Source organism: Bos grunniens, chromosome 6, assembly GCF_055505025.1.
Source record: "Bos grunniens cultivar Pamir isolate PY7600 chromosome 6, Bosgru_T2T1.0, whole genome shotgun sequence".
NCBI lineage: Eukaryota > Metazoa > Chordata > Mammalia > Artiodactyla > Bovidae > Bos > Bos grunniens.
Genome location: NC_141170.1, coordinates 101,497,548 through 101,569,636, shown reverse-complemented (window position 1 = coordinate 101,569,636; position 72,089 = coordinate 101,497,548).

Here is a 72,089-nt window from a genome sequence, read left to right as displayed (position 1 = left end):
TGAGAGGTTAGCAAACTTGCCTTAACACAAAATCATATGGATTAACACAAAAATCCATAGCGTTCTCTTCCAGCAATACCCAAATAAAGTATCATTCACAATAGTGGCAAAACTATAGTGCATCTGGGGATCAACTTTACAGTGAATGTACAAGACATTGTTACGGAAAAATATTAACATTCTATTAAAAGACATAAGAAGGCTGAATAAATGGAAACATAGACTACATTTGTGGTTGCTGACTTAATAGTAAAAATATTTCAAATCTTCCTCAATTAATGTGTAATTTCAATGCAAAGACAATAAAAATTCCAGGCAGATTACCCACCTGCCTGGATGGCTCACCATGACCCATCACTATCCTCTGAACATGAACACGCTCTGCCCTGTCACTAGAATTCCTCAGGCTGCCTTCGGCTGGGTCTATATCCAGGGCCTATCTGGCTGCAGTGGCCACGTTGCTCCCTTCAGCCCATCTCAGAGCCGTGTGCTCTGGATCTGCCTGTTGTTCACTGAGCTCCAAGTTTCTGTTGTGCTATGATAAGAGAGGGCAAGAGAAGCAGGAGGAGAAGAGTGAGGAGGAGTGAGGAGGAGGAAGGAGTCCATGGGAACAATAACATTTGGATCCTGTGAAGGCAGGACCCCTCTGAACACAGTTGCATTAAGAAACTTATGAAACTTTCACTATGAGACCAGAAGATGGGAGCCTGATTATCAATTCATCTGAATAAGCCCATGGGGCATATGTATTTGCAATTAATGAAAACTACTAGAAGGGAGAACTTTTACACAAAGTTTACAAAATATATCAGAAGAAAAATGCCCAAACTGTGTGATAATTCTAGTTAGCAGACCAGTGCAAACAACATTTTTATTGTCTTCATGAATGTAACAGTAGGTTACAAATTTATATGCTCATTTAGATTTGGTATGAAGAAAGGGAGAGATAAATATGAAATAGGGCTCTATCAATAAAGAACATAGGATCACCAAACCAGAAGTTCTTTTGATTCATTGGCCAAGAAAGGCTATAGTCGATGAGGAATGCAGTCAAAGAAAAGACATCCTGTAGCTATGCGCTAAGAATCATCTGATTGCACTGAGTAGTCAAGTGACTCAGCAGTGCAGGATTTGACTCGATGCAAAGGCAAATATTGACCCCTTACCTCACATCCCACTTCTCCTGACTTATTCCTATTCATGCTTCAAAACAACTATGATGTCAACAACTGTGGAATGCTTTCCTCTATACCTCTTCCTTCCACCTCAATTTCCACTAATTGCCCCCTCAGTTCACCCTGCGTTGCCCCCTTCATAGACCTATCACTCTAATAGGATTAGTTTATTCACCTCTTTCCCCACTAGATTTTGAGCTCTTTAAAGGCAGGGACTGTGTCTTTAATTTCTGTCTCACAAAGACCCAACCTAGCACCTTAAAGTTAGTAGGCTCTCAATAATATTCGGAGAAGGCACTGGCAACCCACTCCAGTATTCTTGCCTGGAAAATCCCAGGGACAGAGGAGCCTGGTGGGCTGCAGTCCATGGGGTCGCTATGAGTCGGACATGACTGAGCGACTTCACTTTCACTTTTCACTTTCATGCATTGGAGAAGGAAATGGCAACCCACTCCAGTGTTCTTGCCTGGAGAATCCCAGGGATGGGGGAGCCTGGTGGGCTGCCGTCTATGGGGTCACACAGAGTCAGACACGACTGAAGCGACTTAGCAGTAGCAGCAGCAATAATATTCACTCAATGAATGAATGAGCGAATGAATGCATGCTACTGGAATTCATGGGAATTAGATATGATCTCTACAAAGATAAAGGGAAAGTGAAGGCATGAGAGAATAGTGTCACCAAGGCAGATGTGAAAGACAAGTAAGAAGAGAAGACACAGCACAAGTGCCCAAAGGCATGGAGGGAAGTCATCAGCGACTGAAAGAGAAGAAGGAGGTGGTGTGCAGGAATTTTAAACAATAGAGAAAGATAACAGAGATATAGTTCAGGCTGTGGTAGAAGGAAAAGCAAAGGAAAACATTTCTGAAACCTGAAGATAAACAAGAAAAAGTGTAGCAAAAAGATAGGAGGAAGAACATAGCTTACTGAGAAGTGAAGACAGGGTGGGCAAATTTCAGAAGACGTATCCGTATTTGAGGTTCCTCCAGAGGAAGGTGAAGGAGGACAAAATTAGGGAAACTAAGAAATGGAAAGGACAAAGAGAAGTGAGACAAGGAATGCCCTTCCAAGAAGCCATTTAAAGAGCAGATGTGCCAAATGGGAGAGTGAAGTAAGAACTGTTAACGTTTCCTCAGGCCACTGTGCTAGTTTATGTCTTACTTCATTTTTCCTTCATAGCAGCTGGCGGTATTTTACAGATGAGGAAACGATGACCCAGAAAAGTAAAGTTTCATGTTTAAATTCACACAGTAAGCAATGGAAATGGGACCCTGAACCAACTCTTTTGGCCTCTGAAGCTTAGAACCTGAGACAAAAAGGAGGGAGACAAAGAAACCATGGGAGGAGGGGAGGAACAGAGGACTTCTGGAGGAAGCTCAAGGGGACCAACTCGTTCATCAAATAGGTAAGGCAGGACTAACTCCAAGTCAGTTCACAATACAAATAGAATGTTAGAATTTGGCCGTCCATGTTCTGAGGGAGTAACTTAAGGATAAAAAAAACAAGGAGTGTTTTCTTTTATACATTAGAGTCTGAGAATTTCTCCCTAGGAAGAGACACAAACTTGCAACTTAGAGAAGGCAGCATAAGCTAAAAATAAACTCCTGCATCTCTACAGGAGGCCCCAGTAGGCAGTTCTCTGCTTGTAAAGTGAGGGAGGGATTTAACTCTGGGAGGTGTGGGGAGAAAATGCATGAAGGAGGAAGGGAAATGAGTAGGCAAGGAGGTGGCTCTAGGAGAAGAAGGCTGGGGCAAAAAAAAGTCCCCCAGTCAAGAGCAGCCTGAGATGAAACGGAGAGCTGAAACGTCTGCTTGGGATTTATGAAATGTAGCTGTAGGGCTGAGTCAGAATTAGGGTTAGAGACCCCTATGCAGTCTTCAGCCAAGGCAATGAAAAAGAAATTTTAGCATTCTGAATATGGTTGGATTTCTTCTATAAAATGTTGAAGGGAGCCAGGTCAGAATATGGTTTTATGTGGAGTCAAGACAGTCTGTTGGACAAGAGTGCTAAATCTGAATTGCATGCATAAGTAATACTTTTCAAACAAATCCATGAGGTATCGTATATCAAAAGCCTGGAAAACTAAAAGTCATACCTATGTGCCAGCAAACTGTACTGCTTGGACTTCATCATATGGAAATAATAGATGATGTGCATAAAGATTTTGCCTGCCATTATTTCATTAGAGAAAGAATGTGAGGAAAATGAACAGCCCAGCAATAAGTGATTGGTTAAATAAATGATTGGCCACCTGATGCGAAGAGCTGACTCATTTGAAGACCCTGATGCTGGGAAAGACTGAGGGCAGGAGGAGAAGGGGACGACAGAGGATGAGATGGTTGGACGGCATCACCGACTCAATGGACATGGGTTTGGGTGGACTCTGGGAGTTGGTGATGGACAGGGAGGCCTGGCGTGCTGCGGTTCATGGGGTTGCAAAGAGTCAGACACGACTGAGTGACTGAACTGAACTGAAATAAATGATGATGAATACTTAGAGTTGAGTACTACCCACTCACCAAAAAGTTACATTGCAGAGTCATTTGTTCATTTGGCAAATATTTACTGAACGCCTTCAATGTGGTCAGCACTGTTCTAGACACTGATGACTCAACTGAGAACAAATAAATATCTCTGCCCTCCTGGAATTTACATTATGGTGGAGAGAGAAAGACAATATCCAAGTAAACAAATAAGCAATATAATTCAGATGGTGGTAAGTGCCAGGCAGAGTAAAGAAGGAAGAGATTGACTCAAGGGTAGAAGTTATGGCTGTTTTGTGAGCGTGTCTGGGAGGGTCTCATTGCGCACAGAATTGGCTACGCTACAGGACAATGTGTCCTCTGGCCAGAAGGCTTCCTCTTTGGGGAACCAGGATCTCTATACCTGAAGAGCTCAGAGCTGAGAGGACAAAAACACAAAGTCCCCAGGGTGTAACCAGAAGTGATGGTAGCAGGGCCACCCCTACTCCCAGCCCTTGGTTCCTAGGTTCATTTATTCTGCCAGTGGAGACAGTCATCATCTAAGGCGGTTGATTTAAAGTCAAGCACTGCATTCCCAAGGATGGCCCCCATCCTTGCAAGCACCTCCAAGCTGACGCTTTAGCTGTGAGTTCAACTCGTCCCATCGTTCTGCCAGGCTGGCAACTTCTGATTGGTGCAATGGGTAATAGGACTGTGGATCCCACGGACCTGGAAAGTGGGTTTCTGGGTCTAATGTGATGATGTCTGAGATCCCGGAGAGGCAGATCAAACATGTTGTAAGCTTTCAGGATCCGCTCGTGGCTGAGGTCCTGAGGGCAAATCCATATTCCAAAAACTTGTCTTTTCCCATCAAGACAACGCTGCCCTTTCCAAGGCAGAAGGGTTTAACTCGCCTGAGGTAGACTGTGCTGCCTCTGGGATTCAGAACTTGTCTCTGCTACAGACAACTTGGCTCTATGGTCCTTGGTTGGTGAGATTGTGTAGGGATCCCTCATCCTAACCCAGGGCCACAGCAGAACACTTCATAAGCTTCAGTTCAGTTCAGTAGACATTGCAGTTCTCTCTAAAGGTCTCTCTAAAGGTTGACTAGGGAACCTTTTCTCGCCCAGCCCTTTCTTCACAGAGCCTTATTCTGGCTTGCTTCTCCTCTTCTACTCTCATCCTCTGTCCTTGCCTACATGGCTACCGTGTTCATACATTCATTGTACCAGCACCACAGTGATGACAGATGGAGGCTGGTGTTAGCTGCTCCAGTTCTGCCTGCTTGGTTGCTGGGTTCCTCTTCCATGGTCGGTGTTTCTGATGGGCATTCAGTAACATGCAGTATGAAGGCTGTCTTATTGGGTAGCAGCTCATTCCCATGTCCACCTACCTGCCTTTACGCCTCGTCTCCTATCTTCTAATCTTTTTTCCTGCTAGGTTCTTAACTGGCTGGTTAAGTTATTTGCCACTGTCTCTGAGTCTGTATTGGGCTTCCCAGGTGGCGCAGTGATAGAACTTGCCTATCAAGGCAGGAGATGCGGGAGACACGGGTTCGATCTCTAGGTTGGGATGATCCCCCTGGAAGAGGAAATGGCAACCCATTCCATTTTTCAAAATCCCATGGAATTGCAAAGAGGCAGACATGACTGAGCACACAGCACTGAGTGTATATATTCTAACCTAGGGCCGCTCTGTTTCCACACAAAGTGGGTGCTTTGGGGACGATTTTCTGCCGTCCCTGGGGAGGGTGGGAGTACAGCAACTATCCCTTTGCGGTTTGCACACCTGTACCAGGCTGACCTTCCATAAACCAAAGAGTGCTTTTCCCTCCTTGGTCAGTGGGTCATACAGGGTTCCCAGAGGGCCACACGTGCGAGCTGAGGGCGCAGCACAGCGGTGGGGTGGCCTGAACCCAGCCCACGTGTGCAGTGGGCTCCTGCTCCCAGCCTCACTCAGGCCTGATCCTGGATGTGCCGTGGGCACCATGGGCTGATGCATGCTGGGCCCGTTGGGCCGTGTGACTGGGTGTCCGACTGGACCAGCACTAGAGGAGCTGTTCTGGTGGCCTGGTCAGTTGGCATCCTGTAGTGAAGCAGTCCATCTCTACCAGGCACGAGGCCAGGAACCATTTGCAGAAGATACACAGTTCTCCCCTGCAGAAGACATTCTCCTCTCCTGATCCAGCAACCCAGGGGCCCAGGGTCATGACTCTTCCACCGGGGCCAGCCGTAAACTCCCCAGGATGTCCTCTTCCACCGTGACTTCTCTGCAACCACAGGGGCTGCTGGAGGGTAGGGCCTGAGTGGCAGCGCCGCTCACACCTCGGCCTGCACCTACTACAGAACTCTTTCTAAATTTCCACTCAAAGAATGTAGCTTTTTGTGTCATCTAATCAGAGCAGTGTTCAGAGGTATGGAATATGCTCTCACCAGAATCCAAAGAGGCTTCTGGGGTGTTATGCTTTCTTCTCTGTGGTGGGAGACATAAGATACAATAATTTTTCCTTTATTTTGGAGGGGACTGAGGTGGCTCAGCTGGTAAAGAATCTGCCTTTACCAGCGGATTCCGTTTTACCAGACCTGTTGCATACCCTGAACCTTGGGGCACATGACCACAGTTCTCGGGTGACCACACCCAAACCTGAACCTGAGGTCACATGTCCACGGTCTCCACGGTGACACCCCTCGCACACGCTGCAACTGAAGTTATACGTCCGAAGTCTCCAGGGTGACCTCATGTTTCCAAATATTGTACCTCCGGTCACATGTCCTCAGTATCCTGGGTGATCACATATCGCAGTGATGTAGGAGACCCCGGTTTGATTCCTGGGTTGGAAAGATCCTCTGGAGAAGGAATAGGCTACCCACTCCAGTATTCTTGGGCTTCCCTGGTGGCTCAGACAGTAAAGAATCCACCTGCATTGTGGAAGACCTGGGTTGGATCCCTGGGTTGGGAAGGTTCCGAGGAGGGAATGGCTACCCACTCCAGTATTCCTGCCTGGAGAATCCCCATGGACAGAGGAGCCTGGTGGCCTACAGACCTCAGGGTTGCATAAGAGTCAGACACGACTGAGTGACTAAGCATGAGCACAAGGCAGAGAAGAGGAGAGTTAACAGAGCCCTAGGTCAAGATTGTAAACTGCTATCCATTCCACATGGATTTGAACTGGTTTTGATCATCTTTCCTTATAGAAATGGGAAAAAAATATGTGCCAGATCAATGGCCACGTATCATGTAGTCATGACGTTGTTAACGTGCTCTAGCAAAGACAGCACAGCTGGCACAGCAATGCAGCTGTGGCCACTGCACAGTTAAAGTCTGCAACAGTCCCCTGTCATCCTCCAACACCTGCCTGGTTTTCTCAGGGCCTGGACTGATGAACTGAAAAGAGATGATGGGGCCCACCAACTCTGCATCCTTTGCTCTCAAATTACTAAAGACCAGCTGGGATGGGGTTTTGGTTTTAATATATTATGTTGGCTCAGAGTAGGGGGGGTGGGCTACATGATTCAGAGCTTCCTCTTGGCCTTCCCACCATGAGAGGTCTTATTCCAAAGGCAAAGAAACCAATACAGTGATTGTGCCAAATACAAAGTATATCTTCTCCTGATAGACATTTGGGGCAGGAGATGACCAACTGGGTGGGTCCGTGGACCAATGATGAGTCAAAGCTAGGCCAGGATTCTGTTAATTACATGATGATGATGCTTCAGGTCTCTGGGTGTTGTTAACTTCAATCCTGCAGGAGAAAGGCCTCTGAAGTATCGTCAATCAAGGAAGCAGTGCTCTTCTTCAAGAGTGAAGGGGATGGGACTTCCCTGGTGGTCTAGTGGTTAAGAATCTGCTTTGCAATGCATGGGACCCAAGTTCAATCCCTGGTCAGGGAACAAAGATCCCACATGCCTTGGAGCAACTAAGTCCATATGCCTCAACTCCTAAGCCCATGTGCCACAACTCGAGAGTCCATGCACCACAACAAAAGGTTCCGCATGATACAACAAAGACCTGATGCAACCAAATAAATAACTATATTTTTTAAAACAATAAGAGTGAAGGAAAGGAAAAGGAAAGGGAAGTTTCTCAGTCGTGTCCGACTCTTTGCGACCCCATTGGCTGTAGCCCACCTACCAGGCTCCCCCGTCCATGGCATTTTCCAGGCAAGAGTACTGGAGTGAGTTGCCATTTCCTTCTCCAGGGGATCTTCCGGACCCAGGGATCGAACCCCGGTCTCCCGCATTGCAGGCAGACGCTTTACCATCTGAGCCACCAGGGAAGCCCCAATAAGAGTGAAAGGGACACTATTTCTGCTAGTTTGAAGAGTTCAGAGAACCCTATGACCCAAGATTTTTGGTTTGACAACCCAGAGGTCTCCCTTCCTGCCAAGGACCCATACTTTCCTGGCCTATCTGTCTCTGTTGAGAATTAAACTTTCTTCAGAGCTCTGTGAATTTTATGATTAACTCCTGGTCTTGGTCCTTAGCTTCCTGTAGCCTTTGGCTTTAGAAGACTAGAGTACTTTATCAGCAGCAACCAAGGAAGCCCTCTGACTTTCACTCTTACCAATTCAACTGTCAAATAATCATTCTCAGCCTTTTACTGTCTTTTTCCAAAGCATCAGTTGAGCTTGACAAGAGCTACCCAATTCCACCGGCCTTGTGTTATTTCTTTCATATTTACTAACACCTGATACCTCTCACTAGCTGCTGCATTTTCTCCCACCAGTTTCCCATCCCAGAGTCCCAGCAGGGAAAGCCTTAACAATGCTCTGCTTCCTTGGACCAGGGCTTGTCTACACTTCATCCACCACCTCTCACGGGGTCTTCACTGCCAGCTAGGGGGCAAGTGATCCAGCTCCAAACTTCTACCTTAGTGTCTGCTTTCTCAGACCACTTCCAATACCAACTGTTATAGACCAGGTTCCCCAGAAAGAAAACCCTGGGACAAAAATTAGCATGTGAAGTTGATGAGGGTGCACTCTTGGGATTGGGTCTCTGGAAAGGAAGGGATGGGTTGAGCAGGACTGAAGAGAGAAGTGGGGCTGTGATGCAGTCCCAGCTGAAGGCCTCGACCTACCCCACAGGGAGATCTGATGCTGAAATAGCCATTCAAAAGTGATCAGAGTCAGGGCATGGGAGCCTGGCCTTTACACCCTTGCCTCTTGCAGTCCCTGGAAGCCAGCGGCTGATGGGGCATGCCCTTGGGCAAGGGGCACGCCCTTGGGCAAGGGGAATCCCTTCATCCAAGACTTCTAAAGAGAGCTGAGGGCTCAGGGCTGTCTGCCAGCAGCCAACAGCTGGGTAAATAAGTCTTTAGTCCTGAAGGGGATCTGGGTGGTACATCACAGCATTGGTGCCAATTACTTTGGATGCACCAGAAAGATGTTCAAAATAGATTTAAAAATGAAAAAAAAAGAGGGGGGGTTATAAAAGAATATTGTCTACGTGATCATTAATACACGAGGTATTAATGAGGGTTCTGTCTTTGTGGTGATGGATTCTGATTTGTTTTTCCTCTTGATTATCTATATTTTCTAACATTCCTTTAGTTGACTACTTGTAAAATGGGATGTTACTTTTAACTTTAAAATTTTCTGGAGATAAAATCAAACATGATATAAGAAATTAGAAATAAACTATTTGAAATTCTTCTTGTTATTTTAAGCTATTTCATCAAAAAGATTTAGGTTGTGACTTTTTAATTTAAGTAAGTAAATGCATAAAAGTGAGCTGAGGAACACATGTTGTCTTTTACAATTAGTAAAAATAGTCACACTGTCCAGTCATTGCTACACTGGAAATTATATTGCTGCCATATTGTGGCTTTCATGTGGACACTCAAAAACTCTTAATGAGAAATTATTCTAAGTCCTATTTAGCTGATGGACAAAATGAAAAATAGAGAAGTAAAGATATCCAGCCAAAGCTGCACAGATTACTGGCAGAAAAGACACCCGCAGCTTCTTATTTAGAACCCCGTTTTCTAATTATTCAGCAATCCTTTCTCCAAGTAAAGTTCAGGTTAAGGCATTCAATATCCAACTCACTTGTTCTAAAGTGGCCCTCTTAATTACTAGTGCTCATTACCTTTATGTGTCATTATTGGAGCAAGAGGTGGGGAGGAAGGTGGGAAATGTAAAGGAAATAGGAAGTAATAAATTAATTTCTAACCAAGGTCAGCTGTTCCCCAGAGCACAAAGCAATGGATGGTGGATCACTCCAGGGGCTTATATTGGCACAAAAAGTTATTTTGACAAAGTTCTTAGGAAGTGGGCAGAAAATTCTATCCAAGATAGAAAATATTCATCAGCTAAAAACTACGGTGAAAAAATATTTGAGTTTAAATATTTCTCTACAAGTTCTTTCTTCTATATCTATTCTTTACAGAACAAGTTGAACCTAAAGCAGCCTCTAGGTAAATGGAATGAGAAGGCTTAATAAAAAGGAATCAGAAAGAGACAGAAACAGATCTCCGAGCATTCTTTCAGTTTGCCAGGCAGCTGGGACAGCATTTCAATTTTTATAGTCTCCTTCAAGCAGCCTTCAATCTGTTGGGGAGTCACATATTACTCAGTCGTGTCCGACTCTTTGCGACCCCATGGACTGTAGCCTACCAGGCTCCTCTGTCCATGGGATTTTCCAGGCAATAGTTATCTGGAGTGGATTGCCATTTCCTTCTCCAGACATATTACTAGTCATCAGTAAATCAGTAATTCATCATTCATCAGTTGAAAAGTAAATAAAACAAACCCACATGACATAGCTAATCGTAGTTTGGTATATGAGATACATAGATACTCAAGACATAAGATTCTCTATGTAATCAGATGCTACAAACTTCACAGATTTTTGTGGACAAGGACAAAAAACACTTTCAAAAACTAAAGTTGATACGAATAAACACAAAATACCTTAAACAAGTGATCAAGACTAACACCCAACCACCATTAAGAGCTTCCTGATGTGTTGCCAAGGAAGACATCCTCACCTGTGTAATATTCTTACCAAAGTTTCACCTGGACTGTAAGCAAGCCAAGTCCAAAATGCTGGATTAGACACTCACAATGTCACTGCTATAAAAGAAAAAATAAATTCAAACGTGGGGATGGGGGACTAGTCTAGATCAAAGTTAACTAAAATGGCATGACCACTAAATGTAGTGAGGGATATTTGAGGGGATCCTAGATTTTTAAAAGGGTTATCAGGTATATTTTTAATTGAGTAAACTTGAATATGGACTATATATTAGATAATATTAGTTAGTTAGTTCAGTCGCTCAGTCGTGTCTGACTCTTTCCGACCCCATGAATCGCAGCACGCCAGGCCTCCCTGTCCATCACCAACTCCCGGAGTTCATTCAGACTCACGTCCATCGAGTCAGTGATGCCATCCAGCCATCTCATCCTCTGTCATTATTTTATTACTTGTTTGTGATAATGGTGTTTTGGTTACAAAATGCCTTTTTTCTTAGAAGTGTGCTGATGTATTTAGAGGTTAAACGTCATATATCTGCAACTTACTTTAAAATGGTCAGGAAATAAATATCCACATATAAAAAAGAAATGTTTATACATGTGTATATATATATATATATGATTATATTCACATACATAAAATATATACATATATAAAAATGTTTGTGTATGTGTATATATATACATATATATATACAGAGAGAATATGACAAATGTGAATAACTGATGAGTTTAGGTAAAGTACTATTCTTTCACATTCTCTATAGGTTTGACCTCTTTTTTTTTTCCAAAAAGAAATAAAAAAATAAACTCAAAATGAAGGTGATTATTCATCAGTGGAAGTGATTATCCACCAAAGAAAGTGTAAGTGACTTTTATACATGGGGCATTTTGCACCACATTTTCCCCACTATGTCCTTGAATCACAAGCAGAAAGTTAAAAAAAAAATCCTCAGGTTGGAGCCCTTTTCAAAGAATTAATGTTGAAAGTGATGTCAATCTTTTAATTTTCACTCTTTGGTCAAAGGTAATATATTTCAAACAATTTTTACATCTATATGAAATTCTGTCTCTCAGATGTACTCTGTTATGATTTCTTTTTATTTTTAAGGAATTAACAAGCTTTGAGCTTCAGTTGCTTCCTCTAGAGACTATGGAAGGAGATTTTTAGCAATACATGGTTTATAATCAAAAGCAACTTATAATCTGGCTATAGAAGTCTAATGGCAACCCATTCCAGTATTCTTGCCTGAAAATATCCCATGGACAGAGGAGTCTGGTGGGCTGCAGTCTGTGGGGTCGAAAATAGTCAGACAAGACTGAGCAACTGAGCATGCATGCATAGAAGTCTAAATTTTACTTATTTTTTCCATTTAAAAAATTTATTTTAATTGGAGGCTAATTACTTTACAATATCGTAGTGGTTTTGCAGTACATTGACATGAATCTGCCACGGGTGTACATGTGTCCCCCATCCTGAGCCCCTCTCCTACCTCCCTCCCCATCTTATCCCTCTAGGTCATCCCAGTGCACCAGCCCTGAGCACCCTGTCTCATGCATCGAACCTGACTGGCAATCTATTTCACATATGATATTATACATGTTTCAATGCTATTCTCTCAAATCATCCCACCCTCGCCTTCTCCCACAGAGTCCAAAAGTCTGTTCTTTATATCTGTGTCTCTTTTGCTGTCTTGCATATATGGTTGTTGTTACTAGCTTTCTAAATTCCACATATATGCATTAATATACTGTATTGGTGTTTTTCTTTCTGACTTACTTCACTCTGTATAATAGCCTCCAGTTTCATCAACCTCATTAGAACTGATTCAAATGCATCTTTTTAATAGCTGAGTAATATTGCATTGTGTATATGTACCACAGCTTTCTTATCTGTTCGTCTGCCGATGGACATCTAGGTTGCTTCCATGTCCTGGCTATTGTAAACAGTGCTGCTATGAACATTGGGATACACGTGTCTCTTTAAATTCTGGTTTCCTCGGTGTGTATGCCCAACAGTGGGACTGCTGGATCGTATGGCAGTTCTATTTCCAGTTTTTTAAGGAATCTCCACACTGTTCTCCATAGTGGCTGTTCAGTTCAGTTCAGTTCAGTCGCTCAGTCGTGTCCGAGTCTTTGCAACCCCATGAATCGCAGCATGCCAGGCCTTCCTGTCCGTCACCAACTCCCAGAGTTCACTCAAACTCATGTCCATCGAGTCAGTGATGCCATCCAGCCATCTCATCCTCTGTCGTCCCCTTCTCCTCCTGCTCCCAATCCCTTCCAGCATCAGGGTCTTTTCCAATGAGTCAACTCTTCACATGAGGTGGCCAAAGTATTGGAGTTTCAGCTTTAGCATCAGTCCTTCCAATGAACACCCAGGGCTGATCTCCTTCAGAATGGACTGGTTGGACCTCCTTGCAGTCCAAGGGACTCTCAAGAATCTTCTCCAACACCACAGTTCAAAAGCATCAATTCTTTGGCGCTCAGCTTTCTTCACAGTCCAACTCTCACATCCATACATGACCACAGGAAAAACCATAGCCTTGACTAGACAGACCTTTGTTGGCAAAGTAATATCTCTGCTTTTTAATATGCTATCTAGGTTGGTCATAACTTTCCTTCCAAGGCGTAAGTGTCTTTTAATTTCATGGCTGCAATCACCATCTGCAGTGATTTTGGAGCCCCAAAAAATAAAGTCAGCCACTGTTTCCACTATTTCCCCATCTATCTGCCATGAAGTGATGGGACCGGATGCCATGATCTTCATTTTCTGAATGTTGAGCTTTAAGCCAACTTTTTCACTCTCCACTTTGACTTTCATCAAGAGGTATTTTAGTTCCTCTTCACTTTCTGCCATAAGGGTGGTGTCATCTGCATATCTGAGGTTATTGATATTTCTCCCGGCAATCTTGATTCTAGCTTGTGCTTCTTCCAGCCCAGCGTTTCTCATGATGTACTCTGCATATAAGTTAAACAAGCAGGGTGACAATATACAGCCTTGACGTACTCCTTTTCCTATTTGGAACCAGTCTGTTGTTCCATGCCCAGTTCTAACTGTTGCTTCCTGACCTACATACAGGTTTCTCAAGAGGCAGGTCAGGTGGTCTGGTATTCCCATCTCTTGAAGAATTTTCCACAGTTTATTATGATCCACACAGTCAAAGGCTTTGGCATAGTCAAGAAAGCAGAAATAGATGTTTTTCTGGAACTCTCTTGCTTTTTCCATGATCCAGCGGATGTTGGCAATTTGATCTCTGGTTCCTCTGCCTTTTCGAAAACCAGCTTGAATATCTGGAAGTTCACGGTTCACGTATTGCTGAAGCCTGGCTTGGAGAATTTTGAGGATCACTTTGCTAGCGTGTGAGATGAGTGCAAGTGTGCAGTAGTTTGAGCATTCTTTGGCATTGCCTTTCTTTGGGATTGGAATGAAAACTGACCTTTTCCAGTCCTGTGGCCACTGCTGAGTTTTCCAAATTTGCTGGCATATTGAGTGCAGCACTTTCACAGCATCATCTTTTAGGATTTGAAATTTAGCTCAACTAATATTCCATCACCTCCACTAGCTTTGTTCGTAGTGATGCTTTCTAAGGCCCACTTGACTTCACATTCCAGGATGTCTGGCTCTAGGTCAGTGATCACACCATTGTGATGATCTGGCTTGTGAAGCTTAATGGCTGTGTTAGTCTGCATTCCCACAAACAGTGTAAGAGTGTTCCTTTTTCTCCACACCCTCTCCAGCATTTATTGTGTGTAGATTTTTTGATGGCAGCCATTCTGACTGGCACGAGATGGTACCTCATTGTGGTTTTGATATGCATTTCTCTGATAATGAGTGATGTTGAGCATCTTTTCATGCGTTTGTTAGCCATCTCTATGTAGGAGTCTAAATTTTAAACCATAGAATAAATATCCAAGACTAGTACCATATTTAAATACATTTTCTAATTTATGGTGCCACCGAAAAATAATTAGATTTGGTTGAACATATGAACTTGACATTTTATAGAAAAACAGTTAAGTAGAGGTAATTTTGTCCGGTTCAACTACACATTTTCTATTTACCATACAGACCCAATTATAATAGGTGCTTTTATTTGTTCAAAAAATTATTCTTCTAAAAAGAAAGCACTTATTGAAGTCGTTGAAAGTTCTCTCAACTTATAGGGAGCTCTTTAACTACTGTATTTTGAGCAATAAAATGTTTTGCGAGAAAAACACATTCACCTGAACAGACCTTGACCATTGCCTACTTCGGGTGTTTTTGCAGTTACCTGGCAGGATCAGGGTTTTTTTTTAATTAAAAATTAGGGATGTAGGAGGGGGCTTCAGGATAGGGGACGCATGTACACCCATGGGTGATTCATGTGAATGTATGGCAAAAAAACACCACAATATTGTAAAGTAATTATCCTCCAATTAAAATAAATAAATTAATTTACAAAAGAAAATGTTAAAACAGATCTAGTAGCTGTTCAAAAGAGGTTAATCCCACAATTGCAAATGTTCAGTTTATTTTTATTTATTTAGTTGTGGTGAAATACACATAACGTGAAGCTTACCATCTTAACCATTTTAAGTGTATAGTACAGTAGCATTAAGCATATTTACACTGCTGTGCAACCACCTATCTCCAGAACAACTTTTGTCTCATAAAACTGAAACCCTGGAATCTTTTAAATCATAGCTTCTCTCTCCCCTTTCTCCAGCCCCTGGCAACCACGATTCTGTCTGTGTATTCTAAGTGCCTCGTGTATGCGGAACCACACAGTATTTGTCCTTTTGTGACTGGTCTACAAGGTGCACTCATTATAGCATGTGTTAGAGTGTCCTTCCTTTTTAAGACATAATAATGTTCTATTGTGTGTGTGTGTGTGTGTATATATATGCCACATTTGTTTATCCATTTATCCATCAATGGATACTTGCGTTGCCTGTACCTTTTGGCTATTTTGAATAATGCTGCTATGAACATAGGTGTACAAATTTCTCTTTGTGACCCTTCTTTCAGTGTTTTTGGGTGTATACTCAGGAGTGGAATTGCTGGATCATAGGGTAATTTTATCTTTAACTTTTTGAGGAACTACCATGCTGTTTCCCACATCATCTGTACCATTTTGTATTCCTACCAAGACTTATAATTAGAAATTGGAACTACATCTTCCCTAACATTTGTTATTTTATGGCTTCTTTTGCTTTTTTTTTTTTTTTTTTTGATAGCAGCCATCCTAATGAGTGTAAGGTGATTGATTTTATTTTGAACAAGATTTTTAAAACATCATTTAAATGATTATAAGATCATAGATATATATCTTTGAAAAGATTGTGGGGGAAAACTATTATTAATTAAACAGGCTTACAAGAAAATTTATAATGACAACATCAGTTCTGAATTTCAAAATTGACAGAATATGCTCTGAAAACTGTATTGGAGGAATAAAAGGATGGCTCTATGAAAAAAGCTACAGTAATGCCAAAGTTGCCCATGCAGAATGTGAATACAACTGCTTCATGAAATGCGTAAGTAAAAAGAAGCGATATTTCTAAATTAATATTTTATGCATATAATGTTAAATATGTATGTGTATCTAGATTAATAAACCATAAATGGGCAAATAGCCTGTTTTAATTATATCCCCAAATTTATATATTCAAGTTGGCCAAAAAAATGACTTAAAAGTTTATATATTCAAAACAGCCCAAAATATGAGCTTAACGTATATTGGGGGCCACCTTCCACCCAACTGTGCACAGTATACGATGTTTAATAGTTCCTCGAGTACTTGTGACGGTCCTTCTCTTTGTAGAAAGAAACTGGCAACCTAGGCACCTCCTCTGAGCAGAGATCAGAGATCCATGTCTGGTAAAGGTGAATTTGAAAACGACCAACTAAATTTTTAATGGAAGATAATATGAAGAGGTCCTGGTTAGGCCCCAGGAATGAGGCTATGAGAGTATTACAAAATCATTCTTTTTAGGGGCACAGAGCATTTTGACGACACAGTCTGTAGAGTGGTGGTCCTGGAAAGGAACAAGGGCAAGTTTGTGGTAGACCACATCACAAGCCCACGGCACAACCGGGCTGGACTGGGCACAAGAAGAGATTACTTAAACAGATGTGGTTCTTTCTTCTCCCAGAGCTTATTAACCTCTGAAACGGGTGCAGACAAGGGTCTCAGAGTTTGCTGCTCTCTAAAACAAAACCAAACCCACACACACACAAAATGAAAGAACTAAGGATGTATATGCTTAGTTCAGTAAACAAGTACTGAGTACATAGTATATATATACTAGGACTTAAGTTCAATTCAAGGAATATAAAGCTAAGCAGGACACGATCATAGAGAGATGATGATGACAGCAATTCCACCGAGCGCCGACTATGTGCCAGGCACGATCCTGAGAAATAATGTGCTTCCGTCCAAGGGTTCCTCGAAGCGTCCTGACCAGGACCTTGGAAGCCCTGCGTGATCTGGCCTGAGGCGCCCTCCGACTCGTTTTCTAACTCTCTCCCCATTGGCCTTTCCTCTTCAGCCACTCTGCTCTTGGATTCCCCGACCACATCAAGGACATTCCATCCTCAGGGTCTTTGCACTTCCTGATCCCTCCGCTTGGTGTGCCCTTTCCCAAGACATCTGCACGGCTCCATCCTCACCTTCTTCAGGTCTTTCCTCATAGGCCACCATATCAGAGAAAGCAAAAAGAAGCATTCCACCACCTTCTGAGTGGCGAAATATTCTGGATTCCAAGTAAGACCCATTAATGCCTGCTGCTGCTGCTGGTAAAGTCGCTTCAGTCGTGTCCGACTCTGTGTGACCCCATAGACAGCAGCCCATCAGGTTCCTCTGTCCCTGGGATTCTCCAGGCAAAAATACTGGAGTGGGTTGTCATTTCCTTCTCCAATGCATGCTAAGTTGCTTCAGTCATGTCCGACTCTGTGCGACCCCATAGACAGCAGCCCACCAAGCTCCTCTGTCGACGGGATTCTCTAGGCAAGAATACTGGAATGGGTTGCCATTTCCTTCTCCACATTAATGCCTAGCCCATCCTTTTTATTCAGACCCAAAGTCATCCAAAATTAGGTGTTTCCACTAAATTTTCACTTTTTTCCCTAAACCATCATTTAGCTAATATCTCGATCAAAATAGATTTAAATCAAATTTGTGATGTCATCACCTGTGTTCCTGGCTGTTCCAAGTTGACCGGGGCTCCGTGGCATAAGAAAGTTCCTTGTCATAGTCACTAAGAATTTCAGCAACACCAACGGCTGATGGATTGCAAAGCTGTGGAAAATATATTCTTAGAGAAGCCTCTACGTCGTTGTTGTTTTTGCTGTATGATTTTGTTAATTTGGAAATGTCCAGAATGTGCAAATCTATAGAAACTGAAAGTAGCTTCATGCTGGCTGGGGAATGGGGGGGTTGGGTGATGAGAGCTGGGGGTGCTGAGTTTCTTCTTGGGGTAATGAAAATGTTCTAAGACTGACTAATTGTGGTGACGGTTGCACAACTCTGTGAATATATCAAACACTATTGAATTTTACACTCTAAATGCGTGAATTTTATGGTATGTGATTTAGAGACTTAGGACTTTTAAGACTTAGGAGTGTCTGCCTGGAGCTCCCAGCTGAGAATGAGGTGGTGAGCTGGGCTCAGTGGGCACAGTCCTGGGGTTGCTATCCTCCCACAGGCATGGGGCTAGGGCAAGGATTTGTCATATCAGGCTTACAGGGACATTTTTATTATAACACTCCATCTTTAGGCAACTGAAGAGTTGCTCAACAAAGTTACCATTTCTCTGTCTTTTTTCTCTTATTAGAAGAAAATAGGAATAATAATAATAAAAGAAAGAACAAAGTCTCTGTCACATAGCAAAGTAGTGGAAAGTCACACTATTTTTTGGAAGCAAAATAAGGAGTATGGAGGACCTGAGTGGATATGATGTTGGGGGCGAGGATGGGGATGAGGGGTTGAAAGAAAGTTGGATGTCCGACAACCAAGAGAGAGTCTTGACTGTATTTTTCCTAACAAAGAAACAAGCGGCAGTTACTTTGACCTTGTGGGGATATTTCAAAGATCACAAAAAATTTACAGTACAGAAATGTGGACGCATAGAAGAAAATCAAAGAAGAGCACATGACTTTCAGTGGCTTGCAAGAAAAAAGATAAAGGAAGCAAGGAGACAAAATGAGCTACACCAGAGAGTTGGGGGAAAATATATATATAATGCTTTTACAAATCTATCAAAGGGAATAAAACCACCAAAGGGAAGTGTACCACTAAATAGAGGAGGAAGAAATGAGATGAAAATCCAAACTATTAAAATACTTAACAGACCACACCGCAAACCAAAAGCTCTTGTGCTCATTGGAATTGTCTAACAGTATCTTTTTCTCTAATTATTGAGATCTCAAGGTTGACCATTAGGGAATTGAATTCAGTGTGATTACAATTTATTCATTCACCATTTCCCTTCACTAAAGTCTAGTTTGGAGCTGAGTTAGCTTCAGATCGGGGTGAGTCTGGGAGGCACAGGCCAAAGGCACCCAGTCCTGCTCCTGTTCTTTCCAGAGGCTATCTTTCCCCCCAGCCCACCTCCCCACTTCTCCACCTTCTCCCCACTTCTCCCCACACACATCTGCAGACAGGATTTCACAGCTATTACTGTGTGCCTGCTAAGCGCAGGGCACTGGGCTAGGTCTGGAAAACCCCAAGAGTGAACAAAACAAACCACTTCCCTGCCTAACACAGAGTTACATGGAAGCAGAGACATTAATCAGATGATCACACAGGTTATATTATAAATCGTGATAAAGGAGCACTGTGAGAATGCACCCGGTGAGGCTCAATCTAGCCTGGCAGGCCAGGGGAAGCTTCCCTGAGGAATTAAGGTCTATGCTTAGAACTAAAGGACAAGTAATAGGGGTTTGATTCAGGGGTGGAGGTGGGGCTTGGAAAGAGTATTCCAGGCAGTGGAAACGGCTGCTGCAAAGGCAGATGTGGTACAGTCGAGGACCTCAAGAAGGCTAGAGTGCAGACAGCAGGAAGGAAAGTATCACAACATAAGGTCACACAGGTGAACTAAGGTCCAACAAACCAGGACTTTCTGGCTGTTTTAAGGAACTGTGCCTACTCCAGGGATGGTCAGGAAGGGTTTTAAGGGCCAGTGGGTGCTTAACCAACCAGATGTTATCTCTTCTGTTAAGTGGAGCCAGGACCAGGTGGGACTCAGTGCAAAATAAAAATGCAGGGCCCTTTGTTAAAAACTATTAAAGGATATCAAGGCGGTGACAGCAGAGTGTTAAACCAAGTCCGCGGCCCTCCTAAAGCAGCCCGCAGGGGAGTGGTCCCTGAGTCCCTGGGATCATGGCTCAAGTCAGGATGGCTCCCTGATGTTAGTCAAGCCATCTCTGAGCAACATCATAAAAGGTGGTCCCCTCACTATGTGCTTTAAAACACCAAGCACGCTTTCTGGTCTCCAGGTTTTTTTAACTAAGCTGCAAAAGAAAGAGAAGTTTTTGCTGAGAAAAACAGAAATGAAAAGAGCGATCAAGCTAAATGAGAGACTTGGCTGTGAGATTTTTTTCAGTTCAGTTCAGTCGCTCAGTCGTGTCTGACTCTTCCCGATCCCATGAATCGCAGCACGCCAGGCCTCCCTGTCCATCACCAACTCCCGGACTTCACCCAGACCCACGTCCATTGAGTCAGTGATGCCATCCAGCCATCTCATCCTCTGTCGTCCCCTTCTCCTCCTGCCCCCAATCCCTCCCAGCATCAGAGTCTTTTCCAATGAGTCAACTCTTCGCATGAGGTGGCCAAAGTACTGGAGTTTCAGCTTTAGTATCATTCCTTCCAAAGAAATCCCAGGGCTGATCTCCTTCAGAATGGACTGGTTGGACCTCCTTGCAGTCCAAGGGACTCTCAAGAGTCTTCTCCAACACCACAGTTCAAAAGCATCAATTCTTCGGCGCTCAGCCTTCTTCACAGTCCAACTCTCACATCCATACATGACCACAGGAAAAACCTTAGCCTTGACTAGATGAACCTTTGTTGGCAAAGTAATGTCTCTGCTTTTGAATATGCTGTCTAGGTTGGTCATAACTTTCCTTCCAAGGAGTAAGCGCCTTTTAATTTCATGGCTGCAGTCACCATCTGCAGTGATTTTGGAGCCCAGGAAAATAAAGTCTGACACTGTTTCCACTGTTTCCCTGTCTATTTCCCATTAAGTGATGGGACCGGATGCCATGATCTTTGTTTTCTGAATGTTGAGCTTTAAGCCAACTTTTTCACTCCCTACTTTCACCTTCATCCAGAGGCTTTTTAGTTCCTCTTCACTTTCTGCCATAAGGGTGGTGTCATCTGCATACCTGAGGTTATTGATATTTCTCCCAGCAATCTTGATTCCAGCTTGTGCTTCTTCCAGCCCAGCATTTCTCATGATGTACTCTGCATAAAAGTTAAATAATCAGGGTGATAACATACAGCCTTGATGAACTCCTTTTCCTATTTGGAACCAGTCCGTTGTTCCATGCCCAGTTCTAACTGTTGCTTCCTGATCTGCATACAGATTTCTCAAGAGGCAGGTCAGGTGGTCTGGTATTACCATTTCTTTCAGAATTTTCCAGTTTATTGTGATCCACACAGTCAAAGGCTTTGGGATAGTCAATAAAGCAGAAATAGATGTTTTTCTGGAACTCTCTTGCTTTTTCCATGATCCAGCAGATGTTGGCAATTTGATCTCTGGTTCCTCTGTCTTTTCGAAAACCAGCTTGAACATCAGGAAGTTCACGATTCACGTTTTGCTGAAGCCTGGCTTGGAGAATTTTGAGCATCACTTTACTTGCATGTGAGATGAGTGCAATTGTGCAGTAGTTTGAGCATTCTTTGGCATTGCCTTTCTTTGAGATTGGAATGAAAACTGACCTTTTCCAGTCCTGTGGCCACTGCTGAGTTTTCCAAATTTGCTGGCATATTGAGTACAGCACTTTCACAGCATCATCTTTCAGGATTTGAAATAGCAAATCATCAATCTCTCTGCAGTGCATGCGTGCTCAGTCGTGTCCAACTCTTTGTGACCCATGGACTGTAGCCCACCTGGTTCTTCTATCCATGGGATTTCTCAGGCAAGAATACTGGAGTGGGTGTCATTTCCTCTCCTGGGGATCTTCTAGACCAAGGGATCGAACACATGTCTCCTGCTTGACAGGCAGGTTCTTTTACCACTGAGTCACCTGGGAAGTCCCTAGCTGCAGAGATTAGACCTTCTATCTTCAGGCCACAGTCAGCATCTAGGAAGAGGCAAGGGAGGCTCCCAGGTGCAAAATTTAAGGAGGCACTTATTCTCAGGGGCATGCATGTATATAGTGGGCCCCTGAGACTGGTGCCTCCTTAAGGCTTGCACCCTCAGTGTCTGGCTGGACGAGACATGTGCAATGCTGAAGACTTTAAGACGAGTAGGCAGCAAGTGACCCTAGGCCAGGGCTGGACGGAGGCCTGAAGATGAAGAGAACAGGTCAACCTGGTTGGGGAACACTTTCTGGTATTCAGCCTTTGAGGGTGTCCTGCTGCCAATTCTGGACAAGTGAGCCTGAGCCAGGTAAAGAGCTGGGGATCCCACAAGTAGCTCTGGTGTGCTGCATTCTGCACATGGCAGTGACCTTTGTAGGCACTGGTCAGTCAGAGACAGTTCAGCTGACTTACTTGTCTAGGAATTCAGACAGTCGATTGCTGATATAAAAACAGCTCCACCTGTGTTAGCTGAGCTTTGTTTCATCAACACTGTATTCATTTCAATCACATCTCAACAACACACAGGCTCCCACTATTTTATGTGAAGAGAAACGACATGGTAATTCTGTTGATCCAATCTCTTTCTTTTTCCATTTCCCTGTCATCTCACCATCATATTCTCCTCCGTCCCTCTTAGTTCCTCTCCCATCCCCTAACATAGCTTCTACGTGCCCCAGTGACCATGACAAAGCGCGGAGGATGATTTCATTTGTGGCCAAGTTAAAAAGCCCTCTGCAGGTCCCACCAGAGCCCTGGCTGCACACCAAGATGACAGATTCCCGAAGTGCAGACTATCTTCATACAGAAGTTTGACCCTGGAACCCTGTTCCATTTCATCTTTCCTCTGTCTATTGCTTTGTCTGGACTTTTGTTCCCTTTTGCCTTGAAAAGTGCAATTATTCCACAGCAACTGATTTCCCCGGTAGAGGATAGAAAGGCCGTTATTAATTTGTCCTTGCATTAATATACTTCATTTCCTTTCATCTTTATTACCCATCTATATCTTCCTCAGAGGTTTTGTTTACATAAAACAGGACTCTTGGATGCAGAAAGTGCTTAATGAGTCTCAGCATAACCACTACAGAGAGCAAACACGGTACACTCACCCTTTATAATTATGAATCATTTGACTGTATTAAAAAAAACGTCTTCAGCGAATGGTGCCAGGCAGCTTCTTTTGAGATTTTTTTTTTTTATTACTATAAAGATCAGCCGTAAACTAAATTATGAGCTTGGTCTATGACATTCTGGCATTAAAGCTCTAAGAGTGAGGGCATATATATTGAACTGTGCTCAGATTACAGGCTTGAATAATTTGATTCTTCTTACTCTCACAAGTCCCTCCTCTTCCTCCCTTCATCTCTTCCTTCCTCCTGTCTCCCTCCCTTCTTCCCTCCCTCCTTCACTCCCTTCCTTCTTGTTTTAGCCATTCGCACACAGAGCACTACACAAAGAGAAATAAGGTTTCAGGGGCATTAGCCCCCTCAAGCCTACACACATCCTATTTACTCACCAAAGGATCTCTGTTTCAGCAAGCTTGGTATGAAAGCCTGAGTTGCTGCCCAGTGGATTTCCCTCTGAGACTGTATCATGAACAAAGAGCTGGGAACAACTGGTTCGGTTTTAAAAACTAATTACTGAGCTCCTACTATGCACCTTGAATAGCGTAGGTATTATTCAAGCCTATAATCTGAGCACAGTTCAATATATATGCCCTCAGTCTTGGAACTTTAATGCCAGAATGTCTTAAGCGCTGATGAAAACCAGATGTGGGAGTAATTAATCCTGTCCTGATGTGGTGAGAAAGCCTATGGGGTTTCAGAGGTATTTGACCTGGGCTTTGAAGGATGACTAGGAGTTTGCTAGATAGATAAGGAGGAAGGTGACATTAGACAGAAGGTCCAAGATGATAAAGACAAGGAAATGTGAGCGCACACCAGGGTCTGGGCTGGTTGATGCACAGGGATTCCAAAAAGGCATGCCTGCATTGGAAGGTGAGACTGGGAATGAGTGACAGATGGCTTGTGAAAGGACATACAGTCCATTGGGAAACTCAAAGGCAATAATGGGGACAATTCATTCTTTCACAGACTTTTTTTCTGAATGCCTTTTACATAAATGGCATGGAAGTAAGTGCTAGAGGGAAATAGAAAATGTGGCCCTTGCTCTTCAAGGGTTCACAATCTCCCTGAGAATACAGAGGTACAGAAGTAACCATAGCTCAAGGCAAAATGAGAACAAGGGAGCTACAGGAGATATATAAAGAAAGCTAATGAGTGCGAGCAATGAATGCCGTCTGGGAAAGCTTCAAGAAGGGTTGACTGGTGAGAAATATGTTTGGGGTACAAAGAATGATGTAAAACAAGGGCAAGAACATACCAGGCAAAAGGAATGACCTGAACAAAATAAACAGTATGTGAGAGATCAGTCTGTATTTAGGAGAAGGTAGTGTATAGAGAGGCTGGCTTTGAGGAAGAACACAGTGATGGAAAGATAGGTTGGGATGAGTTTAAGGGAGGCCTTGAATGCCTTAACAAGAAGTCTAGGCTTTATCTAGTAGAAGATAGAGATCAACAGAAGGTTACTTAATAGTGATGTCATATCAAAAGCATAGTCCAGGCGAATATATTTCATCTTAAGAAAATACTCTTTTAATTTAGCAATGGCTGCCAAAGATATTGTCTTGGGAAGGAGTCTGGGCTCAGTGAGGAAGAAATGGGTTCATTTATCCATTCAGTTATATAACCAGCCTAAAGAGTACACCTTCTTCTTGAATTGTAGAGAACCTCTGGGAAAACAATGGTTTAATTGTCTTTGGGCATATCTCCCTTTTATTCACCTCAATAAGATCTCAGGAATAGTGGAGCAACATTCATCAGAGACTTTTATAAGAAGGAAATCCTACCCTAATCAACTCAACAGCAGAACTGAGACATCATTAGTTAATCAGACTGGCCTCGTCCTTTGAAGTTCAAAAGTACCATAAACACACTACAAATTGTTATTAGGAGCCAGGGGAGAGACACCTTTCCAGAACCCAACATAAAAGACCATCTAGTAGCTGTGAAGGTTCTCTAGGCAGCACTCCCTCCACCTCACTCACTGCAAGTTCTCACGGCCTTGCTTTGCTGATGCCAGCGCGGCTCTGCTTCTCCTGACTCTGAAACACAGGGAAAAAGCAGGGTCCGCTGGCTTCAGCAAACACTGGCATTGCTTGACAGAGACAAAGAGAAAAAGAATCCAGCTCGGTTGGGAAACCTTGGGGCTCAGATGGTAAAGAATCTGCCTGCAATGCAGGAGACCCAGGTTCGATCCCTGGGTCAGGAGGATCTCCTGGAGAAGGGAATGGCAACCCAATCCAGTATTCTTGCCTGGAGAAGTCCATGGACAGAAGAGCCTGGTGGGCTACAGCCCATAGGGTGACAAAGAGTCAGATATGACTGAGTGAACAAACAGCAATAGTAGAACCTAAAACCAGGACTTTGGTGGTGATGTGCCAGTGTTGGTTCATCAATTGTGACAAAAATTCTGATAAGGGGTTGGTCATTGGGTTCATTGGGCTCCCAAAGAATCTAAGGCAGAAATAAGTTAAAGAACTTCTCCCTGTTCTCATCCTTAGGGATGGCGTCTCCTCTCTGTCCTCCAGCAGGCAGGCTTTCTTCCTCCACGTTCCCCTTTGTAAACCTCTCATGCCTCCTTTTTCACATAAAGCGACCTGACTATCTGACTTTGTCCCAGTCTATCTAAATTCTCATGCTTAATACTTTACACTGAGGTTGAGGAATTTGTTAGCAAATAAAAGATTCTCTGGTTATCAACATTCATCCTCCTTAAAAGCAGTGGGGATTATACATAACATTTTTTTTTCCTGTCGTATGTTCAAATTAAAAACTAGAGATTTATTATATGTCCAGAACAGAAACCAGACGATTTTACATTTTGCCAAATTCCAAAAAGAGTAATGTGGGATAACTGCAGTTGCATGACACCATCTTTCTAATTTTTTTCCAGGGATGTTTGTGTGCCCTCTGTAGAAAGGTACCTGGAAGCTGGTGGCCTGCCCGGCCCTTCACTCACTTCTGCCTCCATCTGGAGCACCGCTTTCCCACGCTACTGGCCTTGTCCATCTGTCTGTTAAGTAATACCTCTTCTAGGAGATGTTTTTCAGCTAACCCTTCAGGTACCATCTCCTCTGTATGGACCCAGCATTTATGTCTGTGTGTGCTCAGTCGCTATGTCGTGTCTGACTCTTGTGACTCCAGGGATGGACTGTAGCCCACTAGGCTCCTCTGTCCATGGGGTTTCCCAGGCAAGAATACTGGAGTGGATTGCCATTTCCTACTCTAGGGGATCTTCCCCACCCAGGAATCAAACCCATGTCTCCTATCTTGCAGGCAGATTCTTTACCACTGAGCCACGGAGGAAGCCCCTAAATATGTATTATATCATAATTGTTTGTTTAGTAATAATAGTTAACACTTATTAAGTATCTACATGGTAGATATGTATATATGCCAGGCACTTTTTTCCCCCACCATCTCACAGTGGTTCATTAAATATTTAACATGTGCCATGTTATAATAGGACTTTATAAACATGATACTCACAATAACCCTAATGATATTGCGGTCATCCTTAGTTTGCAGATGAGGAATTTGTGACCCACAAAGATTACATAATATCTCAAAGGTTACACAATTTGCTCAGCTTAACTTTAAATTCCATCAACATCTAAAGTTTGAACATTGAGTATTTTGACATTTAGGAATTATTCTTAACTGTTCTTTTAGGTGTAATAATATGCTACGCTAAGTCACTTCAGTCGTGTCCGACTCTGTGTGACCCCATGGACAGCAGCCCACCAGGCTCCCCCGTCCCTGGGATTCTCCAGGCAAGAACACTGGAGTGGGTTGCCATTTCCTTCTCCAATGCATGAAAGAGGAAAGTGAAAGTGAAGTCGCTTAGTCGTGTCCGACCCTCAGCGACCCCATGGACTGCAGCCCACCAGGCTCCTCCATCCATGGGATTTTCCAAGCAAGAGTACTGGAGTGGGGTGCCATTGCCTTCTCCATGTAATAATGGTATTATGATTAAATTATTTTTTACAGTTCTTATCTTTTAGCAATACATTCAGAAACATTTACTGGTTAAAAAATAAAAATAAAAAAGCCAAGTCAGTAAGTCATATCAGTCCCAAAGGACTACCCCAGTGTATAACCCCAGGGTTACCACAGCTTCGAAAGAACCAAACCAGTGGCCAGAGCAGGGTCTTTCTCTAACAAGCTTTGTGTCCTTGGATGAGTTACTTCACTCCTTCCTTTCACAGATGAAGGAGTGGAGCATGATGATTTCCAGGGCCCTGTTCAGCAGGCCGATTCTCAGACAAGGTGATGATTATTTACCTCTGGCTTCAGAACAATTCCATAGTTAATGGTGGTTCTTTAATGAAGACAGACTATAGTCAGATATGATCCAATCTGTCTGGGTTTAGACATAAACTTAATCAAGAAAATATTCTCTTATTAATGCTTCCTTAAAATTAAATATTTCATAGATGTCTAATTTATAAAACCTTTAAAGAGAGTTGCTCTGATTTAAATGATAGCTGAGAATCCCGCCTCCCCCCCCCACCCCCGCAAATGGCAACCTATGAAAGCTCACTTGTCTGTACTGTCCAGAAAGTGTTTTAATGATTTTTATTTATTTACTAACTCATTTAATTCTCATATCTGTATAAGATGGATACCATTGGAAGATGAGAACTCTGAGGCACAGATAGGTTAAGACACTTGTCCAGTGTCATAAATATAGGAAGTGCCTGGGGTGGGATTCAAACCGGGGCAGCCTGGTCCTAAGTCTGTACTCACAGCTGCCGCACATATATGCCCCTCTCAATGTGGCCACACGTTTCTCTTCCATTACGCTGCAGGCTCCTTGGAAAGGACAGGGGTATGCGACTTTGTATTCCTGCTGCCCATCCTAGTGTTTGCTCAAGCACAGGCGTTCAGTGAATGTGTGCAGAATGAATGAAATTTATTGGATAATTTTCAGAGGGTAAATCAAAGCTCATTAAATTTTATGGATATGAATGTATGGGAGAGATCCAGCTAGGTTCTTTATTTTGAAGATGAAAAGTTAAGTGATTTGCCTGGGACCAGCTGGTTAGTAGCAGAACCAGAAGTGAGACCTAGGTCTCTTGACTAGTAAATCATTAAAAGAATCAAAATCATAAAGGGATTGGATTAACAATTGCTGATATATTTTTTCTTTTTAAAGCTGTCCTTTTTCTAGTCATGGGATGGTGATGATTAAGGGAGTGAGAAAACTGTCCTGGCCATGGCAGAGACGGTGAGGACCCTAGGGTTGGCTTTAGGGTTCTTTTGCACCCCAAATACCCTTATATGGCAACTACAAAGTGTCTACTTGCCAACATGATCACTTACGATATTGCCTGATTCCCTCAAGTTATCTCTTTCTCTCATAGCACTTGAGCTAGGAGACTGCAAACTAGAGCCTCAGCCCCATTTCAGACTCCAAAACAAACAGGATATAATTAAAGAGTCCTAATTCCATATTCAGATGGCTTCAGTCAATATGTATGTCTAGTCCTTTTCTAACCTGGCTCTTTCTTTTGAGACCAAACCCTCACATATAACCCAATTCTGATTGGACTCTTGTTCTTTCCTGATTGGGCCTAAGATACAGACTGGATAATCAGCTTCTGCAAAACGCAGGACAAGAAACCCTGGGCTCACATTCTCCCACTGCCCACCCCTCCACATCAGCAGACATCACTAATTATCACGGTAGCTCTTCTTCCTGGAGGCGGCTTCAGGATCGTTCTCTAGGAAGCCCCTGCCCTCAAGAGGAAACCTATTTGCCACAAGCTTTATTCCGGTCATTTGCTTCATTCTGGTTTCTCTCCCCTGAAGGAACAGGGGTTCTATCAGTTCCACGGGTCTTGCTGCCTGTCAGATGACATTCCTGATATGGAGCACCACCTGCATTCCTGAGATCCATCTCTGCAGAAGACACAGACTCTGCCCTTTCCTGAAGGAGTGGTTTACAGAGATCATTTGGGATCGAAGCCAGAGAAGAATGTATACCTCACTCAGAGTTCAATGAAAGTTAGAGATGCATACGCAGTACAGGAAGGATAAAAAGAAAAATGTATTAATAAGGCCAGAGAAAGAAACTGAGGAAACCCAAAAGCAGAAATTGGCAGTAGAATAGATCCCCGGGTCGGGAAGATCCTCTGGAATAGAAAATGGCAACCCACTCCAGTATTCTTCCCTGGGAAATCCCATGGACAGAGGAACCTGGTGGGCCATGCGGTCGCAATGAGTCGGACAGGACTGAGTGACTAACACTTTTTTCACTATACAAACAAAGGGAATTGGAAAACAGAGGAGACAAGACTATAATGTAACAGATCAAGTAAGTGGATGTGTGGTGAGTGGGACAGAGTTACATAATCCATCACATTTGTTTTATTATTGCCAGGAAGTTCAAGTCAAATTTACTATTTGGTAACAATAACAGTAATAGCTCTCATAACTAGACTTTCTGTGCTCAGCTCTCCTTAGAGGCTTAAATTTTTTGTTTTCTTTTGAAAACTATGAGGTATGTCTAAATACACACACATTATATACGTATTAATTTCTGCATTTTCATCTACAATAAGAAAAGATCAGTCCCATTTAAAACCCTAGCTGAAAGCCCACAGGACCTTAGATATCCATCTGGAAAGGGAAATCCAAACGTAACAAGAAATGAAAGACTAAACATCTGTTGATCCTCCTCTCTCAGTAAAGCTCAACGAGTCTTTCTGTGTATGTGTGTGTGTGCTCGTCATGTCTGACTCTTTGTGAACCCGTGGACTATAGCCCACCAGGCTCCTCTGTCCATGGCATTTCCCAGGCAAGAATACTAGAGTGGGTTGCCATTCCCCTCTCCAGGGGATCTTCCTGATCCTGGGATTGAACCTGGGTCTTCTGCATCAGCAGGCGGATTCCTTACCACTGAGCCACCTGGGAAGCCCCCAGCAACTCTCTACTGGTATTAAGTATGTGTTGAGCTCTGAACTGGATGCTGGGAAGGACACAATATTGAAAAATTGACCCATGTCCTTTAAAGGAAGATTATCTTCTTAGGGATACTGACTGTACAGAAATGTAATAGTTTATTTTTAAAAAATCTGACTCATAATGGATATGTGGTGTGGGTGAGAGGTAAACCTCTGTTGTCTTAAATTATTGATATGTAGTTGTTGCCTGTCACACAGCAACCCTAACCCAGTGATTCTCAGAGTGGGGGTGGGGCGGCCCAGACCAGCAGCATCTGCATCACCTAAGCATCTGTTCAGAGAAGGCAGTGGCACCCCAGTCCAGTACTCTTGCTTGGAAAATCCCATGGACGGAGGAGACTGTTAGGCTGCAATCCATGGGGTCGCTAAGAGCTGGACACGACTGAGCGACTTCACTTTCACTTTTCCCTTTCATGCATTGGAGAAGGAAATGACAACCCACTCCAGTGTTCTTGCCTGGAGAATCCCAGGGATGGGGGAACCTGGTGGGCTGCCGTCTATAGGGTCGCACAGAGTCGGACACGACTGAAGTGACTTAGCATAGCATAGCATAGTATAGCAAGCATCTGTTAGAAATGCTAGTTCTCAGGCCCCACCCATACACACTGAATCAGAAACTCTGGAGGCGGAGCCCAGGGATCTGTGTTGTAACAAGCACTCCAGGTGATTCTCATGTGTTAAAGTTTGAGAAACTCCAGCTACAATAATCTTTGCCTTGGATATGCCACACTTCCCCTTCTTTGTCCTCCCACAGTGTAAGACCCAGTCGTGCAACCTTATATACCCCCGAGGAATGGAATTAGTAATGAAGCCACCTTGCCCAAGTTCTAAACTACTAGTTCCCTTTACAAAAGTTTAGACTCAAATATTTAAGCCAGAGGCCTTGTTTAAAAATGGCATCTGCTCAAGTGAAGCTGGCCTATGCATCCTGAAAGAGGTGAATTCCAAGAACACCGGTGACCACAGTTACTGATAATTTCCTATGTTTTCAGTTGATCCACCATCTCCCAACCCCTCCACCTTTGCAAAAAAACCATTAAGAAGACAAAATTATCATTCCCAAATTATAGGGGGAAACACAGAGGCTAAGAGCAGAGAAGCAACTTTCCTAAGACCCCCCCAGTTTGTGAAGAGTAGAGTCAAATTTGAACCCAAATCTGTCTGACCCTGGAGCCTGTGCACTTTCTCACTCACCTTTGTTACAGGAATGAGCTGTTTTCTGGGAGTGCTTGAGAACATAAACATCTAATAGTAAGTCTACCCCACTATCACCAACCCTGCCACCAATTTGCTGGGCATCATTTCATCATTATGCCTTTAACAGGTTTTTTGAAAAATGAGAGATTTTACTACTTACCACCCACTTGCCTGTAAACTGGAATGAACTGAGGTATGTAAAAGTGTTAGAGAACTGAGGATGAAAAGTGTTATAAATAGTGTGATTACAAGAAGCAATAAACTAGCTAAAGAATGTAAGGTGCAAGTTGAAACATAAACTGCAATTATGCCTCATAGATATAAAAGAACCCACGGCATTTGGTTCTTTGAATTTTAATAGTAAAATGCGTAACCTAAATTTTACATTAACAGGGCACCCAAATAGCCACTTCAGAAAGACATAATTTGACAAGGATAATCATCAGGAATATTTTTTGAATAGTGGCTAATCTGATATGTAACTTGAACGTTTTTTAGAAAAAATTCTAGTAATGAAATTTAACAGTTTACTAAATACCAGAGACAGTTTCTATGGTCTTTACATGACTTATTTTACTCTTTATGACAATCCTATGAAGTAAGTCATACTGACATCCTCTATTTTAGAAAAAAGGAACCCTCATACACTGGTAGTTAGAATGTAAATTGTTGCAGCCACTAGGGAGAGCAGTATGCTGCTACTGCTGCTGCTAAGTCGCTTCAGTCGTGTCCAACTCTGTGCAACCCCATAGACCGCAGCCCACCAGGCTCCCCCGTCCCTGGGATTCTCCAGGCAAGAACACTGGAGTGGGTTGCCATTTCCTTCTCCAATGCATGAAAGTGGAAAGTGAAAGTGAAGTCACTCAGTTGTGTCTGACTCCTAGCGACCCCATGGACTGCAGCCTACCAGGCTCCTCTGTCCATGGGATTTTCCAGGCAAGAGTACTGGAGTGGGGTGCCACTGCCTTCTCCAAGGGAGAGCAGTATGGAAGTTCCTTAAAAAAATTAAAAACAGAGCTACCACATGATCCTGTAATCCCACTCCTGGGCATATATCTGGAGAAAATCATAATTCAAAAAAATGCACACACCCCAACATTCACTACAGCGCTATTCACAACGGCCAAGACATGGAAGCAACCTAAATGTCCATCGACAGAGGAATGGATAAAGACGTAGTATACTTATATAATAGAATATTATTCAGCCATAAAAAAAGAATGAAATAATGCCTTCTGCAGAAACATGATGGACCCAGAGACTGTCATATTGAGTGAAGCAAGTCAGACAAAGTATTATATGATATCAGTTATATGTGGAGTCCCCCAAAATTATACAAATGAACTTATATACAAAATAGAAATAAACCCACAGACACAGAAAACAAACTTATGACTACCAAAAAGAAGCAAGTGCGATAAATCAGGAGTTTGGGATTAACAGATACACACTGCTGTATATAAAATAGATAACCAATAAGGACCTACTGTATAACACAGGGAAATTTACTCAATATTCTATAATAAACTATATGGAAAAAGAATCTGAAAAAAAATAGATACATACATATATATATATCAGTTCAGTTCAGTTCAGTCGCTCAGTTGTGTCTGACTCTTTGCGACCCCATGAATCACAGCACGCCAGGCCTCCCTGTCCATCACCAACTCCCGGAGTTCACTCAGACTCACGTCCATCGAGTCAGTGATGCCATCCAGCCATCTCATCCTCTGTCGTCCCCTTCTCCTCCTGCCCCCAATCCCTCCCAGCATCAGAGTCTTTTCCAATGGGTCAACTCTTCGCATGAGGTGGCCAAAGTACTGGAGTTTCAGCTTTAGCATCAGTCCTTCCAAAGAAACTCCAGGGCTGATCTCCTTCAGAATGGACTGGTCGGATCTCCTTGCAGTCCAAGGGACTCTCAAGAGTCTTCTCCAACACCACAGTTCAAAAGCATCAATTCTTCGGCGCTCAGCCTTCTTCACAGTCCAACTCTCACATCCATACATGACCACAGGGAAAACCATAGCCTTGACTAGATGAACCTTTGTTGGCAAAGTAATGTCTCTGCTTTTCAATATGCTATCTAGGTTGGTCATAACTTTTCTTCCAAGGAGTAAGCATCTTTTAATTTCATGGCTGCAGTCACCATCTGCAGTGATTTTGGAGCCCCCCAAAAATAAAGTCAGCCACTGTTTCCACTGTTTCCCCACTTATTTCCCATGAAGTGATGGGACCAGATGCCATGATCTTCGTTTTCTGAATGTTGAGTTTTAAGCCAACTTTTTCACTCTCCACTTTCACTTTCATCAAGAGGCTTTTGAGTTCCTCTTCACTTTCTGCTTTAAGGGTGGTATCATCTGCATATCTGAGGGTATTGATATTTCTCCCGGCAATCTTGATTCCAGCTTGCGCTTCTTCCAGCCCAGCGCTTCTCATGAGGTACTCTGCATAGAAGTTAAATAAGCAGGGTGACAATATACATCCTTGACATACTCCTTTTCCTATTTGGAAGCAGTCTGTTGTTCCATGTCCAGTTCTAACTGTTGCTTCCTGACCTGCATACAAATTTCTCAAGAGGCAGGTCAGGTGGTCTGATATTCCCATCTCTTTCGGAATTTTCCACAGTTTATTATGATCCACAAAGTCAAAGGCTTTGGCATAGTCAATAAAGCAGAAATAGATGTTTTTCTGGGACTCTCATGCTTTTTCCATGATCCAGCGGATGTTGGCAATATATATATATAAAACTGAATCACTTTGTTATACACCTGAAACTAACACAACATTGTAAATCAATTGTACTCCAATAAAACTAAAAAAATATATAAAATGAGACAAATTAAAAAAATGAATTTAGGCAATCTGACTCCACAGTGCCTGTGTTAACTGCAATGTTATTTACTAGTAGTTCTATGTTAATAAATCACTATTTTTAAAATCTCTTCCTCTTTTCCCATTACCTTGTTCTTTCTTCTCTTTTTACCATCATTATCTCTGGCTAGGGGGCTTCTCTGATGGCTCAAGTGGTAAAGAATCCTGCAATGCAGGAGACACAGATTTGATCCCTCAGTACAAAGCTCCCCGGGGAGAGGAAATAGCAACCCACTCCAGCATTCTTGCCTGGGGAATCCCACAGACAGAAGAGCTTGGTGGGCTACCATCCGCAGGGTCAAAAAGAATCAGACATGACTGAGCATGCACACACACGTCTCTGGCTGGGCTCATGATTCAGAACTCCAGCAGTAGGTTAATGACAACTGCAATAAACTACAGCAGAACCAAACACCACCACAATGACCACAATGACCACAGCCTTTGTAGTCTTTTAAATGAAGCCATCTAGACAAGGATGTTCTTTAAGCAGGTTCTTGTCAAGGAACCTCAAAAGAAGCAGGGAGCATTTTGCCCTGACACATAGTATAACAAAAGGAACTCTGGGTACATATATAGACAGCAATTCTTTGTACTCAGCGATAACCCTTGCTCTTCTCAACCTCATGTGCTTGCTTCCTCTGGCAAGTTTCACTCAGTTTCTCTTATCTAAAAACTCTGCCCCAAATTGATGCCTGCCAGATAACTTTCTCAATGGAATCCCATTTCATTTTAGCCTTGGTCAAATTCTTAAAAATCAACCAAGTTGATTCCACAAAGCCCTGAGAACAAGAAATGTGCCCAGCGTAATTCAGTGGGCTAGTGCACAGCGTGGCTCTGAACCCCAGACCTGCCCCTGGGGTCTGGCTTCGGGGAAATGCCCCTGAATCAGAACAGGACTTGGGAACATGGGCTCTGCTCTCCAAGAGACCCTTCCTACTGCCAGTCCCAGTTTTACCACTTACTAGATCTGTGACCTTGAGAATCATTTAATCAGATATTACTATCAGAAAGAGATTCAAATGTAGTTACTTGGAAAGGGTATAAGACTATAGTTTAGAAAAGCCCAATACGTCCAGTAAAAAGCTATTTACATTCAAAGATAATGTGTTATTTCTCTTATGCATGATAAACATGCAAAAATGGACATTTCTGTATACCAATAATAACCAATTACAATGTTTAACTTCTTTTTCAAATATTTACCAAAAATACAAAATACAGATTTAGGAAGTGATATACTTTTCTGGTGGCTCAGAGGTTAAAGAATCCACCTGGAATGCAGAAGACGTAGGAGACACAGGTTCAATCCCTGGATCGGGAAGATGCCCTGGAGGAGGGCATGGGAACCCACTCCAGCATCGTTTCTGGGACAGAGAAGCCTAGCAGGCTACAGTCCATGGGATGCAAAGAGTTGCACACGACTGAAGTGACTGAGCACAATTGAACATCCATCACCAATATTTTAAGAAATAACTTAATTGGTTTAGTAGAAGGAGAAATATTTCTACTTCCAAAAAAAATATATGTAATATATGTATATATGTATATATATACATACATATATATACACATATATACATATACATATATACATATATATATGTATATATATAAAAAATATGTGTGTATATATATATATATATATATATAGGATGCCTAATTCTTCCCATATACAACATATATGTATCTTTAATGTAATCTCAATCAAAAGCCCAATAAAATTTTTACTAGAATTCTGCAAAATTAAAATAAAACTCATCTATAAAACCAAATGGGTCAAACTATAAAATTTTGAAAGAGATGAGCAAGGATAAAAGACTATTTTATCAAATAGTAAAATATAGTATAAAACACAAATCCAAACAGTGTGTTAGTTCTAATACAAAACTAGACATAACACCAACGGGTCTATATAGGAAATTTGTTATGTATACAAATGTAACATATGATATGGAAATTTAAGATGCTTTTATAAATGGTATTGTGCTATCTCATTAGAAACCATGGGAAAGAAACAAACTTAAGTCTATACCTCACACAAAACCCAAATAAGTCCCAAATGCTCTTAAGAATTAAAGAAAACATAAAACAAAAACTAGTACAGAAGATCTAACAATCAAATATTAAGAGGAAGAATAACTTCATACATTTGAAAATAGATAAAATTTCCCTATACAAAGACAGCTTTCCTTTAAAAAAATTTAAATTATAAACATTAAAATAAAAAAGCATATGGATTAAGAAAAACAATTTCAATAAAAATGGCAAATGATGATTTTCATATCATCTTGACAATATAAAAAGCCTGCTCAAATCAATTTTTGAATGATGTCAAAATAAGCTAAAATATGTAAAGAGTTCCCACACATAGACAAGAAAATAAGGTGCTAATAAATAATTAGGCAAGGGATAAAACAGACAATTCATACAAAGAAGAAATACAATGAATAAACAAGCCTCTGGAAGATATATTAACATCACCATTAATCCAAGAAATGCAAATTAAGGCAACATTGGGGCACCCTTTTCTAACTGTAAGATTAACAAACATTGTCTTTCGATAAAAATACTCCGTGTCAGTGAGACCATAATGAAATCAATCACACACTCATATTTTTGGTATCGAGAGAGGCACACAAGCATTTGAGTCACAAAGCAGCAAATCACCTATGTTAAACAAGAAAAAACTTTAAAATAGGAAAACTGCAAGCACAAAGGTGTTTACAGCAGTGCTATATTTTTATTAAAAATTCTAACAATTACCTAAATGTCTTGGTGTGCACTTGCTCTAGGAAGCTTTGCCATCCTGCCTGCCCTGCTGTTTCCCAGGCTTCAGGCTTCAGTCTCTCCCGAGCATCCTTATCACGGATATGTCCCCAGGCTTTGGCATGGGACCTGGCACATAGTAGGGGGTTAGTAATTACTGTTGAATGAATGAATAAATGAATGAATCCATGTTAAACAGTAGCAGATTGTATTAGTATGGCTCTTGACGAAATATGAAGCTATTAATTTGCTAATTATGAAGATTATGTTGCAACTCAGAAAATACTTGGGGATAGTATTGCCAAGTGGGGGAAAGAAACAGAAGACATAAGTGCACATATATTATGATTGTAACTAGATACTTGTAGGCGCATGGACAAACCCTGGTGGATATGTAAACCCAATAATGTTTTTCTGTTGTTGTTGTTGGAGCCATAGTATTATGGATATTTGGCTTTTTCTTTTTTAAAAAAGCATATTATTTTTTCTCTTTTTACAACTATAAAAAGTCGGGAGGTGGGGGTGGAATTCACAAGCCGTGAGTTAGGATATTTGGCTGCCAGTCCTGACTCTGCTATTTAATAGCTTCCTGACCTTGGACAACCTGCTGGAACTCTTTGAGCCTCAGTTTCCTCATCTATTAAATGAGGAAAATAGCTACCTCTCAGAACTGTTGTGAGGTGTAAATGGTGCATGTGAAAGGATTTTATAAACTATGAAAAGCTATATAAATGAGATGCCATTATTATTAAAGCAGCCTTTGTCTCCTAAGAGAAATGGTCTTTTTTCTTCCAAATTGTTTACATTTAGTCATTTACATATGACACACAAAAAATTCCTAAGTTACTGAAATACACAACATCACAAACTAACATTAGACAGACCCTAAAAGCGCATCAGGCAGTAGTGGATTTCCCACTGGGGAAGCAGAGGGACCCATGCGGTGCTGGAGGTGAATGGGAAATGAACCCAAAGGGAGACAGATTCTCCACGTAATCAAATAAGGAAAGTCACAGAAAAATCTAAAGTCAACTTTTCAACATTAATTATTTAATTTTCAACAACCCATTCCTATCCCTAGTTAGCCAGTCCTCCTCCTTCTAGATGGTGACTATTGTTTTATTATGCGTTCTTCTAGGATACTTTATGCACATGTAAGTGAACACGAACGTGTTACTTTTTTCCTTTCAGAAAAATTTAACTATACATCTTGGTGCTTTTTACATATTGGTACATAGAGAATTTCCTTATTTCTTTTGCAGCTGTGCTGTACGTCATTCATTGAATAGATGTGCCTTTATTTGTTTATTTTATCAATCCCTTTTGAAAGAATATCTGGGTTGTTTCCAATCATTTTCTCTGCCCTCTGAGGAAGGAAGGCTTCATTCTGCCTTAATGCCTTAAGTGGTGACAAAGAGGCAACTAGAGATCAGGTCCAGAGCAAGCCCAGCCCAGAGACACCCCTGCTCGCTCCTCTTCTGAGCAAGCAGACAGACCTTTGGAATCTTCGCAGTTATTTTTCTTGCCCTCAGTCAAAATCACACAGTTGCGAGGACCTATTTCAGTTAGCCCTCTTCTTAAAAGTCAGTATAATGCGATAGTGAAGATTCTAAAACCAGACTACCTGGGTCCAAGAACTGGCTCTTCCCACTTACTATTCAAATTCTGTCTCAAAATGGGGATAATAATAGTAAACACCTCACAGGGTTTTATAAGGCTTAAGTGAGCTATGTAGGTATCAGTGGCTCTTATAATGTCCACATCTTTCAAGGGGTATTTAGGAAGGAGCAACCAAAACAAAAAAAGGTGTCTTTATCTCAAGGAATAAATCCTAAATCAGTGGTTCGCAAAATGTGGTCTGTGGACCAACCGTGCCACCTGGCAACTTGTGAGAAATGTAAACCTGCCGAATCAGAATCCCTGAGCGTGGGAGGGACAGCCCAGCAACCTGGTTTTTAACAAGCCCTCTAGGTAATTCTGATAAATGCTATGGTTTAAGAACTATTGTTCTAAAATGTAGGGTTTGGCAGGGGAGGGTGGTTTTAAAACATACTCAGATCATGGAATGCCTGAAAATCATGTTCTTTATGGGACCTCATGAGTTGGTGACACAGAATTTCATGCATTTTACTACTGGAAAAATATGCCTATATTATTTGTATGAAGTTTTCTGTGTCTCAAAAAATATAACAAATATATTGTTTTCTTTTAGATGACATTTCCAAAGTTTTCTGTTGGCATCTGTTGGCTACTAATAGTTCAGTAGCATCAGCAGATCAAATAGTAGCAGGTGTCCACTAATTAAAAATATGGAGGTGAAAAATTCAAAATGGAAAAGTTCTAACTCTTAAACTTAACTCTATAATTACAAAATGGGACTGAACCACCATGATTTAACTTTAGTCTTGTTTTCATTTGTTTATTTACTCAGTGTTTACTGATCACTGACTACATTGTCAAAGCTTTCCTGAGCTCTTGGGATTTTAGTGAATAAGACCGGCAAGAGAAAGCTATTATCTATCCATTCATCTATCTACAGGAAATCACAGCCCAACTTGTACTATACCCATGCTTCCAAGCCATTGCGCAGTTTTCAGAGAGAAACAAGCCATTATGGTCCCCGTCCTCCCTGGAACCAGCACAGTGCTTTCTTCAATGAAGAAATTCTATTATCCTGTACTATAAGCAAAGGATGTCAAGTAGGTCTGAAGTTAATTTCAGCCAGTTGGGGGGGCCTCTCTGGAGCATTATTTTGAGAAAGATTCTGAAACAATATTCTGACTCGGCAGGAAAGAGTGCTGGACACAAGAGAGAAGCGCATACCAACATAAGGGTTTTTATTTGCAAACCACTGAAACTCCAGTACTTTGGCCACCTCATGCGAAGAGTTGACTCACTGGAAAAGACTGATGCTGGGAGGGATTGGGGGCAGGAGGACAAGGGGACGACAGAGGATGAGATGGCTGGATGGCATCACTGACTCGATGGATGTGAGTCTGAGTGAACTCCGGGAGTCGGTGATGGACAGGGAGGCCTGGCGTGCTGCAATTCATGGAGTCGCAAAGAGTTGGACACGACTGAGCGACTGAACTGAACTGAACTGAAGAGTATAGCCTTTCTCTTCTTTTAGGAAATAGCCTCCCATCTTCCAAAGGAAAAGCAAATGATTGGGTGATAAAATCATATCACCTTTTGCCTTGTGTCCCTCTGAGGCTCCTGGTATCATTGGCATCCTTTTGTCTTGTGCTTTCCTTCTCTAAGAGCTTTCGGGAATGGCCTGGTCAAGGTCAGAGTCAGTGAACAGTGCCTCCCTGATGTCAAATAAATTAGCATAAGACATAGAGAACAGACTTACGGACACGGTGGGGTTGAGGGTAAGAAGGAGAGGGTGGGACGAGTGGAGAGAGTAGCCTGGAAACACACACACTAACATATGTAAAATAGATAGCCAGTGGGAATTTGCTGTATGATGCAGGGATCTCAAACCTAGGCTCTGTGACGACCTCGAGAGGTGGCGTAGGGTGAGAGGTGGGAGGGAATCTCAAAAAAAGGGAGGGGACATATGTATACCTATGGCTGATCCATGTTGATGTATGGCAGAAACCAACATAATCTTGTAATTAGCCTTTTATTAAAAATAAGTAAATTTAAAAAATACATTAGCATGGAATGATTTTCTCTGTAGTGTCTGGGCTGAGGCCCCAGTGCCTATCCCTGCCGTTTCCTTCCATTGGCTTCAGGACACCTGGCTTGCTCCTAAGTGTGAAACAGCAGGGTTTGTTTCCCTGAATGAGAGAGCACACCCCTTCCCCTTTGCTTCTTGGTTGGCATTACACGGATGTGAACAAATGGTCCTTCCTTTCCACCTCCATGTCAACCAACCCCTTGGAATAAACATAAAGAAGATTCCCACTCAAACTTCACGGAAGAGAACACAAGGAGACAAAATGGGCATTAGGGTCAAGAATCACCTGGTTGGGCTGGGTCTCCATTTGCTCTACAATTAAAAAAGGTGTGTGTGGCATTTCTACCTTACTCTTTATTTGCTCACATGCCTCTCTGACAAGGAAATCATGAATCCCTATTTAGGGTTCATTAGGCTCAGAGCTCTGGGGAAGTAAGTCTGAACTGGACCAACCTGGCTCATGTGGTCAGCTAGAGCTATAATGTGGAATGTGCTGCAGAAAATCCATTCCATGCTTTAAAGGACAAAAACCCTGGCACTCCAAAGATTTTTATTTTCCAGCCCATTTCCTTCAAGAAAAACCAATATGGAAACATTCCCAGAATATCTTTCAATTAGTTCTACTGAGAACAAATGGAGATTCTATTTATCCTGATTTGCTGAAGATATTAGAAATCAAGTTTCTCTCCCTCCCCCCAAAATGTTAAAGAAGTTCACCATATTTGCTCATCACCTGATTATTTTCTTGTATTATTTGGGTTTCCTTTTCTTGGTCTTCCTTTCTAAATATTTCTATTTTCTTAACAAGTTTAAGTGTCTCAAACATAGTGTTTTTGACCTCTTTTTTTATTATTATTATTTTTTTGTACAATCAAAAAGTGCATATATGTTCTGGAACTATTTAATTCTAAACCCCACCACAAAATGATGCTTTATGATATGTTTAAAGTTGTAAACTGGGAATCACATCAATGTGTTCCATAGAAAACTAATTGTAAAAACTTATTAGATCTTCACCCAGTTGATTCTACTTTTATACCACTGTGATATCTGATTAAAATGTGGCTAACTCTCAGTTAACCCTAATAATGGACAAGAAGAGTACTGTTGAATTAAATCACAGATTACTGTTTCTATGTTTCTACAATAATATCAATCTCCCCCCCATCAGAATGCAGAACTGACACTAAAGGGGAATACTGACAGGTTTATTTTGTGTTGTTTTTCTTCCTGTCTTCTTTTGGAAAACAATGGGCAAAGATAAGAGGAAAAAGAGTATAGGATGAACACCATGAAAGTGCCATGAAACATCCCTAGAGAGTAAAAAAAAAATGGCTTTTGTTGGGGATTTCAAGATTGTGGATATAATACGCCATGTCCATTCACTGGCTTTAGGCACAGTTTTTACTGCCAGTCATAAAATGGAAAGTAAAGGTTCATTGTGAAACAGTTGGCACATATTTAACAAAGGTAAGACAAGCTGGCACCACTATAATTTATGCCCATTAGCATGGGGTTCAGTGGTGATCCTATGGTAGAGGGCACAGCTAATAAAGAACTTCAAAAGAAGAGAGAACAAATTACGAAATATAGATTTGTATAAGCAGTTTACATTTTCAACGATGGTGAAATTAAATTTAACTTGCAACGGCTAGCAATTTCACTACTAGTTCATATAAATAACCCAGCAAATCTATAAATGGATAAAGATTTCACACGAGTTTTTCCATAAAAAAGACCCAGTTATAATATCTAAGATCTATTTTACTTTCAAAAGAATTGAAATGATAGCTCTTGAAAGCACTTAACAAAGGTTATCTGTCAAATCTACACTTGTAAAGATTTTATTTGTGAAGACAGTGACTAACTGGATCCCTTTGCCTTGTAATAATAACTGCCCCCCCCCAACCATAGTTCTAAAAATAGGAACTAATTGACTCCTTGACCCTTACTTTTACAGGTAAAACAATTCCATCTCCATTAGCCCATTTTCCATACCCGTGGTTATCTGGTTATTTTTCTCTGGATCTTTTCACCATTCCCACTTTTCTCTCAAAGTAAGACAGTCAGCTAGGTCTCAGTGAAGTTTCCTTCAAACCCCCCAAGAAGCATTTCCACTTCTTCTAACTTTTGTGTGCTTTCCTTTAGTTTGGGCAATTCCATCAAAAACATAACCAGGCACTTCTGAATTCCTAAGAGAAAAGATCTGAACACAAAGATGACAACTAAACCTTTGAAACCATAAGAGCACTAATCTCCTTATTAAGAGTACGGAGGGCCTGCAAAACCACACGAGCTCCTCTGGAGAACATATTCTTTACCTGACTAACAGCTCTGCTGCAAGACAGGCTCTCTGCTCATCTCAGGTCTTGCTATAAGAGCTTATACTGTGATACACAATATAGGAGAGGAATGAGCAGAATGCCATGATGGAGACACTTAAATCAGTTGCTTTTTCGTGCAATAAAGCACGAAAGTTGGTAAGTCCAGTTCTTTCTGAGACCCCAGAGATCAAAAAGAATTCAGTGAAGGGCAATAATTTGAAGAGCAATTACTATGGTATTCTTTATCAGAAATTTTGTGAAATGTACGTTTGGCACACTTATTTCTGTCATTCTTTCTCACATTTCAAATGCTAAGGTAATCCACTGAAAAATATCAATTTGATAATTAAAACTTGAATGGCCTGGCGTGTTGCATCAGACCATGGAGCAAACTGAAGGTCCATCTCAATGGTATTTACTAGTATCACAATGGTCACACCAATTACACCCCTCACAAGTTATGGAACAAATAAAGACAACTGTGAATGCTTGGCAGTCAAACTGAAACAGAGACTCTTCTATTTAACTAGAGGGGCTGAAAGGAGTGCTGTAAGTCCAAGATTCATAAGCCCCTATATACTTCTTTATCACATGTCCTTGTGTGCTTTACTGCTCAAAATGTGGCCCCCGTACCCGCAGCATGGGCAGCACCGGTGAACTGTGAGAAACGCAGAATCCCTGGTCCCACCTCCGACTGATTAAACCCACACTTTGACAGCATTGCCAAGTGATCTGTATGTATATTAAAGTCTGAGGAACACTACCTTCATATGTGTGTGTGTGTGTGTGTGTGTGTGTGTATGTGCCAACTACTAGCTATAAAATGATTTTGTCCTCTTAAGCTCCCTCACCAAGAAGTTAAAAACACTAGTTTAATAAAAATATAGCAATCACAACTCTCCTGTAAAGCCACTGGCAAAGCCTTTTGTCGTTAGATTCGTGGGAAGGCCAGGGGAAAACCAGTTAAAAGACGGCTCTTGGCAAAACATCAAATACTCCCTTCCATGTCTTACCTTGTCTAGTGAGGAATCTCCCTAGAATTGACTTCTTTATTTCACACACTTTTCTACCATTCAGAGTCTAGAAAAACTTCAAAGGAGGACCAGGTGCTCTAAAATTAACAGCTGTTTATAATTTTAATTAATTTTCTGCAAGACTTTAGTTTCCTAGCAGTCCTGAGATGATTCTGAGCACAAGTGGATGAGCAAGCAGCCTACGAGCATAGTCACCCAAGGGTCAACACGACTCTACAACTCACAGCAAGGGGACTCGGAAAAGGTAGGGGGAGGGGGGACGGTTTTGTCACACAAAGTACTTGGAACCTTCTTTCACCTGTTCAAATGAACACAGCAAGAGATCTCATTTGAGGTGAATTATAATACCTTTCTTTGAAATGCTACATGGCTTCCAAACCAGGCTGTGGTTTAGTTTTCCATGATGTCAGAACTTCATGGATAGAACATTTTAGGAACAGAAGCGTGCGTTCTGATGGAAAAGGGACAGATATCTATAGACTAGATTTCAAAGGATATGGAGAACAATTTCTCACCCTTGTAGCTTATTTTCATTGGAGACAAAACAGCAACTGGTAGAAATTCTTGCTCATTCCCCAAACTATCCCTTTCAAGAAAGTACTCATATTTTCAGGTACCTTAAGGAATCAGGCAATGGCACCCCACTCCAGTACTCTTGCCTGGAAAATCCCATGGACGGAGGAGCCTGGTAGGCTGCAGTCCACAGGGTCACAAAGAGTCAGACATGACTGAGCGACTTCACTTTCACTTTTCACTTTCATGCATTGGAGAAGGAAATGGCAACCCGCTCCAGTGTTCTTGCCTGGAGAATCCCAGGGATGGGGGAGCCTGGTGGGCTGCCGTCTATGGGGTCGCACAGAGTCAGACACGACTGAAGCAACTTAGCAGCAGCAGCAGCAGCAGCAAGGAGTCATTTGTACATGGGCTCTTAAATTTCCCCTTCCTTGTTTTCTCTGCCTAGCATATATTGTGTCTCAGTATCTGCACAGAACAGTCTGAAGACAAGTACTGTACAGGATTCCTTAGAGTGGTGCTTCCTAAAAAGTGGACCAGAGGTCACCTGCATCACAATCAACTGGAGTTGTTACAATGCAACTCAGGAGCCTCTGGATCTAATAAGCCAGAATCCACAGAAGTTAGGTCTTGAAACCTACATTTTAAAACAAGCTCCTAAGTGATGTTACCTACATACCAATGCTTACAGTTGAAAATCAGCTGAGTTTTGGATTATGAGAGCATCCCAGCCTATATAGTATTCCATAACTATCTCCAGCATGTAGGGAGGGGTACGAATGAGCCTGAAGTGTCTTACCATCTTGGGAATTACAAGCAGCCTGAGTGCTAGGGGAAAAACAAGGTGTATCAGTGGATATATGTGCTGGTGATTTAAATGAAGGAATGACATCCAGCCCAGGTCCTGTCCATCCTGTGAAAAGACATTTCCACAACCAACCATAGCACCCAGCAAGTTCTCTTGAACTTTGGGAACAATCACTGTCAGGAAGAAGTGGGATGTCAGCTAGATGGTTTGTATTGTAGAAACCCCTAAAGTAACACACAGCACTTCAATTTTGTACCTGTTGGTCCTTGCCTGAATTCACTTTGCAACTGATTTTCATATCTTGGGTTGTTTTAGAATTTGCAGGGCCACCAGAATTAAGCTCCCATTTGTTAGCTTCTATGCAAGAAATGAGTAGGTTTAAATTTTCCTTCTGGATCAGCAATAGACAATTCTCTAAATTGTCTATTCACAAAGCTCTAAATTCACAGTGCTCTTGTCAACATTATTGGTGTTTTTTGGTCTTTTCCAGGTAGAAAGGAAATACTTATTTGAATAGTAGAATAAGAAGGTGATCCAGAAAGACAGGGCTTCCCTGATAACTCAGTTGATAAAGAATCTGCTTGCAATGCAGGAGACCCCGGTTTGATTCCTGGGTCGGGGAAGATCCCCTGGAGAAGGGCTAGGCTACCCACTCCAATATTCTTGGACTTCCCTTGTGGCTCAGTTGGTAAAGAATCTGCCTGCATGTGGGAGACCTGGGTTTGATCCCTGGGATGGGAAGATCCCCTGGAGAAGGGAAAGGCTACCCACTCCAGTATTCTGGCCTGGAGAATTCCATGGACTGTATAGTCCATGCGGTCGCAAAGAGTCGGACACAACTGAGTGACTTTCACTTCACTTCACTTCCAGAAAAAGAACCATTACAACGTTCAATGTTTATAGGAGAATATTAATGCACATTTTAATTTAAACTCCAAAGACAACAAACGAATTAACTGGTACATATTTTAAACCACTCTTATAGTAAAACAGTCTCTTTGAATTTTGTTTCTTATCAAGATAAGTTCATTCTTCCATTGAAATCAGCAATGATGTAATAGATTTCTGATACGGTTTTTCCACCAACCCATACACCCAGCCCAGATTCATAAACTGTCATCTGGACACCTACAAATTTTGATCAATAGTTAACCATTTCATGTTTCACTTAATGTGAGATTTCCTCTTTGAGGTCTTATATTAAAAAAAAAAAAATTACACAAGGAATTAAGTTTCGCCATAATGGAGTACTAGAGGAAGGTATGTCTGGCCCATGAACCAAATGATTTCCATCCTTATGTAAAGCGGACAGCCCTAGGTGTATCACCAGGCTCCTAATAGATAACCATTGATTCTTTTTCCCTAAAATGACTGACTGCTGCCCCTATATACTACTCCAAACTAACTACACTCAGAATGAAATAAGGTTGGTATCTGCATGACAGGAAATGAACATATGATCTTTGAGTGACGTATGCAGCCACCCTCACTTACATTTTTAACCCTATGTTCCTTGGGTTCTCAACATTACTGATATGCAAACAGAGATCTATGCTGGATGCCTGTTCTCCATGCCCCCAATTTCCATCATTCCACAGAGCTCCCCGTTCAGTGTCTGGTGTTTCTGGATCTGAAGGGGCCAGATAATTGGCCGATCCATATAGAGTGCTTTAGCACAATTTGGTATGTTCAAGTGACAAAAACCTAAACAGCATGAGACAGCAAGTCGGGAGGTGAGGAAGGTGTCTTTTTTTAAAGCGACCTTTGTGAAGCACACAAGCACCAGCAGGTAGGAGTGAAGAAGTCCGCCTTAGCTTTCATAAAGCTGCATGGAGACAAAGTAACTGTTTATTCCCAGTTCATACGGCTCCCAGCAAAGGTGTGCAGCTCTCACTGGCCGTCAGTTTATGAAGTTACTAAGGGCTTGTTTGCCCTTAATTTCCTAGAGGACTGGTAGGAAATAAAATCAAAGACTGTCACAATTTACTCAATAGAGAACTTCTCAAATAAGTTGAATGATTTTCCTCAAGTGTTGTAATAATTCCACTCTGAGCCTAGATTAAAATTCAGAAGATAGACAAGCCTGGAAAGACAGCATAGGGTGTGTCCTCTGGACCCAGACCGCATCAAACAGGATCTCCCACCATCCTTACAAGAATCCTGTAAAGTTTTCTTATACCCATTCTACAGATGAGGAAATAGGTCGTTTGGCTAACTTCACATGGTTGGAAAACATCAGAGGAAGGAATCGAACACACACCTTCTTTTTTCAAAACCCATGCATGTAAGCTCTAAGTAAAGTGTTGTACAAAGTATGGTATGCACACACTCCTTTAGGTGGTACCTGGGAGAAAGCTTCACTTGTGCAGAAGTTCTCAAACTTGACTCTGAGTGAGAATCATCTTGAAGCTCGTTAAAATGCAGAACCCCAGAGCCTCCCCAAGGGTTGACTTTCGAGTCAGCACCACACAGGTGATTCTGCAGCGTGTGTTCTGACAGCCTCACTCTGAGAAACTCACTAGAGATAGAAATATTAACACTACAAAACCATTTCACAAACTTTTTAAAGTCTTCCTTTTAAAATAAACTTAAGTACAAAGTTGGGGGGGTGGTATTTTAAATCCACATGTTATTTTTTGAATTTCACTTTATTTAAAGAAATACAACATTAAAGAAATCGCTGTAGAGGGGGATGGCAGATCTCTCAAAGATGATATTATAGAGCTTGGTACTGTGAAAACTGATATCTGGAAAAACCCAGAGATTAAGATTGAAAAGAAAGGGATGTGCTTCTGTTAGTCCAGATACAGGCATAAACTGAAAAGCAGAGACTGTCTGGGAGCTCGGGGACCGTCTGCTGCTTCCATGGCCCAGTCCTACCACTGGGCAGCATGGGGATAAGGACACCAAGAAGACCACCGGGATTCAGAGTGGGACCTTCTCTCTGGTTAACTGAAGGCATACGCAGGGGGCACCCTCCCCCACTGCCGTGCTCCAGTGGCTGGAGGGACCTGACAGCTTCCTCAGCTTTTGATAAGTGTTCTAGACTGTTAGAGGCCAGAGACCACTTCGACGGTCAATAAAAGCTTTGCATCCTTTTCCCAGAAAAATGTTCACATACACACATACAGAAGTATGTCGCCCTATTTCACGGGTTTCTCAGTTCATCCACAGACTCCAATTTAAGTACTCCTTTATGTCAAAATGAAGAGTTCGTTTCAGCTCATGGCAATTCTGTTTGAATTCCACTGATCCCTCCTCTGAGTAAAAAATTCTAAACAGTTCTCAGGGCTCCCAGTGGGGTGGAGCTGGGGTGGGGGTGTCAAGAGTTAGAAGGAGACTCCCTGACTCTACAAAGAGGATTCAGACATTCACACGTTTTGGCAGAATGCCAAAGGAGCTCAAAACTCAGAAATACCTTTTATTAAAAAATGTGCAGAGTCGGACATGACTGGACGACTGAACAACAACCACACAAACACCTTTTAAAAAATACACTTCTAAATGTAAATAAAACACACATAACAGAAAGCTCCTACAAAACAGAAGTATGGCATAGTGAATTATCATCAGGTAACAGCCTATGACCAATACTCAGGTCAAAAAACAGGACTGCCAGCTGCCCAGCAGTCCCTCAGCCCAGCAGCCCATCACAGCTCCTTCCTCCCTTCAGAAGCAACCACTATCCTGAGATTAAGAGCAACAATTTCCTGTAGCTCCTTCTGATTTTATCATCCAAGTGTCCGTCCTGAGACACTGTCATTTAATCTTGTCCATTCTTCAAAATCTGATATATATTTTCAACCTCTTTTAACCTACCACTTAACTTCCATGCCGTTTCTTAATTCCTTATAATTTCCCTCTTGAAAAAAGTCTTAGGCTCTTTAACAGTAGTGTTTCCCATGGGCTGGATTTACCCTTGGTTTAGTTCATTTTGTTCTTCTGTCCTTGGTATCTCCTGTAAACTAGCAGCTGAATACAGAGAGTAGATCAGATTCAGTTTGGCAAAGTTCAATTTGTGCTGTGTTCTTCCTTAAAAAGGCACCCAATGTCTGGTTTTCATTCCTTTTTGATGTAAGCAGCCACTGACTCAATGCCTGGATCTATTCATTTATTAGGAGTTACAAGATTGTGACATTCTAATTTTATTATTTTGTTTTCATTTGTTAGCTGTAATAATTTTATAAGGAGATAACCTAGTGGTATGGTTCACAAAGGAGAAGCAGATTTTTCCCCTTTTATCTATCCAGTTTTTAAATAATTGAATTGGTACCTGCTATCTTCAAAAGGTGGCCAACTAGTGCCTTCCATATATATAAAATTATGACTGCACAGATTTCAAGGTATTTGATGGATTTCAAGCCTTTACAATTCTTATCCATTCTGAAGTTTAGATTGGTCAGTGGGAACCTTGTCTTCAAGTTGGTTCTCAAGTCCATTGCACATGACCCTATCTGTCTTAGACAGCTTCTTTGCTATCCAGTATCACAAGGCATGCCAGGCTCTTACTGTATCTCCTTCCCCAGACTTGGGATCAGCTTTTCCAATAAACCCCAATTTCTTTTAGAGGGAATGGTATTTCAAGACCACATCTGAGCCCTAGAGATATTCATTTTTTCCTGAGTTGGTTATTTTCAATGAACAGAGCTAGGAAATGCACATACTAGATATGAATATGTTTTCAAAATACAATACCTCATAAGCTCATACTGGTACTTCCAATTCAAAACTGGGTCCAAAAGATTTTTACAGGGTTCAGGGAACAATATTTCCTAAGTTCTTTCATGTTGATTATAATTTTTGATGCCCTATCTACCTGAAACTCAGTTTTACTAAATATAAAATCTTGGTGCATATTTTCCTTCCCTCAGTCCTTAAATATTTTATACCATTTTCTTCTGGCATAAAGCACTGTTGTTGAAAAGTCTGATGATAACCTAATTGGATTTTCCTTCTATGTCATATGCTTTCTTTGTTTATATATACAAAGGATTAGGATTTTTTTTTCTTTAAAGTTCAGTAATTTTACAAGTTTTTTTTTCTTGATGTTGGTCATTCTGGGTCAATATTCTAAGGTTCACAGTGTGCTTTTTTTAAAATGTAATTTCAATTTTTCTTTCAGAAGTATTTTCTGTAATTTTAGCATTTGCTTGATTCCTGTCCATTGGTTTTCTTCTTTAGGGACTCCTGTGATCTGCAAGCTTAATTTTCTTTGCCTGTCTTCAAATATCCGCCTTATTGTCTTGAGTCTTTTCTTATTTCTTAATTTTCCTTAATTAAGAAATTTTCCTCCTTTTTACCTTCTACTTCCCTCAAGGAATTATCTCATATTTATTCACTCTTGCACTTCTTTTAACTTAATCTTCACTTCTTCTTTTAAGCAATTTTTTGACACCTATCCTCTGATCTTTGAATTTTTCAAACCGTGGTTTCTGTTGTTCCTTTATGTTTTGAACAGTTTACTTAAAATATTTAGCTTTTTGAAAAATAGTACATTATTATTTTTATCTTTTTTTGCATATGTCTTCCTGGTATGTTTTATTGCCTGTTGAGACATTATTCTGCTCTCAATTCTCTTTTTACTTATAGTAACTCTGTATAAAATGTGATCTCGATAATTTCCTACTGTTATTTTTATGTAAAATTATTTTCCTGAACTTTTTGGGAGAGATTTGGCTCATATAATTTTCTTAACAGAGATCTCTCCTCTGTTGTTTTGTAAATTGTTCTAATAATTATATATAGGCTCAGACAGTAAAGAATCTGCTGGCAATGCAGGAGACTGTGGTTTTGGGGTTTGGTCCCTAGGTTGGGAAGATCCCCTGAAGAAGGGAATGGCTACCCATTCCAGTATTCTTGCCTGGAGAATTCCATGGACAGAGGAGCCTTGCGTGCTACAGTCCATGGGGTTACAAAGAGTTGGATAAAACTAACACTTTCACTTCACATTCATGTATATATGACAGCTATAAACACCTGACCAGTCCTCCTTAAAACTGTTAAGATCATCAAAAACAGGGAAAGTCTGAGACACTGTTATAGGCAGGAAGAGCCTGCTGCTGATGCTGCTAAGTTGCTTCGGTCATGTCCGGCTCTGTGAGACCCCATAGATGGCAGCCCACCAAGCTCCTCTGTCCCTGGGATTCTCCAGGCAAGAATACTGGAGTGGGTTGCCATTTCCTTCTCCAATGCATGCATGCATGCTAAGTTGCTTCAGTCATGTCCAACTCTGTGTGACCCTATGGACAGCAGCCCACCAGGCTCCTCTGTCCACAGGATTCTCTAGGCAAGAATACTGGAGTGGGCTGCCATTTCCTTCTCCAGGAAGAGCCTAAGGAGACATAATAGAGAAATGTAATGGTGTACCATGAATGAAACCCTAAAATAGGAAAAGGATATTAGGTAAAATTTTAGGAGATGTGAATAACATATAACTTAGGCAATAATCATATATTAATACAAGTTTATATTTAACTTAAATGCAGAGAACATCATGAGAAACACTGGGCTGGAAGAAGCACAAGCTGGAATCAAGATTGCCGGGAGAAATATCAATAACCTCACATAAGCAGATGACACCACCCTTATGGCAGAAAGTGAAGAGGAACTCAAAAGCCTCTTGATGAAAGTGAAAGAGGAAAGTGAAAACAGTTGGCTTAAAGTTCAACATTTAGAAAACAAAGATCATGGCATCTGGTCCCATCACTTCATGGGAAATAGATGGGGAAACAGTGGAAACAGTGTCAGACTTTTATTTTTCTGGGCTCCAAAATCACTGTAGATGGTGACTGCAGCCATGAAATTAAAAGACACTTACTCCTTGGAAGGAAAGTTATGACCAACCTATATAGCATATTCAAAACCAGAGACATTGCTTTGCCAACAAAGGTCCATCTAGTCAAGGCTATGGTTTTTCCTGTGGTCATGTATGGATGTGAGAGTTGGACTGTGAAGAAGGCTGAGCGCTGAAGAATTGATGCTTTTGAACTGTGGTGTTGAAGACTCTTGAGAGTCCCTTGGACTGCCAGGAGATCCAACCAGTCCATTCTAAAGGAGATCAGCCCTGGGATTTCTTTGGAAGGAATGATGCTAAAGCTGAAACTCCAGTACTTTGGCCACCTCATGCGAAGAGCTGACTCATTGGAAAAGACTCTGATGCTGGGAGGGATTAGGGGCAGGAGGAGAAGGGGACGACAGAGGATGAGATGGCTGGATGGCGTCACTGACTCGATGGACAAGAGTTTGGGTGAACGCCGGGAGTTGGTGATGGACAGGGAGGCCTGGCGTGCTGCGATTCATGAGGGCCAAAGAGTCGGACACGACTGAGTGACTGAACTGAACTGAACTGATAAATTATAAAAACTCTACAAAGCTAACATAGGATGCTACAGATGTTATTAATAGTGGAAACTGGGCAGGGAGTATATGAGAATTCTCTGTACTATCTTCTCAATTTTTGTGTCAATCTAAAACTGTTCTAAAAAAGTAAAGTCTGTGATACACACACAGACACACCAGTTTGCTAAGAATTCCTGGCTCTGTTTTCATCCATTTTCACCTGAACCTTCTCTTCCCTTCATCTCTTCAGTGTGAGGCCCTGGGGAAGGAAGAGGTCTGGCGGGTCCGTTGCAGAGCTCACAGAGGCCATACTGCTCCTGTCACTTAGAGCCTTAACGTAAGCCTTGAAAACCAGCACGTGCACTGGGCAAACACCTGACAAGATCAGCTGTTGTTATCAAGTTGACCTGCTTTAGTTCCAAATTTCACCTATCTTGAGGTCCCTCAATTTTCATATTCATCAAATCCAGCCCCACTGCTTCCCTCTGTTTCCTCTTATACAGATATCAGAAGGCACAGGTCTTGTAGCTCATATTTTAGGATTCACTAGTTCATCTTATTTCCTGCTGTTTAATACATACGTATTGTCCAAGGATTTTTAGTTTTATGATACAGTTTCTCTATTTTTTTCCTTATAGTTTAGAATATATATATGAAGAGCATTGTTGAGATACAATTCATATGGCATATAATTCACCCTGTCCTTTTTGTGGGGAATTTAGGAAGACCCCCCAAATCACGCTGCCACCATTTCCCCAACATTTCAAAACCAAACTTGAAGGCCATTATCAACAACATAGATTACTGAGATAAAGAGGATTTTATTATGATAGAAGATCCGATAGCTCGTTTAACTATAGATAGGCTAAAATGTGCTGTGGGTGGTAGCGATGTGATACTATATTTTCCCATGTGTTTAGAAGTAGAAACTCTAGGGGGGGAGGAGCCAAGATGGCAGAGGAGTAGGACGGGGAGAACACTTTCTCCCCCACAAATTCATTAAAAGAGCATTTAAACGTCGAGTAAATTCCACAAAACAACTTCTGAATGCCGGCAGAGGACATCAGGCACCCAGAAAAGCAACCCAACTCTTCGAAAGGAGAGAGAAGAAATACAGCTCCACCCACCAGAACACCGACACAAGCTTCCCTAACCAGGAAACCTTGACAAGCCACCTGTATAAACCCACACACAGTGAGGAAACGCCACAATAAAGAGAACTCCACAAACTGCCAGAATACAGAAAGGACACCCCAAACTCAGCAATTTAAACAAGATGAAGAGACAGAGGAATACCCAGCAGATAAAGGAACAGGATAAATGCCCACCAAACCAAACAAAAGAGGAAGAGATAGGGAATCTACCTGATAAAGAATTCCGAATAATGATAGTGAAATTGATCCAAAATCTTGAAACTAAAATGGAATCACAGATAAATAGCCTGGAGACAAGGATTGAGAAGATGCAAGAAAGATTTAACAAGGACCTAGAAGAAATAAAAAAGAGTCAATATATAATGAATAATGCAATAAATGAAATTAAAAACACTCTGGAGGCAACAAATAGTAGAATAACAGAGGCAGAAGATAGGATTAGTGAATTAGAAGATAGAATGGTAGAAATAAATGAATCAGAGAGGATAAAAGAAAAACGAATTAAAAGAAATGAGGACAATCTCAGAGACCTCCAGGACAATATTAAATGCTACAACATTCGAGTCATAGGGGTTCCAGAAGAAGAAGACAAAAAGAAAGACCATGAGAAAATACTTGAGGAGATAATAGTTGAAAACTTCCCTAAAATGGGGAAGGAAATAATCACCCAAGTCCAAGAAACCCAGAGAGTCCCAAACAGGATAAACCCAAGGAGAAACACCCCAAGACACATATTAATCAAATTAACAAAGATCAAACACAAAGAACAAATATTAAAAGCAGCAAGGGAAAAACAACAAATAACACACAAGGGAATTCCCATAAGGATAACAGCTGATCTTTCAATAGAAACTCTTCAGGCCAGGAGGGAATGGCAAGACATACTTAAAATGATGAAAGAAAATAACCTACAGCCCAGATTATTGTACCCAGCAAGGATCTCATTCAAGTATGAAGGAGAAATCAAAGGCTTTTCAGACAAGCAAAAGCTGAGAGAATTCTGCACCACCAAACCAGCTCTCCAACAAATACTATAGGATATTCTCTAGACAGGAAACACAAAAACAGTGTATAAACTCGAACCCAAAACAATAAAGTAAATGGCAACGGGATCATACTTATCAGTAATTACCTTAAACGTAAATGGGTTGAATGCCCCAACCAAAAGACAAAGACTGGCTGAATGGATACAAAAACAAGACCCCTACATATGTTGTCTACAAGAGACCCACCTCAAAACAGGGGACACATACAGACTGAAAGTGAAGGGCTGGAAAAAGATTTTCCATGCAAATAGGAACCAAAAGAAAGCAGGAGTAGCAATACTCATATCAGATAAAATAGACTTTAAAACAAAGGCTGTGAAAAGAGACAAAGAAGGTCACTACATAATGATCAAAGGATCAATCCAAGAAGAAGATATAACAATTATAAATATATATGCACCCAACACGGGAGCACCACAGTACATAAGACAAATGCTAACAAGTATGAAAGGAGAAATTAACAATAACACAATAATAGTGTGAGACTTTAATACCCCACTTACACCTATGGATAGATCAACTAAACAGCAAATTAACAAGGAAACACAAACTTTAAACGATACAATAGACCAGTTAGACCTAATTGATATCTATAGGACATTTCATCCCAAAACAATGAATTTAACCTTTTTCTCAAGCGCACATGGAACCTTCTCCAGGATAGATCACATCCTGGGCCATAAAGCTAGCCTTGGTAAATTAAAAAAAATAGAAATCATTCCAAGCATTTTTTCTGACCACAATGCAGTAAGATTAGATCTCAATTACAGGAGAAAAACTATTAAAAATTCCAACATATGGAGGCTGAACAACACGCTGCTGAATAACCAACAAATCACAGAAGAAATCAAAAAAGAAATCAAAATTTGCATAGAAACGAATGAAAATGAAAACACAACAACCCAAAACCTGTGGGACACGGTAAAAGCAGTCCTAAGGGGAAAGTTCATAGCAATACAGGCACACCTCAAGAAACAAGAAAAAAGTCAAATAAATAACCTAACTCTACACCTAAAGCAACTAGAAAAGGAAGAAATGAAGAACCCCAGGGTTAGTAGAAGGAAAGAAATCTTAAAAATTAGAGCAGAAATAAATGCAAAAGAAACAAAAGAGACCATAGCAAAAATCAACAAAACCAAAAGCTGGTTCTTTGAAAGGATAAATAAAATTGACAAACCATTAGCCAGACTCATCAAGAAACAAAGGGAGAAAAATCAAATCAACAAAATTAGAAACGAAAATGGAGAGATCACAACAGACAACACAGAAATACAAAGGATCATAAGAGACTACTATCAACAATTATATGCCAATAAAATGGACAACGTGGAAGAAATGGACAAATTCTTAGAAAAGTACAACTTTCCAAAACTCGACCAGGAAGAAATAGAAAATCTTAACAGACCCATCACAAGCATGGAAATTGAAACTGTAATCAAAAATCTTCCAGCAAACAAAAGCCCCGGTCCAGACAGCTTCATAGCTGAATTCTACCAAAAATTTAGAGAAGAGCTGACACCTATCCTGCTCAAACTCTTCCAAAAAATTGCAGAGGAAGGTAAACTTCCAAACTCATTCTATGAGGCCACCATCACCCTAATACCAAAACCTGACAAAGATGCCACAAAAAAAGAAAACTACAGGCCAATATCACTGATGAACATAGATGCAAAAATCCTTAACAAAATTCTAGCAATCAGAATCCAACAACACATTAAAAAGATCATACACCATGACCAAGTGGGCTTTATCCCAGGGATGCAAGGATTCTTCAATATCCGCAAATCAATCAATGTAATACACCACATTAACAAATTGAAAAATAAAAACCATATGATTATCTCAATAGATGCAGAGAAAGCCTTTGACAAAATTCAACATCCATTTATGATAAAAACTCTCCAGAAAGCAGGAATAGAAGGAACATACCTCAACATAATAAAAGCTATCTATGACAAACCCACAGCAAACATTATCCTCAATGGTGAAAAATTGAAAGCATTTCCTCTAAAGTCAGGAACAAGACAAGGGTGCCCACTTTCACCATTACTATTCAACATAGTTTTGGAAGTTTTGGCCACAGCAATCAGAGCAGAAAAAGAAATAAAAGGAATCCAAATTGGAAAAGAAGAAGTAAAACTCTCACTATTTGCAGATGACATGATCCTCTACATAGAAAACCCTAAAGATTCCACCAGAAAATTACTAGAAATAATCAATGACTATAGTAAAGTTGCAGGATATAAAATCAACACACAGAAATCCCTTGCATTCCTATACACTAATAATGAGAAAACAGAAAGAAATTAAGGAAACAATTCCATTCACCATTGCAACGGAAAGAATAAAATACTTAGGAATATATCTACCTAAAGAAACTAAAGACCTATATATAGAAAACTATAAAACACTGGTGAAAGAAATCAAAGAGGACACTAATAGATGGAGAAATATACCATGTTCATGGATTGGAAGAATCAATATAGTGAAAATGAGTATACTACCCAAAGCAATTTATAGATTCAATGCAATCCCTATCAAGCTACCAACAGTATTCTTCACAGAGCTAGAACAAATAATTTCACAATTTGTATGGAAATACAAAAAACCTCGAATAGCCAAAGCGATCTTGAGAAAGAAGAATGGAACTGGAGGAATCAACCTACCTGACTTCAGGCTCTACTACAAAGCCACAGTTATCAAGACAGTATGGTACTGGCACAAAGACAGAAATATAGATCAATGGAACAAAATAGAAAGCCCAGAGATTAAATCCACGCACATATGGACACCTTATCTTTGACAAAGGAGGCAAGAATATACAATGGATTAAAGACAATCTCTTTAACAAGTGGTGCTGGGAAAACTGGTCAACCACTTGTAAAAGAATGAAACTAGACCACTTTCTAACACCATACACCAAAATAAACTCAAAATGGATTAAAGATCTAAACGTAAGACCAGAAACTATAAAACTCCTAGAGGAGAACATAGGCAAAACACTCTCCGACATACATCACAGCAGGATCCTCTATGACCCACCTCCCAGAATATTGGAAATAAAATCAAAAATAAACAAATGGGACCTAATTAACCTTAAAAGCTTCTGCACATCAAAGGAAACTATTAGCAAGGTGAAAAGACAGCCTTCAGAATGGGAGAAAATAATAGCAAATGAAGCAACTGACAAACAACTAATCTCAAAAATATACAAGCAACTCCTACAGCTCAACTCCAGAAAAATAAACGACCCAATCAAAAAATGGGCCAAAGAACTAAATAGACATTTCTCCAAAGAAGACATACAGATGGCTAACAAACACATGAAAAGATGCTCAACATCACTCATTATCAGAGAAATGCAAATCAAAACCACTATGAGGTACCATTTCACACCTGTCAGAATGGCTGCGATCCAAAAGTCTACAAATAATAAATGCTGGAGAGGGTGCGGAGAAAAGGGAACCCTCTTACACTGTTGGTGGGAATGCAAACTAGTACAGCCACTATGGAGAACAGTGTGGAGATTCCTTAAAAAACTGGAAATGGAACTGCCTTATGATCCAGCAATCCCACTGCTGGGCATACACACTGAGGAAACCAGAAGGGAAAGAGACACGTGTACCCCAATGTTCATCGCAGCACTGTTTATAATAGCCAGGACATGGAAGCAACCTAGATGTCCATCAGCAGATGAATGGATAAGAAAGCAGTGGTACATATACACAATGGAGTATTACTCAGCCATTAAAAAGAATACATTTGAATCAGTTCTAATGAGGTGGATGAAACTGGAGCCTATTATACAGAGTGAAGTAAGCCAGAAGGAAAAACATAAATACAGTATACTAACGCATATATATGGAATTTAGAAAGATGGTAACAATAACCCGGTGTACGAGACAGCAAAAGAGACACTGATGTATAGAACAGTCTTATGGACTCTGTGGGAGAGGGAGAGGGTGGGAAGATTTGGGAGAATGACATTGAAACATGTAAAATATCATGTAAGAAACGAGTTGCCAGTCCAGGTTCGATACACGATACTGGATGCTTGGGGCTAGTGCACTGGGACGACCCAGAGGGATGGTATGGGGAGGGAGGAGGGAGGAGGGTTCAGGATGGGGAACACATGTATACCTGTGGCGGATTCATTTTGATATTTGGCAAAACTAATACAATTATGTAAAGTTTAAAAATAAAATAAAATTTAAAAAAAAAAGAAACTCTAGGGCTTCCTGTCACATGTGGCATACGGCCAGTTTACAATTCTTGACAGTGCTATGGCACAGACAGTATATGGCAGTTTTGGCAAGAACATTTAAAATCCACCAATCATTCCAATAATCTCAGTAATTTTGCCTGAATTTCTCCTAGCTGATTGGTCTTTGAGGAGTTAAAGGAAAAATACAAAATGTACACAAGTATAATTTCACCATCTTACGCCAGGGCATGCATACGTCTGTGGGATTTTCCTCCTCTTACCCAAGACACACAGCTCTGCACTGGAGGAGGGAGGATTCAGTAATACAAAATCCAGGTGATGCTGCAACAATCAACCCACTGTGAAACAATAATACCTCATTAAAAAAAATTTTTTTTTTAAACCCAAACTCTCAAGGTCTCCTTTCTACCGTCCGTGATTTGAGCAGAACACCAACACCATATTATTGGCTCAGGCCCCATGAGCCTGATTCTACTACTAATGCTGATAGGCGCTTTTCAAAGGACCTGCTCATACAATAGTCTGTAAACTGCCAACTAAGTAAAATTAAACTTGTTAGAAAGAATCCATTCGGCCTCCAAGGACTTTTTCCCCAAGGTGTTAATAAGTCTCACTGTGAACACACATTTCGTTTATTCTGTCTGCCTTGACCATTCTTCAGGCAGAGTGGTAAAAGGCAGCCAATGATTAAGTACTAGGACCTGCCCCCCCCACCCCGCCGCCCCCACCACACACACACACAATCCATAGCCTGGATAATCAACCCTAAATAAAAGACAATAGGCCTCATAATATTTTATTTTAAAGTTGCAACTAGATCTCTTTGGAGTTAGACAGAGGCTCTTTCTTCCCAGAACACTATAAGGATGAGAGGCCACCCTCAAAATGCCACCCTAACACAGACTGATCCCCATACACACCACCAGTCATAGTTTGTTTTCTTAAATAGCAAAAGTTTATTTTATTTTACTGCTCCATCAAAATTATTTATCTCATTTATCATACAGTTCCTGCCTAGTGTGTTTTGCCAGAACTAACATGCATGAAAATTATGTTAATGGGCCTTGGCCTGGTTTTAACGTACTTCATATAATCAAGAAACTAAACAGAAAGGGCTCTGAAAGGTACCCATTCTACTTGGAAGAACCGCCTGCTCTTGTAAGACACGTTTTTGAGGAGAGTCACTGCCAAGGATCAAACCACCAGCAGGGCCCTTAGAAAAGACCTCTTTATTCCAAGAAGAAAACACTGAGGGACTTATCAGTGTGCCCTACTCCATCAAGGGCCTGAGGTCTCCATTAACCGGCGGTGGTTTCATGGAGAGAGACTGGGAAGTGATTTGGAAAGGATTCTTCACACGAAAACTGACCCAGAGAGAAATTAAGTTTCAGTTTTTGAGGAGAAGCCAGCTTGGTGAAAACCATCCATTGCTTGAGGAAATCAGTGTGTGTATACACAGGGATGTCAGATAGTGCTGGCCTGGTGGTCCACTTACAGAACACACTGACGCAGGGAAAAGCCATATTATAAAGACGTCTTTCTGCTGCTTCTGAGAAGTGAATATCCTAAGACTTAGTACAAGATAGACCCATAAATTTTCCTCCATAAATAGGTCATATAGAAAAACTCCATTAAACTTGCCAAAGAACTGAAATTCTGAAGAGCAGTTTTAAATAGCTTTGTGATGTTGTTTTGAATATTTATATTTGTATGCTATTTTTTAAAGAAACAATTGCAAAACATTTCTTAAAGGCCAGGAATTGGGGTAACTCTGGGATACAACAACAACAAAAAAATTCTATTAGTGATATGAAAAGAATGATAAAATCAGATGAAATCTATGTGACTAAAATGGAAATCTGTATGCAGGTCAGGAAGCAACAGTTAGAACTGAACATGGAACAACAGACTGGTTCCAAATTGGTAAAGGAGTCCGTCAAGGCTGTATATTGTCACCCTGCTTATTTAACTTATATGCAGAGTACATCATGCAAAATGCCAAGCTGGATGAAGCACAAGCTGGAATCAAGATTGCCGGGGGAAATATCAATAACCTCAGATATGCAGATGGTACCACTCTTATGGCAGAAAGCAAAGAAGAACTAAAGAGCCTCTTGATGAAAGTGAAAGGTGAGAGTGAAAAAGTTGGCTTAAAACTGAACATTCAGAAAACTAAGATCATGGCATCTGGTCCTATCTCTTCATGGCAAATAGGGAAATGGTGGAAATAGTGACTTTATATTTTTGGGCTCCAAAATCACTGCAGTTGGTGACTACAGCCATGAAATTAAAAGATGCTTGCTTCCTGGAAGAAAAGTTACGACCAACCTGCTGCTGCTGCTGCTGCTGCTGCTAAGTCGCTTCAGTTGTGTCTGACTCTGTGCGACCCTATAGACGGCAGCCCACCAGGCTCCGCCATCCCTGGGATTCTCCAGGCAAGAACGCTGGAGTGGGTTGCCATTTCCTTCTCCAATGCATGAAAGTGAAAAGTGAAAGTGAAGTCACTCAGTTGTGTCCAACCCTCAGCGACCCCATGGACTGCAGCCTACCAGGCTCCTCCGTCCATAGGATTTTCCAGGCAAGAGTACTGGAGTGGGGTGCCATTGCCTTCTCCGATGACCAACCTAGACAGCATATTAAGAAGCAGAGACATTACTTTGCCCACAAAAGTTTGTCTAGTCAAAGCTATGGTTTTTCTAGTAGTCATGTATGGATGTGAGAGTTGGACTGTAAAGAAAGCTGAGCGCAGAAGAATTGATGCTTTTGAACTGTGGTGTTGGAGAAGACTCTTGAGAGCCTCTCAGACTGCAAGGAGGTCCAACCAGTCCATCCTAAATGAAATCAGTCCCGAATATTCATTGGAAGGACTGATGCTGAAGCTGAAACTCCAATACTTTGGCCACCTGATGTGAAGAACTGACTCATTTGAAGAGACCGTGATGCTGGGAAAGATTGAAGGCAGGAGGAGAAGGGGACGACAGAGGATGAGATGGTTGGATGGCATCACCGACTCAGTGGACATGAGTTTGAGTGAGCTCTGGGAGTTGGTGATGGACAGTGTGCTGCACTCCATGGGGTCACAAAGAATCGGATATGACTGAGCGGCTGAACCGAACTGAAATGAAAAAGGAAAGAAAGATGCTAATCTGCTCTTCTTAATCTTGAATGATAGTATCAGATGGACTGATTGACCCATTAAACATACGGAGTTGAACTTAGTTGTTAAAATGGCCAAAATGATCTCAAAAGGACTGCAGTGTGTGAAATATGTAACTTTCGCCCTTTTCCCAGACACCATCAAGGACATTGGTGTCACCTCTATTCCAGTGACAGGAGGATTTTTGTGCATTTCACAGGAGAAATGGTGCTGGCTTCCAAGTTTTTGTTTTTGTTTTGTCTTGTCTAATATTTCTTCCATCGAGAACAAGAATTTTGTTTCATTAAAAATAACAAGGCAAAGATAATCAGCAAGGACCCACTATATAGCACAGAGAACTCTGCTCAATATTCTGTAAAAACATAAATGGAAAAAGAATTTGAAACAGAACAGACACATTTATATGTATCACTGACTCACTTTGCTGTACACCTGAAACTAACACAACACTGTTAATCATCTATGCTCTAATATAAAATAAAAATTAAAACAACAGCAACAAAAAGGCAAAAACACAGCTGGACATCGAAGAGCGGGCTGTGCCTGTGAGAGGAGGCAGTGGGACAGGTCGTGGAGACTGCAGGCTAGCCAAGACTCTGCAAGCAAAGTAGGACCTGCACAATGACATGATCTTAATAAAGTATCCTATAGAAGGGCACCTTCCCATTGGTTTAACCCCAGATAAAACTCCACAATTACAACTTTTGTCTGTTTATTCAAATTAAACAAGGCCTTGCCTATGGAAATAAAAATATATACACTTGAAGAGAGGTGGCACATGAAACTTATTGCTTATTTTGTCCTTCAACCCAATGCTGCTGGCTGCTGCTGCTGCTGCTAAGTCACTTCAGTCGTGTCCGACTCTGTGCGACCCCATACACGGCAGCCCACAAGGCTCCCCCATCCCTGGGATTCTCCAGGCAAGAATACTGGAGTGGGTTGCCATTTCCGTCTCCAATGCATGAAAGTGAAATCGCTCAGTCGTGTCCAACTCTTCGCGACCCCACAGACTGCAGCCCACCAGGCTCCTCCGTCCATGGGATTTTCCAGGCAAGAGTACTGGAGTGGGGTTCCATTGCCTTCTCCGACCCAATACAAGAGTCAAATTCTTTCTTTGCTATTTGTTGTAACAGGAGCAGCTGGGGTTTGAAGGAGAGCAGGGGCAGAGGCAACAGTGGTGAGGCAGGGATGGGGACAACCGGACCCCTGGGGTGGAAAGAGAAAATAAACCCTGACCAGGTGAAATAACAGAAATAGAAGATTAAATAAAAATAGAAGTGGAAGTCAAGTCTTAACCATGCATTTTACCTTTAGCATTTCACTTACAGCCAGTCCTGCGGGTAGAACAAAAGAATAATCCTTCTCTATTCTGCTTAACCTTGTGATAGTAAGGTCTAGGAGTAAGCCATATTTTAAAAAAGATGTTGACCAACTGTTGTATGTCCAGAAGAATATGACTAGGAGATGAACATCATGAAGGGTCTTTAAGGAGACTAAGTATGTTTAGCTAGTGAAGATTCAGCAGAAGCATGGTAATTATTTCAGAGTCTGTAAAGGAGGCAGGAAGACAAATATGTACACTTATAAGTGTTGCCATTGACAACACATAGAGGACCAATGAAAGGAGATACATTTGGGATCAATGTAGAGTATTCTAATATTCATAATGATCAAAAGGGGAATGAACTGTTTCACAAAATAGTGAGGGCTCTATCTCTAGATGTATTCAATAGTCAGCTGCTGAGTACTCAGAGCTAGTATAGAAAGAGATTATGCATTATCAGTGAGAGCTCTCAACTGCAAGTGACAAAAAAAAATTACATGGCTTCAACAAAAAGGAAATGAATTGGTTCGATGAAACTCTAGATTCAGCACAGAAGGATCTAGATGCTCAAGTAGTATCATTAAGAATCTCTCTTAAAAAAATTTTTTTTCTTTTGATGTGGACAATTTTTAGTCTTTATTGAATTTGTTACAATACCACTTCTGTTTTATATTTTGGTTTTTTGACTACCAGGCATGTGGAATCTTAGCTCCCTGACCAGGGATCCAACCCACACTGGATCCAACCCACACTGGATCCAACCCCAGAGATCCAACCCACTGCACTGGAAGGCAAAGTCTTAACCACTGGACCACCAGGAAAGTCCCAGGAATCTCTATCACTCAGTTCCACCTGCCTTCCTGTTGGCTTCATACTAAGATGGTGACCAAGATGGCAACCACAGTTTCAGTCTCAAACTCTGCCAACTAAGCAATGGAAGTGGACTTTCCCCTTTTTGGACAGCACCAGCAATTTCTGGAATTCACTCTAGATTAGGTCAAGTGCCTCCCCTGAACCTATCGCTATGAACATGGGGAAGCAGCAATCCCATTAGCCTGAACTAAGTCACGTGCTCGCCCTTGCACAAATCCAGGCAGTGGTATGCAGCACTCTCTTTGGCCAAGTTTGGGTCATGTGCACACCCCTAGAGCAGGAAAGGAGACTGGGTATGGACTCAATGATCTCTCCCTGCCAAACCATGTGGACCTAGAGCTGCCAAGGGAAAATCAAAATGCTATTAACCAGTGAAAGAGGGAGGGTTTCAGGGCAGACAAAAATAATGGCTATCTTGTATGAGGATAGGAGACAGGCATACAAAACTTTTATGACCTTTTTCAGTTAAAAATTTTATTTGTTGACTTATTTTATAAGTCACACTTGCTAAGTCAAGAACTAGCAAGAAAATTACTTATTTCTAGAATTTAAAGCTGAATTTTGACTTTTTAGTCATTTAACCCCTTAGATATTCAGTAATATTGATATAGAAAATGAATATTCAAGTAGTAGTTATTCATCTCCTTTTGTAAGATGTATGCAGATAGAAACCACTGGTGCACTAGCAAATGGCTTTCTGTAAAATAAAGCCCTGGTATAGTATCTGCCAATTTCCATAGTGTAAGTACTCCCGCAACAGTCAATTTCAAGCTCTCAACCTGCGGTCACTAAACAGATTTGGGAAGAGATGTGTATTTTCCTGTTCCTGAGTGGTGCCATCCAGGCTGTAGCACATCACTTCACAAGACTTAATAAATGTTCCAAACCTGTGAAACATAATCTCAATTGATGAAGTCCAAGGCTTTGTTTTGTTTTTTCCATTTCTTTTGATGATACAGTAAGAGACTATGGATTTAAAATATAGCATTGAGGGGGGGCGGGGATTAGTCGCTTAGTGGTGTCCAACTCTTTGCAACCCCACGAACTGTAGCCCGTCAGGCTCCTCTATCCATGGGATTCTCCAGGCAAGAATACTGGAGTGGATTGCCAGTCCCTTCTCCAGAGGATCTTCCTGACCCAGGGATTGAACCCAGGTCTCCTGTGTTGCAGGCAGATTCTTTACCATCTGAGATACAGGGAAGATCTAAAATATATAGCTATATAAAATATAGCATAAAATATTTAAATTAAGTACATCAATTTCCCCATAATGGATACTATTCACTATGACAGTGGATTTTTTTCAACATGGTATGGAATTTCCTATTGAATTCTTCATAAAATAGTTCTCATTTCTTATGGTTTGATATGAATGATCTTGAAGGGTAACAGAGGCACTGATAGATGGTGGCTTATTATGATACTTCCAGACTAGTTTGAAAAGCCTAACACCCCTCTAACTGCTATGAAAGCGAACCACTGAAAGTGTTAGTCGCTTAGTCGTATCTGGCTCTTTGTGATCCTATTAACTATAGCCCACCAGGCTCCTCTATTCATGGAATTCTCCAGGCAAAAATACTGGGACCAGTAGCCATCCCTTCTTTAGAGCATCTTCCCAACCCAGGGATCAAACCCGCATTTCTTGCATTGCAGGCAGAATCTTTACCGTCTGAGCCACAAGGAAAGCCCCTGCTGCTGCTGCTAAGTCACTTCAGTCGTGTCCGACTCTGTGCGACCCCACACACGGCAGCCCACCAGGTTCCCCCGCCTCTGGGATTCTCCAGGCAAGAACACTGGAGTGGGTTGCCATTTCTTCCTCCAATGCATGAAAGTGAAAAGTGAAAGTGAAGTCGCCCAGTCGTGTCCAACTCTTCGAGACCCCACGGACTGCAGCCTACCAAGTTCCTCCATCCATGGGATTTTCCAGGCAAGAGTACTGGAGTGGGTTGCCATTGCCTTCTCTGGAAAGCCCCTAAACTGCTATAATTTTTGTAAAACCGAATCTAATGGGAAATAGAACATATATCTATAATAGTTTATCATTGATGTGACTTGTTTGTGATAAATACAAAAAAACCCCCACAAAAACAAATACAACTGTGCATGAATGTCATATGGCAGCCATTCGGCAAGAAGGGAACTGACTCTGAGGAACTGGCACAGAAAATCAATAAGAGAGGGAATTCCCCTCACAGTTCAGTGGTAAGGGCTCTGTTTCCACTGCACGGGGCATGGTTTCAATCTCTGGTCGGTGATGTAAGATTCTGCAAGCTGCACTACCAAAAAAAAAGTCAATAGAGTCATTCCTCAGAGTGTGAGAACACGTAAAGGTACCTCTAGTAGGGTTTCTCACCATATTTCTTCCAAAAAGGCTTCAGTTCAAACTTCAAGCATCCTATATATCCCAGATAGACAATGCCATTATTTAAAAGAAATTGCTCAGAATTCAATCTTCTCAAATATTGTAAAATAGAATATCAAATCAGATCAGTCGCTCAGTCGTGACCGACTCTTTGCGACCCCATGAATCACAGCACGCCAAGCCTCCCTGTCCATCACCAACTCCCGGAGTTCACTCAAACTCACGTCCATTGAGTCAGTGATGCCATCCAGCCATCTCATCCTCTGTCGTCCCCTTGTCCTCCTGCCCCTAATCCCTCCCAGCATCAGAGTCTTTTCCAATGAGTCAACTCTTCGCATGAGGTGGCCAAAGTACTGGAGTTTCAGCTTTAGCATCATTCCTTCCAAAGAAATCCCAGGGCTGATCTCCTTTAGAATGGACTGGTTGGATCTCCTGGCAGTCCAAGGGACTCTCAAGAGTCTTTTCCAACACCACAGTTCAAAAGCATCAATTCTTCGGCGCTCAGCCTTCTTCACAGTCCAACTCTCACATCCATACATGACCACAGGAAAAACCATAGCCTTGACTAGATGAACCTTTGTTGGCAAAGTAATGTCTCTGGTTTTGAATATGCTATCTAGGTTGGTCATAACTTTCCTTCCAAGGAGTAAGCGCCTTTTAATTTCATGGCTGCAGTCACCATCTGTAGTGATTTTGGAGCCCAGAAAAATAAAGTCTGACACTGTTTCCACTGTTTCCCCATCTATTTCCCATGAAGTGATGGGACCGGATGCCATGATCTTCATTTTCTGAATGTTGAGCTTTAAGCCAACAGAATATATATATATATATATATATATCTCATTTTTTATTGTATCCTGTTAGAATTTTAGAAATTGATTTTGTCCTCAGCATCAGCAGCCTCAACTATTTATCCAGTTTGATCTGTGAAAAGGGAAATTTCAACACAACACTTGGAAATAGTACAGAACTCTTACTTTGTCCCAGCCACTGCTCAGTTTAACATGAGTCCTTTGAAACATTCAGTCAACAAACACTATCACACCAGACTGAGGTCTACGGGCCCGATAAGAGGGTTCCAAGAGGCATCCAAACAGTCAAGGCCTGAGCTGGGCTTTCGTGGTGGCTCAGTGGTAAAGAATCTGCCTGCCAGCGTAGGAGACATGGGTTCCATCCGTGGTCTGAGAAGATCCCACAGGCCTCAGAGCAACCAAGCCAAGGTGCCAAGACTCCTGAGCCTGTGCTCTAGAGCCCGTGAGCCACAACTACTGAAGCCCAAGCGCCCTAGCGCCTGTGCTCTGCAACAAGAGAAGCCCCCACAGTGAGCAGCTCATGCACCACGAGTAGAGAGTAGCCCCTGCTTGCTGTAACTAGAGAAAGCCCAAGAAGCAATGAAGATCCAACACAGCCAAAAATTAATTAATTAATTAAAATTTTTAAAAAGGCCTGAGTCAGAGCTCAGGAGCTGAAGCCTAAGCGCACAGAATGAACGAGTGAGGGAGGTGCAAGGCCACCCAGGGAGGCCAGAAGAGGATCACCTTGCTCCCTGGAGCTGTGTGGGCTGTTTGTTCCACTTAGCACATCAGAGAAAGAACAAATATAGAACATACTTCTGAAAATCAGAAGTCTGAATTTTAAAATGTATGGGCTTTTTACAAAATCTGTGGGGAAGTTATTTTTAAGAAAATGATAAAACCCAGAAACCATAAATGAAAAAGATTGATCTGCTGAATCTGTCTCAAAATTTTTAGATTCTATAGGAAAAAATACTACCAATTAAGTAAAAAGACAAACTTGAAAAAAACTTTTGTAATCATACTGCTTGGTACAAAAAGACTTTTTATAAGTCAGTAGAAAGAAAAGAAAAAAAAAAAACAGAAGGAAGGAAAGAAGGGAGGGAAGGAAGGGAAAAAGAAAAGCAAAGGACAAACATGATAAGCTTCTCACAATTTTATATACATCACTCATAATTTAAAAATATAAGCACCACTCATAAATTTTAAAACGCAAATTTACACAACAATGATGTATCCTTTTTTAATGATATATCTAAAAGTAAAGCAAGCGTGTCAGCCAGTGTGTGGTGGCAGATGAATTATGCAACTTTTCTCCAGGACAATTTGGCAAAACATCAAAATTTAAAATGCATATATCCTATGACTTCACAATCTGATTTAAATCCAGAATTCAGAAAAATAAATGAAATTAGATTTTGACTAATGAAGAAGCAAGCCACCCAAAACTGAACACTATTGTGATTATATAATTTATGAGAGAATGTGAGGTTTCTTGAACTGGCCTGATGGATGGCAGGTCAACTTAGAAGAATATTTATGAGCAGAGCTAATAAATTCAGAGTCTACTTTGATCTGTGACTTGCTTGAATTGGTTCTGCCTTACCTTCCCCCAGACTGATCATCCTGTAGAAACCAAGACTACTCAACACCCAGCGTATCACACAGGTGAGCAAGCTCTGTACCACAGCAGGGAGAGGAGAGTTAAGTATGAAGCAGAATAACAAAAAAAGCAAATGCTGTGTGACTGCATGGGTGGGAATGGCTTCAGAGAAGAATATTACCCGAAACCGGCCTTGAACAACAGCAGAGGACTGAAGGACGTGTGCTTATCTTCTCCTGTGAGAACTCCAAAACTACAACTCACTGCTGAACAACCGTCAACTGGAGAATGTTGGATCCCACCAAAAAAGGATACCCCACGTCCAAGGGCAAAGGAGAAGCCCCAGCAAGATTGTAGGAGGGGTGAAACGCTCAGAGGGCTCACACAAACCTTGTGTGCACCAGGACCCAGGAGAAAGGAGCAGTGACCCCACATGAGACTGACCCAGACTTGCCTATGAGTGTCCAGGAGTCTCCAGCGGAGGTGTGGGTTGACGGTGGCCTGCTGCAGGGTTGGGGGTGCTGAGTGGGGCAGTGCATGCATGGGACCTTTTGAAGGCAGTCGAAATTATCTTCATTAGCTCCACCATAGTTTGGCCTCAGGTCAAACAACAGGGAGGGAACACAGCCCTGTCCATCAACAGAAAATTGGATTAAAGATTTACTGAGCATGGCCCCGCCCACCAGAACAAGACCCAGTTTCCCCCTCAGTCAGTCTCCCCCATCAGGAAGCTTCCATAGGCCTTGTATCTTTATCCATCAGAAAAGTGAAGTCACTCAGTCATGCCTGACTCTTTGCAACCCCATGGATAGTAGCCTGCACCAAGCTCCTCCATCCATGGGATTTTCAAGGCAAGAGTACTGGAGTGGGTTGCCATTTCCTTCTCCAGGGAATCTTCCCAACCCAGGGATCGAACCCAGGTCTCTCACATTGTAGACAGTCGCTTTACCGTCTGAGCCAATCAGAGGGCAGACAGAATGAAAACCACAATCACAGGAAACTAACCAAACTGATCACATGGACTACAGCCTTGTCTAACTCAATGAAACTATGAGCCATGCTGTGTAGGACCACCCAAGACAGATGGGTCATGGTGGAGAGTTCTGACAAAACGTCCACTGGAGAAGGGAATGGCAAACCACTTCAGTATTCTTGCCTTGAGAATCCCATGAACAGTATGAAAAGGCAAAAGATAGGACACTGAAAGATGGACTCCCCAGGTCGGTAGGTGCCCAATATGCCACTGGAGATCAGTGGAGAAATAACTCCAGAAAAATGAAGAGACGGAGCTAAAGCAAAAACAACACCCAATTGTGGATGTGACTGGTGATGGAAGTAAAGTCCTATGCTGTAAAGAGCAATATTGCATAGGAACCTGGAATGTCAGGTCCATGAATCAAGGCAAATTGGAAGTGGTCAAATAGGAGATGGCAAGAGTGAACATTGACATTTTAGGAATCAGCGAGCTAAAATGGACTGGAATGGGTGAATTTAACTCAGATAACCATTATATCTACTACTGTGGGCAAGAATCTCTTAGAAGAAATGGAGTAGCCCTCATAGTCAACAAAAGAGTCTGAAATGCAATACTTGGATGCAATCTCAAAAACAACAGAATGATCTCTGTTTGTTTCCAAGGCAAACCATTCAATATCACAGTAATCCAAGTCTATGCCCCAACCAGTAATGCTGAAGAAGCTGAAGTTGAACGGTTCTATGAAGGCCTATAAGACCTTCTAGAACTAACACCCCCCAAAAGATGTCCTTTTCATTATAGGGGACTGGAATGCAAAAGTAAGAAGTCAAGAAATACCTGGAGTAACAGGCAAATTTGGCCTTGGAGTACAGAATGAAGCAGGGCAAAGGCTAACAGAGTTTTGCCAAGAGAACGCACTGGTCATAGCAAACACCCTCTTCCAAGAACACAAGAGAAAATTCTACACATGGACATCACTAGATGGTCAATACTGAAATCAGATTGATTATATTCTTTGCAGCCAAAAATGGAGAATCTCTAACAGTCAGCAAAAACAAGACCAGGAGCTGACTGTGGCTCAGATCATGAACTCCTTATGGCCAAATTCAGACTTAAATTGAAGAAAGTAGGGAAAACCACTAGACCATTCAGGTATGACCTAAATCAAATCCCTTATGATTATACAGTGGAAGTGACAAATAGATTCAAGGGATTAGAACTGACAGACAGAATGCCTGAAGCACTATGGACAGAGGTTCATGACATTGTACAAGAGGCAGTGATCAAGACCATCCCCAAGAGAAAAATGCAAAAAGGCAAAATGGTTGTCTGAGGAGGCCTTACAAATAGCTGAGAAAAGAAGAGAAGCTAAAGGCAAGGGAGAAAAGGAATGATATACCCATTTGAATGCAGAGTTCCAAAGAATAGCAAGGAGAGATAAGAAAGCCTTCCTCAGTAATCAGTGCAAAGAAATAGAGGCAAATAATAGAATAGGAAAGACTAGAGATCTCTTCAAGAAAATTAGAGATACCAAGGGAACACTTCATGCAAGGATGGACACAATAAAGGACAGAAATGGTATGGACCTAACAGAAGTAGAAGATATTAAGAAGAGGTGGCACAAATACACAGAAGAACTATACAAAAAAGATCTTCATGACCCAGATAACCACAATGGTGTGATCACTCACCTAGAGCCAGATGTTTTGGAATGTGAAGTCAAGTTAGCCTTAGGAAGCATCACTACAAACAAAGCTAGTGGAGGTGATGGAATTCCAGTTGAGCTATTTCAAATCCTAAAAGATAAGATGCTGTGAAAGTGCAGCACTCAATATGCCAGCAAATTTGGAAAACTCAGCAGTGGCCACAGGACTGGAAAAAGTTTTCATTCCAATCTCAAAGAAAGGCAATGCCAAAAAATGTTCAAACTATCACACAATTGCACTCATCTCACACGCTAGTAAAGTAATGCTCAAAATTCTCCAAGCCAGGCTTCAGCAATACGTGAACAATAAACTTCCAGATGTTCAAGCTTATTTTAGAAAAGGCAG